Source organism: Diospyros lotus, chromosome 5, assembly GCF_014633365.1.
Source record: "Diospyros lotus cultivar Yz01 chromosome 5, ASM1463336v1, whole genome shotgun sequence".
Taxonomy (NCBI): domain Eukaryota; kingdom Viridiplantae; phylum Streptophyta; class Magnoliopsida; order Ericales; family Ebenaceae; genus Diospyros; species Diospyros lotus.
Genome location: NC_068342.1, coordinates 38804488 through 38865435, shown reverse-complemented (window position 1 = coordinate 38865435; position 60948 = coordinate 38804488). Strand labels below are relative to the sequence as shown.

The following is a 60948-nucleotide window of genomic DNA, read 5'->3' as shown; positions in this document are numbered from 1 at the left end:
TCAAAATTAAGATCCGTTTGTTAGATTATAAACTAGACTTCTTAATATTCGTTTTGATATATTACTTGGATTATTTGGCTAAGTATTGAGCATGTAAGTATTCTGTGAAATACCTATTTGAATCTGAAAGTTTTGTTTCCGTGTAATTTAACCATATTTCGATTTTGGGGGCATAACTTTCTGTGATTATATCCGATTTGTAATCTGTAATTTTTTTTTTTTAAATTAGACATCGTAAGTTTCATTTTGGTATAGGATTTGAATTTTTGGTTATGATTTGAACCTATAATCGTCTTGTTGAATTTTGTTCAAAATATTTTAATTTTACTATAGTAGTTCTATCTTGTTTCGTTTTTTTGGGAAATAACTCATTGTAATGATTTTTTATTCTGAATTCGGTTATTGTTTCAAAAACTAGAGATATGAGGCTTTGATTTGATATATTTTTCATGAAATTTGACTGATAAACGAGCTCAAAATAGGCTTTTGAAATGACCCTTCAAAATCTAAAAATTTTCTAAAATTCTGCCTAATTAATCCTTTTTGTGTTGGATACTTTTTCTATGATTGAGATGATATTAACTTTGCTGATTTTACATATCTATTTGATGTATTTTATTCGAAAGCCTCAATAGAGTTTTGATTCACTATATATTTATTAAGAAATGACACATTTATTAATTAGGGTCTAGGGTCATTCAAGATTTGGTATTTCTTGCATGTATAAATTTTCGTTTATTGTAATTGTTGTTGAGGTAAAAATATACTGTAAATATTGATTGGGCATTTCTATAAGTATGAATGAGTAAATAAATGTATTTAAATTTACCATGTGATCATGAGATAGTATGCACCTTAATTTGTGCATGATAAGCATGATGTGGGATTTTTCTTAATTATTGAGGATTGACATGAAATTTGGATATATATATATATGTGTGTGTGATGCATAATTATATTGATTTGCATGCCTATTATTTTGCGTGGCGACTATATCTGCGGGTGAGAAAAGAATATCCTATGAACGCTTGATGCGAGTTGAGGTGGCCATAACCTAACATGCGAGACTCAAATTTTAATTGCTTCTTGATGTATTCTCATGATATATGTATGGATATATTAGCCATAGGAGCCTTGTGGATTATGTGAAAAATTCCTTATTATTGATGCATGTGCATGAGTATGGAAATGAATACATGGTATGTATAATGAACATAACATGAAAAATAGTTGTAAATCGAAAACTTATGAGTTGTGTTTTACTGATACCCTTTCATAGAGTCGTTGTTTACTCTATCTTGGTTATCCATGCATTTGATTCTATATTTTCATACTTTATATATACATACTTACCAAGCCTTGTAACTCACATTGTTGTACTCTCATGTTATTCCAAGTAAAGATAAATCAGTTGTTGAGGGCGAGTGAGTTTAGGGTTAGAGGCGTACAAAACATCCCAAATTAGAAGGTCCTTGTTAGTGATTTTGATATGGGCATGTTATGAGGAGATTTTTATTTTGTTGTTTACATAAGTGCCATTGTTTACATTTGTGTAGGCCATGGTGCCAAGATGATGTAAAATTGTTGATGTTATAAATCTTTATGTTGGCTTCCACTTATTTTATCTAAGGATAGTGTGTATGATGTTGAAATTAATTGTTCTATATCATTCTTATGATAATTTCCTTTCGAATATCATATGCTAGTGGGACTATTTGGGAGTAGGCCACTACATATTGAGACACAGAAAACTAGAATGATTAAGAGTAATCAAGTGATCTCAAATAGGAGGCCCAACTGATTTCATATCTCAAGACCCAAGTGACCTCTCTTGGAAGTCTATCTCAACGTCATTAAGGGACCTTTCTAAGAGAGGTTCATAGGTCTGAGAAGATCCTTATTTAGGAGACGACTTTCATGGGACACCTAAACCCAGAAGCCTCTCTCCAAACAATGCAAGAGATTATTTTAGAAGACTTAAAGGACCCAATAGACCTAATATTCAAATATTATTCACATTAGACCATGAATAACGAGTCAAATCAACTTTCAATGTGTTTGTCTACAAATTTGAAAGAATATTTGATATGCTTGCCAAAAGATATGGCTTTTCAAGTATTATCCTCTCTATAAAGAGGATAACTTTCATTAGGTTGAGGTATGTTAAGAATTTTATATTGAGTACAATTAACTTTATCTGTATTGTATGTTCAAATCAAGATACTAACATAAACATAATTTAAGTGAAATCACTCGTAACTCTATTTGATTTTCTTTCTTGTAAGTCACCCACAAAACTTGGTTCGAGACGCTTTCATGTTACAAACAATATTTAGGCTGTAAGAACTTTAATATATTAATATTTATTAAAAAATATTAATGAATATTAAAAATAGTATATATTTATTATATTATTTTAAAAAAATTATATTATTGATGCTTTATATATGGTATAAAAAATATTGAAATGCACAAAAAAATAAATAACTCATATTTTTATATTGTTGTAAAATTAAAGGTACACAAATATTATGCAAATCCCAAGGCCGAATCGATCGGAGGCGGTCACTCCAAACCCTTTCCGATCCATCCACCGTCACATTGTAATTACGAATAATACAACTGATGACAAGTAAAACAACAGGAAGCGACGCGTTTTTGCTTTGTTAGTTGGCCGGCGACGGCGGAATCAGCTGACGCGGCGGCAGAGGGTGATGCCGTCGCCAACGGGGAGCATGCAGATCTCAATCCGGGGATCGACGGCGAGGGCCTTGTTGAGTTCCAGCACGAAGTCCCTGTAGTAGCGGACGTACTTTCTCATCGGAGCGTCGGGCGGCGCCACCACCGAGCCGTTCCAGAGGGTGTTGTCGTAGCCGATCAGCCCGCCGACCTTCACCAGCTCGATCAGCCTCTTGTGATAGTTCAGGTAGTTGTCCTTGTCGGCGTCCACGAAGATGAAATCGAACGTTCCGTGATACTTTCCCTGCAAATTCTTCGTTAATCAAATAATGAACTAAGGTTTAAATATATTTTAAGTTAAAATTACGGTTCAATTTGGTGGGTTTGAGGATGCTTACGTCTTCGATCATTTGGTCGAGAACAGGCAGAGCCGGGCCTTCTCTGAAGTTGATTTTGTGGGCGACGCCGGCCTTTTGGATTATGGGCAGGCCCAAGTCGTAGTTTTCTCTGTTAATGTCCATTGCCAAGATCTGCACTTTTAATGTGTTTCGTTATAAGACATCCAATTCTTTGGTAACCAAACGGGGATGGTTTGTTCGCTTTGTCTGGGTGGCGAGACAAGCCCATAAAATGGAACGGAATGGACGGAAAAATTGATACAAACAGTCTACAGGGGACTGCTTGTTCTCGCTGTCTGGATGGCGAGAAAAGCCCGGAAAAGGGAAATTACTCTCAAATCAATTTTGCCAGCTAGAGAAGAGAAATTTCAAGGACGAATTTCTTTGATACCTTTCCATCATCGGGGAGAGCAAGGGCGGTGGCGAGGAGAGAGTAGCCAGTGTAAACGCCAATCTCCATGGTGTTCTTGGCGTTAGTCAGCTTCAAGAGCATGTTCAAGAACTGCCCTTCATCGGCAGAGGTGCTCATGATGTTCCTGTTTCACCCATAAAAAATCAGCATCCGAGACGATGATTTTCCCCGAAAACTGAAAAACCCCAAGATCTCGAAACTCACCATGGATGCTTCGCAGTCACTTCCCTGAGCTCTTTCATGCATTCCGGCTCTCTTGGATACACGCTGGTGTCAAGTATATACTGCAAAAACCAAATCAAATTTCAACAAAATCAAACCACAATCGAAAAAAACGAGAGGTTTTCGACGGAAAACCGCCGGGAAAATGGTTTACCTGGTAAAGAGCATCGCTCTGCAAAAGGCTCTTGTGGCCGACTTCTTGGTGTCTAAGAGTCTGGTTTTCGCCCGCTCCGTTGTTCGCCATCGCTGCAAATTAATCGCCTCTTTGTTTCCTTTTCCTCTGCGTCGAGTATTGATCGTCGGCTAGCCGTGGCCCTGTGTTTGGGTGGAGAGAAAGTGAGGGGTATATATGGATGGAAAAGTCCGGTTCAAAGAGGGGCCACAGGGTCCGGTCCGGAAAGTAACCGGTCGGGGGTTGGTGAGGGACTTGCACAGTGCGAGTGGGTCGTATTCAAAACCCACCCATGGGACCCGCCACCAACGAGTTGGCCCGATTGAGTTTGGAGCACATAATCCAATTTAGAAATTTTAAAACTAAAAATCCATAATGGGCAGTCTCCAATTTTAATAAAATATTTATTTTTATGACGTCATTCTTACAATTTTATTTATATTTTATAATTTTTTAAATAAGAAGTAAAAAATTAATACAAAATTATCACTAAAAAATATTGCAAGTACCATGAGACTAATCGAATATTAGTGGGTTTAATATTAATTTATTAAAAATGAAACTCATAATTTAATATTGATTTTAAATTATCTTATTATTGAATATTGAGTATCATCCCATGTGGGAGAATGTTTTTTCTTTTTTATCCGTAATAATTATAATATATTTGATATTAATGCCAGGGATTCGGAAGGGGGAGGGACACACAAGTGCACATTGACTCTGGTGGAGGGTTGGTGAAACGGCACTGGACCCCACAAGGACACCACCGGGATTTCGTGGAATTTACTTTGTACTTTTCGAATTAAAATTTGTTAATAAAAAATTAAAGTTATTTCCATATATTTACCCATTCTTAAAAGTGGAGATCGTATCATTGTCTTTCATCCCATGCTATATAAATAAACTTATATGTGAAATTAGTATGCAAAATAATATACAACAAATAACACTCATATTTGATGGTCTGAATTAAACTCCATACCCAAATTAAAATAATATAAAATAAAATTTTCATTAGAGACTTTATTTATATAAAGAATAATGTTATTGGTATACCTTTGTATATGCATTATGCTACACAAAGATGTATCAAAAACAAAAATATTCCTCATGAAACATATAAAAACGATAGATATTTGGATCATAATATCTCTTTATGTAACCTAAGATGTACAAAAATAATATACATCTAATATGATTCTTATATAAAACTATAAATGTAAATAAGTCATTATTTATATCTAGAGTAAAGTATATTATTTTGTAATGTAAAATCTCAATATATTGATCATTTAAAAGAATTAATGTAGTCAATTTTTTTTTCTTTTTTTATATCTATAATGACATAAATCGATTAATGAATGATCACTCAAATTCTACACTTTAAATTATAAATGACAATTCAAAAATAATTGTTAAACTTAAAATCTCAATTTTGGGAAATATCACAAATATAGAATAATTTTGAAGTTAAAAGCATCATTGTATTTTGGTAGAAGTTTGGTGGGCTCCTCCTCTTGCTTTGGTCAGAGGACAAGCAATAGAGGAGGCTAACAACCAAGAAAGAGAATTGGAATAAGGGCAAGAGTTGGTGAGGATGGATAGAAGGGCCTCCACAACCACAACCACAACCACAACCTAGACTTCCTACTTTGTACCTGCAAGGTGGGGACATTTGCCCACCCTCCCTCTTTGCAAATTACAGATCTGCCCTTACCTAACCCAATATATATATATATGTATGTATAGCCTACTGCATATGTGTGTGTATATAGTTTGTTCATGGAGTCAGCCACCAGCTTCATATTCAGTAGCCCTTCAACTTCGGGAGGATAGAGTACATTCCCATCATTATGTTATCCTTTAAGCTTCAGAATCATAGCATAGCACTAGCCCTTTAAGATATTCAAGCAAATTTATAGTAAGAGTCATTTGAGATGGTCATTTAAGATATTTAAATAAATTTATAATAAGAGTTATTTGAGATAATATTTTTGACGTCTCAGAATTAAACTCGCTCATTATTTTTTTTAAGAAAGTATATATTAACAAAAAAATCGTAAAGTGTCAATTGCTTATGTTAGGACATATCCTGAGCAATTACAGAGAAAAAGTTAAACCAATATATGAAAAACACCAAAACAAACTAAAACAAAAAACAAAGACAAACCATGCTCAGAGCATATTCAAAACGAAAAAAGAAAAACTGGAGGCAAACAAACTCGCCTATTATTTGATGGGAAATTATCCCATTGCAAAGTACTAGAGTCGAAAGGGATACCTCGTGTCTCAAGAAAGGGGTATCAACACTAGATATATCAAATTGGGTTAGCCAAATTAGCTATCTTGCACCAACATTTTCAAATGTCCAAGGAACATTTGCCCTTTGCTTGAGGGGTAAACCTGCATAGAGATGGAGGAAGTACGAAGCAACCAAGTTAGAAGAACAAGCGGCTTTATTAGCACCTAATGTTAGCTTAGAAGTTGCGTATATAGAAGGATATACAAAACCCCCAAAAAAGGATGGCATAGGTAGAAGGATTCTATCAACAAATTCAACACAAATTGTCCAAAAGGCAGAACTAATTAAGAAACTGTGAGTTAAAAAAGTAAACATCCTATCTAGTTCAACTGAAATCTGTCTGAAGGGCAGGACTATAAGGCATAAGTTGAAGGATGGATTCTATCAACAAATTCAACTAGTATCAAGAATTCAATAGGGTTGCTTGTTCGATCTCAAAAGGTTGGCCTCATCACTAGATTAAAGGAGGGCATGCCTCCATCCCCTCCAACTTGGTTCCCCTTCTTCTTCGAGCGTGATTCCAAATGAAAATAGCTATAGAGAACCCTGTTGTTTGACATGTCATATGACAAGAGATGAGATACACCCTGTCATATGAACCTTTCTTCTGAATTCCAAAGCATTGGAGAGAAGTAAGTATTCACACTTTTTAGTGCCATCATCATTTCTTAGACATAAAAACACTGGTCATTTTGCTGATTCAGATCACCAGAGACTTCCCTATTCTTAATATCAATGATATATAACACAGATGCTAACAGGAAGTTTAATTTCAATGGCCAACTTTAAGTTGCTAAAGAATCTTGGGAAGAGATGTAAATAAATCTTTGATATCTTTCACATATTTATTCCAAAAGAGAAAAACAAGCATGAAGCAAACGTACACTTTAGGCTGCACAAAAATGTACACAAGGGACACTATAGGCATTCATAATCATTGCCTGCTGGGTATTTTGCCTACAAAAGTATTTACACTACGGTCACCTGATGATTCTATCATTTGGAACCAACCTATGTCTTTGGCATTTTTCTTCTTAGACAAATCATTTCTTCTATTTTTTCATTTATTCGTACCTTACATAATTATCTTACAGGAAGGGAGCATAAATTGATAAAAACCAACAGAGCTTCTGCTACTAAAAGAAACGGAATAATCACCAAGTAGTTATGCTACTGAAAATTATTACAATTTTCATCTTGTACCAGCAAAGTCTGATTACCTTTCTAAATGAAATGGAATATGTTGACAAATAATCAATGTAACATGGACTCATTTACAGACATCACATAATTATGTCCTTCAGAATTGTGAAAAATAAGGATGTGGCATATGTGTCTGATACTTGTATCCAAATCCATAACTTGGATCTTCTAAGTTTCAATGATAGCTAAAAGAAATGAAGCCTGCATTCAATAGAAAAGAAAATTCAAGGATATTGCATGAATAAGACATAGAAATCTCTATTCTTTTAAAGCTGTTTAAGCTTAAGGATGGAGAAAGGTAAAATCTCAAAATTTACCCTCATGAGAGTTTTTACCTAAACATGACTCAGTTATGAGTTTTAGCAGGATATCATTAAGCTCAAGACGTGTAACAGTAGGAAAACTCAAATTGATTGAGACCCAATCGCTGAAGTCAATAAATGGCCAGGCCAACACAATTGAAATGTATGTGAACATTCACAAGAAAAATTTTCTTCAGTCATTGACATGAGCAATGGAAGGTGTTTGGTCGAGCATATCTCTTCCTTTTTTGCTTTGCAGGTGTGGTACTTAGAGGAAGTGTATTTAGCTCAACTCAGATCTTTGACCCTTCCATGGAAAAGTCCTCCTGCAGTAAGATCAGGGTTAATCAGATTGAAAGTGTGAAAACACAACTGAACAAGAGATATGGCGACCAGTCGTTGCCTGACATTCTGTCAGTGGGAATGAACATATATTATTGATATACAGTAGTGTGTGCAGATGATGGAGAAAGTGAAACAATGATCCAAGGATATGTGGGGTATGTAGCTGTGCTTGTTCATCTTCAAATTCTCTCTCTACAAACTAATCAAGGTAAAGAACTTCAGGGTGGAGGATCCATACCTGCAAGTCCGTAAGTCCAGCTTCTATCCCACAAAACACTGAAGTCCTTGGTTTGAAGAGATCCTGAGCCCTCCTTAACCTGAATTAGTAGGTTGTAGTTGTCGGAGCTATTGGAGTCACTAAAGACACAGGAACCGATAAGGATGCTCTGGACATGCATGTCAGAGGAGCAAATAGGAGCAACCAGTGGAGCAGAGCACACAGCGTGGCTTGTAAATAGGCCTGTATGACAGCCTATGGAGTGGCATGTGCCACAATCCTCTGAAGCAGCCTTGTGGAGTAGCTTATGGCGCAGCCCAGTAAACAGGCCTTTTGGAGCCGCACTTGAGATCATATTCAAACATGGCACGGAGAGCTTCTACAATCAAATCAAGGGGTATCACCGCATGGTGAGTGTCTTTACTGGGAGTGGCAGAACTGGGGCGCAAAAGTCCAGTGGCCAAGGGATGCTGCAAGTGCCCAAACTTTATCCAGTTGATAAAGCACACAAACTATTATCTTTAGCCAGTTTTCAAGACAAGCTCATAATTGAAGATAATCATGGAAATGCACTCAATGCTTGGAAGGAGAGCTCATGGAGCTGCTCACCTCAGAATGATGCGAGTACCCACAATATTTGTTGACTTTTGACTCAAAATTCAATCAAAGTCATTAGTTTTGAGTTTTAAAACTTTGGTTAGGCTTTAATTACCTGTGCTAGTCTCATCTTTAGTATTTAATCACAATTTTAAATGAGAAACAGGTTAAGCTTTAAACAGAAAACGAGGATGCTATGAAGTAGAAGTCGGTATAAGGGCTATCAATTCCAGAGCCAAATAACAGATTTCATTGGGAAGATGATCATTTATAGACAAATTAAATCACCAAAGGAATGAAATAATAAACAGCTTTATACTGCACTTTTGTCTTCCAAAAGCAAATGTGGCGTGAAGTTAAGATTTTCCCATTATCAAAAGGAAAAACTTTCACAAAACTGATAAATATATTTACATGACTGACAACGAAAAGAAGCCTTACTTTCCACTAGGGAAATAACAAAAGATTGGCCACCTTCCAAGGCCAATTGCCAAAAGAATGCAGAGACAACCTTCAAGAATCAATTAAGGTTAAATTCAGTGAGGCATTATCAGAGTAATGTTCAATTACCTATCTAGAGAATGCTGTCAACAGCCTAACCTCAAATTCACAAATTCCTTATTTTCTTAATCAATTTGTGACTGCCTCGAACTACCATAAACTATTCATCGGTCCGACTTATGGATCTCTGCGGCCCTTGTAGCCAATGCACTTCTTATAACTGAAGCCTTCCCCTCAATTGAATTCTCCTCCATACTAGTATCCCCATGGAACCGAGAGCTCTCGTCATCTAATGTGCAATCAACCAATCCATCAGAGGAATCCGAATAATCCTCCCTCATAAGCAAAACATTGTGCAAGATTGAACAAGCACCGATATAAGCCACTGCAATCTTGAACTCTGCTTCAATTGGCTTGTTCAAAACCCCCCAGTGCTTCAAGTTGGATATAGTCTTAAGCGCCGATAATCTCATCGAACGATGAGCCTCGTTGAAATTTTCTTCCAAAGAGCCGGGAACCGGATCAGAAAATGGCACCAGCAACCAAGGTAGTAAGGGGTAGTCTGAATCGCCGACCAGATACTGAGGCACAGCAACGCCGTTTATGTACACCGGCGGTGAGTCCAACAAACTCCCGCCTTCAATGTCTTTGTACAAAGTTGAGGATTTAAGAACTATTGAATCGGCTTTGTCTCCCCGGAAACCTGCAACAATGCTCAGGATTCGAGACGATGAATCCACTACTATCTGCGCCGCAACACAGGATTCGGAATTGTTCGTCAGAATTTTGAATCTGGTACAGTCGATGACTCCACAGCAATTGGGCATTCCGGTGAGGGTTTCGAATGCGGCGGAGACGGATTGGAGTTCGTTGGCGCTGGGATACCCGACCCAGAACCGGAAATTGGTGCATAGCACCCGGCAGAATTGCTTGACGCAGAACTTGATGGCCGGCGGCGACACGCGGAACCGGCGGGAGATCTCGGGGTAATCCGCGCCGGTCGAGAGCCGGAAGAGGCCGATTCCGAGCCGAGTCTCGGGTGACAGATTGAGCGGCGAGCCGACCGGGTCGCGACACTCGAGCAGCGGCTCGAGGAGGCCGGCGAGCCACTCGAACGTCGAGGGACTCATCCTGAAGCAGAGCCGGAACGAGTCTGGGTCCCGAGGGATCGCCGAGTCGACCCCGCCGAGTCGACTCAACCCCGGACCGGGCTCCTCCTCATCGTCGTCGTCCGTCGAATTTAGGTCCGTGCAATGGCCTCGTTTTCGCTTTCTGGAACTGGACAGTATCGCGACGGTGGCGGCGATTTCCGAAAAGGACTGGACGTGGTGGATGAGAGGAAGAAGATTCGAACAGGAAGTGGAATCGGTGGATGTGGCGAGGGGATTGGCTGACGGGAAGAGTAACAGTAGGAGGAGGATTTCGGAGACGAGAGATGAAAGCAAAGCCGCCAAAGCTCGAGAATCCATTTTCTCGCCGATTTTCTTTTCTTTTCTTGGGGAATCGGGATTTGGAACTGATCTGACCAAATCAGATCAGAGGATTTTGTCTGGGAAAGGAAGAATCTCAGTGGAGGAGATGCTTAAATACGACCGTGCGCGCGTGGTCGTTTACCTCGGTTGCACGTGACTGCCTGCGTCGGAGTGACGTCATCCGCCCCGCTGGCAACACGCCAAAAAATGGTCATTATTTTTGTTTTACTTCTTCTTTTTTTTATTTGTATTTTTATAATAATAAAATTAAAACTCACTTAACAATTCACAAATCTGTTTGCTGACTAAGAAATTATAATTCAATTATTTTTATTTTTTATTTTTTTCATTCAGTTTAAATCCAATTGATTAAATCATGATCAAAATTTTTAATAATTTTAAATCTAAAACGGGATTGATTTGAAATGAAAATTAAAGCTATCAAACAAATATAGAATTTTTTTTATATGAAATGAAAATGGAAGCAAAAAACGTAAATGCTAAGATAAAACAAATATAGAATTTTTTTTATAAATATAATTTTAATATAAAAATAATTATTTAATATATAAATAAACATAAATTTCATAATATATTTAATCAAATATAAATATAAATTTTATCATCAATAAATCATAACTTATTAATTAAAAATAAATAATAAATTAAAAAAATATACAATAAAATAATCAAACCTGATCAAATAATTTTAAAATATTATTAAAATTATAAAAAGACTTAAAAATATATTTTTTAGTATTTTTTGAAGTTTCGAAAGAAGAAATGTCGAAACGACACTCTTAAGGAGTTTTCATACATCATAGACACGGTCGATAGCCTAAAATTTTATAATATATTTTTATAATTATAAAATTGAATCTCTGATTTAAAATAGATAAATCTTATTTAAATTTATAAAGAATAAAACCACGAGACAAAACTACAAACCATAGGCCGTGTACCTGTAAGGGGAACTTCGTCATTGGGCCATGAAATGAAGCCCAAAATTGCAGCAAGTTTGGCCCATTAATCCTGGATTGTGTACTGTTTTCGTCACCCATTGGCATCATTTTTTATTTTTTAATATATATATGTGTTTGATGCAAAGTATATTATATAAATTAATTTATATTCAGTTAATTTATATAATAATAAAATAATTGAAACTTAAATTTGGATGATGGCTTAGATCTGGCTTCGTTAGAACTCATCGAACATTAATCATTGCTACTGAATTATGAGAATTCGTGTCCGAATGAGTTCTCATTATCATTTGGTTATGGGTTCAATTCTCATCATTCGTCCATAATAAAATTAAATTAGTTTCACAATTTACTCTTTTTTTTAAATAAATAAAATTTTAGATATAATAGAAATTGATTGAAGATGATATTATATGACCTCGAAAACTAATTTTAAAGTTAATGAATTAAGAAGAAGTAAGAAAATGAGATGGCTATTTCTTGAATTATATCAAAAGCAAATATCCCATCGATAGCAAGTGTGATTAGATCGTCACATATTTTTTAATACTCAAAATTTTCCTTGCAACTATGATTTGAATTTATTAACTCTAAAAATAGCGAGTGTGTTTAGCTGATTTTCTATTATTTCGCTTATATTAGTAAAAGAAAAAAACATCTTGAAGTTTACATCCTCATTTTACTTGAATCCGGTATCATAAGTCATATCTTTTCGTTTTTTTATTTTGTTGGTGATATATATATATATATTAATTTTTGATTAAATTTAAATTTAATATAACTTATTATTTTATTAACGGAAGGAGTGATTGAGTGAAAAATTAAACTATAAAAATATTTAGGGAAGGGATTTAGGTATAATTTATTTTTAAAAATAATTTAAATTAACTTCAAATTTTAAATAATATTGTTATTTTTTAATTAGTGTTGATTAACTTTTAACTATAACTAAATATATACGCTTTAAATCCCCATCTCTCGTGCTGTGCCATTGCAATCTTATCCAAGGGAGCAGAGGCTGATGGGCAATCCTAGAGCGTCCGATGGAAATGATTTCTTCAACCATTTGTCAAAATAATCGGACGGCCCAGAATGGTTTAACCGACTCCCCTTCCCATCCCCAGCATCGGATTCTGATAAAAATTGTACTAACCGGAAAAGTCCTGAGAGTCACAGAGAGATTCGAATCATTTCCAATTAAATTTCGCTTAATACTGACCCCCCACTCTCTCTCTCTCTCTCTTCGACGGCTCCATTTCGTTTATCTCTACACGACAAACCGGTGAGCGAAATGGATCAAATACGATGACGAAGGCGTGGATTTAGAGACAAATAGAGCTTGGATTCGCAGAAGAAACCTCTCTCCTGATCCCCATCCGCCCTGCTGCTCGCTCAATTTTCGACCTCGATCGGTCGGTGGGCTCGGGATTCATCGATCCTCGTATCTTGTTTCTCATCCGTTAGGTACTTCTTCAATCCGTCGTGATTCTGTGTTTGTTTCGTTCTCTTGAACCGGTTATTCGATTTTTTGTTGTATCTGTCTTAATGATCGGTAGCAATATTTTTCAAAATTAATGTGGGTGTGTCTTTACGTAGCTGTTTTAGAATAGTTTACGACGTTGCGGCGAATGAGGCGGGTAAAATTGGGGATCTGTGCTCTACAAGCTTCCGATTAAATTTTGTTTTGTTGATGCTCTTTTTTTTGTTTTTGTTTTTTTCCCTTTGTAATTTTGTTATTGTTTGGTGGATTTGGTTTTGAGGTTGGCTTGTAATCTTTGCGTTTGTGTTTTATGTTCTATTTTTAATTCTTAAGTGTTTGTGCGGTAGACCTGTATAAGGAAGAAAGAATGCAGAATTGCAGATGTTTGCTGGGCAATGCGCTGATGTTTTTCTTTTTCTCTTTCTCTCTCTCCATTTGTATTGCTGTGTTTACTGGTCTTTGTTTTTTCCTCAATTTTTAATTGGGTGGATATGTATGTACATTTTGTTTCGCTTATTGATGACGGATGTGCTATCTTGACTTAATATGCCAGTTTGTTTTCTTATACACACACACACACACACACACACACACATATGTATGTATTCACTTGTTTCTTTGGAGTCCTGCTGTTTGGTTTCCTGTACCATTTCATCAAGGCGCTTAATTCTTAGATTCACGTTCTGCTGTCAATTATTTGGAGAATAGAACTTGTCTATTTGGATTAGTAAATTGAAAGTAAGGGTAAGGTAATCCAAGCTTCCTGGGAATAAGCTCACTACGGATGTTGTATATCCTGCATGGAATTTGCAGGATATTTTTTTTTGGTAAGTGTGGAGAATTAAACTGAAATCAGTGGCATTATTAGGAAGTTACATCTGAGATAATGCTCCTAAATATTTGGAGCATTCAAAGCTAGAGATAAGGCCAAATATCTCTCCTATTAGTTAGCTGGTTATTTCTGTTTTGTAGATAGATAATTTGTAAATTTGAATACATTAGATTTTGTACTTATAGATTAGACTTGTACATTAGGTAAGACTTCTATCTCCTAATCATGTATATATTGAGCACTATCAAATGAAACTGAGGATCATTCTCTTCTCTCAATTAATTCTACAGTAAGGCAACATGGATTGCTTAAAAGTGTGAAACATAAAAACAGCAAGGAAATTGAAAAGTTAAGAACTTCAATATCAGTAGCTGTTATGTAGTCAGAACCACTGATTTCTGCACAAAATAGGACTGACCATAGATGTTAAAGGCATGCCTAGGTGCCCAGTTTAGCGCCTTGACTAGGCTGAGGCGAGGCGTTTTCTGGGAGGTGCGTGCCTTGCATGGTGAGGCGCCAGGGCTAGGCGCGCCTCATGAAACCAGCTGTCAAGCGGCCCGCTGCCCATCGAAACCAGTTGCCATTCTTGATTCTAGCCTGCTATCGTGAGTTTTTTGCTTGTTTTATTTGATTAGAATTAGAATTAAAACAAACTCGATCACAATTGGGTTCAACTTCGGCTTCAACTTCAAAGCGGCAAGTAACTCCAGAGATTGAAGAGGAGGTGGAACCTGTTAGGACCCCCATTAAACAAACTTATCAGAGAAGAAAGAAGGAAGAGAAAAGTGGTGGGGACCATAGGGGCAACCAAGTAAAATGACTCAAGGGTAGAAGAGTCACAAGTTAGTTAGAAAGGAATAATTGGGCATGTGGCTAGAACGAGAAGGGGAGAAGGTATAAAAGGGAGGAGAGAAGGAGAGAGAGGGATCTAAAAAATCTGTTGGAGAAGTTGTGGGAGAGAGAGACCCTCTCAAATAGGCATGTTTTTGTCTTCTTTCATTGTATTCGTTTACATCCATTGCTGAAGCTACTGAAAGTGAGGAATTCTTATTGTTTTAGAAGAAAAATTCAATCAATTGTTTAAAGGTACTATCATTTGGTATCAGAGCCTAGATCCATGGGGATATTCGTTTCTGAGAGAGTGGGAGAGCTGGAGGGAAGACTGGAGACTTATCAACAACAAATAGAAGGACGAATGGAGGGATTGCAAGTCGGGTTGGATTCTATGAGGAATGAATTCCAAAAGGTGCATAACATAGAGAAGAACATGACGATGATGTTGGACCAATTCAACTTACTGATAGAGAAGTGGGAGTCGCAGGAGAAGGATAGGAAGGGGAAACGAGGTGAGGACAATGTACCCATGGGTTCTTCTTTTACAGTGGACGAGACGCCAGGGGTGGGAGAACGAGTAAGGGACAAAGGCGGTGTGACCGACGGCTTAAAAAGGCTAGAGACGAAGGGTCGACGCTTGGAGATGCCCTTTTTTGAGGGAGACGACCCTAATGGGTGGGTCTTTAGGGCGGAGCGATACTTCGCCATGAACCGTTTGGTCGACGCAGAGAAATTGGACTCGGCGGCACTTTGTTTTGAAGCGGTCGCTCTCGCTTGGTTTCAATGGGAGCAAAGGTGATGTTGAGTGAGGAGTAGGGAGGAGCTCAAGGCGTTGCTGGTAAGTCTATTCCGATCAACTCAAGAAGGCACTGCGGAGGAGAGGTTCCTCGCGCTTAGGCAGTCCGGGTCTGTCAAGGACTACCGCCTTTGCTTTGAAACTTTGGCTTTGTCCCTTGAAGAGCTGCCAGACGTGTTCCTAGAGGGTCATTTTATAAATGGTCTGAGGTCGGATATCTGGGCGGAGATGAGGGTATTGCAGCCAAACAGACTGGAACAGATGATGGAGCTGGCCCAACGGATCGAGGAGATGAATCGGGTGGTCCATGGGGATTATTTAGGATCAAACCTAACTCGGGTATCGGCCCCTTCCACTCCAACAACAAACCTTCAGCCGGTGGGGCTGAGGCCCCCTCTGCCAGCATTGCTGAAGTTGGCAACAACCAGCCCTGCCACCTCACATTGGCCACCAGCTGTAGGTAAGTAGAGCACTCCCTCTTTCAAGAAGTTGAGTGAGAGTGAGTTGAAGGCCAAACGGGCGAAGGGGTTATGTTTTCGTTGTGACGAGAAGTATTCGGTGGGCCATAAATACAAGAATAGGGAGCTGCAAGTAATGGTGATTTATGAGGAGGAAAGGGATGAGGAAGAAGAAGATGTACATGAGGCTGAAATAGGGGATGAATTAGGGGAAGGGGGAGACCCGGTCAAATTAAGGGAGGTGGTGGAGCTATCCCTCAACTCGGTAGTGGGGTTAACTCCTCCACGAACCATGAAAGTAAAAGGGGAAGTGGGGGGACAAGAGGTGGTGGTCTTAATTGATAGCGGGGCTTCCCATAATTTTATAACAGCTGAATTGGTGCAGAAATTAGGGCTGACCTGGACACAAACAAGAGGATATAGGGTGATCATGGGGTCAGGGATGGTTGTCCGGGGGCGGGAGTGTGTTAACGTTGCAAAATATGAAAATAGTGGAGGATTTTCTGCCATTGGAGCTGGGGAGTTCAGATGTGATCCTTGGAATGAAGTGGTTGGCTTCCCTGGGAGAGACCCAAGTTGATTGGGGCTCGTTGATGATGAGATTTAAGGTAGGGGTGCCACCATGACACTACACGGAGATCCCAGCCTTAGTAAAACCTTGGTGACTTTGAAATCGATGATGAGGGCATTTAGAGAAAATGGGGAAGGGGTGCTACTTGAATTGGGGAGTTTAACTGCTTTGGAAAACAAGGTTGGATAGGTTGTTCTAGACAATTTACAGGAGCTGCTCGCAGAGTTCGAACAGGTGTTTGAGGAGCTGGTGTTTGAGGAGCCGGGGGGGTCTTCCCCTGCACCGGAAGCGGGACCATGCGATTACACTGCAACCAGGGGTGCCACCAGTGAATGTTCAGCCTTATCGGTATCCCCACTTTTAGAAAAATGAGATTGAAAGGCTGGTTAGGGAGATGTTGGCATCCAGGCTTATCAGACCAAGTGTATGTCCATTTTCCAATCCGGTATTGTTGGTAAAGAAGAAGGACGGAGGCTGGAGATTTTATGTTGACTACAGAGCATTAAACAAGGTAACCATTCCCGATAGATTTCCCATTCCAGTTATTGAGGAATTATTGGATGAATTGAATGGGGCTGCTGTCTTTTCCAAGTTGGACTTAAAATCGGGGTATCATCAAATTCGAATCAATCCTAAGGACGTTCTTAAGGCTGCCTTTCGCACACATGAGAGACATTATGAATTCTTGGTTATGCTGTTTGGGTTAACTAATGCTCCCGCTACATTTCAATCCTTGATGAATGAGATTTTTAAGGAGCAGTTGAGGCAATTCGTTTTGGTATTTTTTGATGACATTCTGGTAGTAGGGATATGGCTGAGCATAAGGAGCATTTGAGGTGTGTTTTGGGGTTGCTAGTAGTGCATTAGCTGTATGCCAATGCGAAAAAGTGTCATTTTGGGCAACGTGAGGTTGAGTACTTGGGACACGTCATTTCTCACGCAGGGGTGGCCGCGGATAACTCCAAAATTAAGGCAGTCATGGAATGGCTTAGTCCCAAATCCTTATTGGAGCTTCGGGGATTTTTGAGTCTAACAGGGTACTATCGAAGGTTTGTGAAGAATTATGGGAAGCTAGCTTAGCCATTGACAGACCGCCTTCAGAAGGGGAATGTTTTTTGGGATGAGTTAGCAGAACAAGCCTTCCAATCTTTTAAAAGAGTGATGACTGAACTTCCGGTGTTGGCCTTACCGGATTTTTTCAAGGAATTCGTTGTGGAGACTGATGCATTCGAGCACGGTTTGGGAGCTGTTTTGATGCAGGAGCAGCAACCTATCGCTTTTTTCAGCCATTCCCTAAATCCTAGAGGCCGACATAGGCCAATGTATGAGAGAGAGCTGATGGCCATGGTGTTTGCGGTGAGGAAGTGGAGGCACTATTTGATTGGGCGGAAATTTGTTATTCGAACAGACCAACGAAGCTTAAAGTTTTTAATGGAACAAAGGGTGCTCAGTCTGGAGTGTCAAAAATGGGTCATGAAGTTAATGGGATGTGATTGTGAGATTCAATATCGACCTGGGTTGGAGAACTGGGCAGCGGATTCCGTTTCATCATTGACTCTCATCATTCCTCGGGTGGTGCAACTTAACCAACTTAAGAAGGAGGTGGAGGAGGATGCGGCACTACAACTCATAGTTAAGGAGGTGAAGGCTAATCCCACTAGAAAACCTGGGTTCACCTTGGTAGATGGTCAATTATTATTCAAGGGGAAGCTATATCTACCTAAGGGGTTCACGTTGATTCCTTTAATGCTGAAGGAGGGGCATGATGGGCGGATTGGAGGCCATTCCGGGGTTCTCAAGACCTATAAAAGAATCTCCTCGAACGTGTATTAGGTGGGGATGAAGAGAGACATTCAACAATATGTCCATAATTGCCCTGTGTGCCAATAGAATAAGTATGAAGTGTTATCACTTGGTCTAGTTCTGCACCAAATTTGGGAGTACGTGTCCATGGATTTCATTGAAGGGCTGCCAAGATTAGGGGGGAGGGATACAATATTGGTGGTGGTTGATCGGTTAAGCAAATACAGACATTTCATTGTTGTAAAGCACCCGTTCACAGCAAAAAGCATAGCAAAGATCTTTGTGAAGGAGGTTGTCAGGCTACACGGGGTTCCAAACTCTATCTTCTCCGATCGAGATAAAATTTTTGTTAGTTATTTTTGGGAGGAGCTATTCCGATTGCAGGGCACCCAATTGAATAGGAGCAGCTCTACCACCCACAATCCGATGGATAAACGAAGGTCTTAAACCGCACCTTGGAGACCTATCTTCGTTGTTTTTGTTCGTCCAAACCTAAGGCGTGGTGCATCTAGTTGCCATGGGCCGAATATTGGTACAATACTTCCTTTCATGCGTCCTCAAAATTAACTCCGGATTGTCTATGGGCGTGAACCTCCCCCATTATTGAGATTTGAGAAGGGTTCTACAACAATTTCTGTAATCGAACAACAACTATTGGAGTGAGACTCAACTCTCGATAAATTTCAATCCCAACTGTTAAAGGCTTAAGTTCGGATGAAGGAAATAACAGATAAGAAGCGGTGAGATGTGCAATTTGATGTGGGTGATATGGTTTATGTAAAAATTCGGCCCTATTGACAAAAGATGTTGGCGAAGAGACTGAATGAGAAGTTATCACCGAGATTCTATGGGCCGTTTCTAGTGGAGAGGAGGATCGGGAATGTGGCCTACAGGCTAACCTTACCACCTTCTAGTGCTATCCACCATGTGTTCCATGTGTCGCAACTGCGCAGGGTTGAAGGAGCAATTAGGGAAATCCTCAAAATTCCTGATTAGCTTTCAGCTGAGCTGGAAATGAAGGTGTCACTGGAATTTCTGTTGGGAATAAGGCCAGACACAGGGGAAAATGTAAGGAACTTTGATGTCCTTATTCAATGGAAGGGGCTACCCCCATTGGAAGCAACATGGGAGCCTTACCATCATATTCTACTTCAATTTCCAGAATTCCACCTTGAGAACAAGGTGAGACTTATGGGCGGGAGTGTTGTTAGGACCCCCATTAAACAAACTTATTAGAGAAGAAAGAAGGAAGGGAAAAGTGGTGGCGACCACAGGGGAAACCAAGTAAAATGACTCAAGGGTAGAAGAGTCGCAAATTAGTTAGAAAGGAATAATCGGGCATGTGGCTGGAACGAGCAGGGGAGAAGGTATAAAAGGGAGGAGAGAAGTAGAGAGAGGGATCTGAAAAATCTATTGGAGAATTCGTGGGAGAGAGAGTCCCTCTCGAATAAGCCTGTTTTTGTCTTCTTTCATTGTATTCATTTACATCTATTGCTGAGGCTACTGAAAGTGAGGAATTTTTACTGTTTTAGAAGAAAAATTCAATCAATTGTTTAAAGGTACTATCAGAACCCTGATTACACTTTTAATCCCTTTTCACCTCACCCCCTTAATCACATTAATGAGAATATATATATATCTGGAGATTAGGGTTGCTCCATACCACGGGGGGGCTTTGCCCCCTCGCACCCCCGCCCCACGAGAGCAATGGTGGGCTTCGGGCTTGGGCCGTCCGCTACCACCACAACTCTCATGAAAAATCGACATTTGGGTCTTGTCCCAAATTATCTGGATCGGGTCAAATAATGAGTTTCATTCTGGAAATCAAGACATACTTCAACAACTTCTTTATTGATTGTGGACTTGTAGTGTTTATTGATTGTGGACTTATAGTGTTTATGTATTTGTTTAGAATTTTGTGTCATGAACCTAGGGTTCATAACGGGCTGAAATGGACAATTGGAAAGATCCGATTGAATTAAGGTCAAGAGCAAAATGTATTAGAGGGAAAATTAAAGAAGAATCGAGGAGAAATTAGAGAGAATTGAGGGAGAGCAGAAGAGAGAAATGAGAGGGAGATTTGAGAGAATTCTTAGAGAGAGAATGAGAGTTTTTAATTATCAATTCAAGCCTCTCTTCTCCTCTTACAATGGGGCCTTTATATAGGCTTCATCTAACAAAAATAACAGCATCCTTGCTAAGTTTATGACTATAATGTCCTTCTATGGAATCTTGGGTCATGACATTTTGCATGATGATTGATACTTGTTTGAGTTTGAGACTTTGAGTTTGAACTTTGATGATGTTTCTAGTTTAGAATTTGCATGATGAATGAATCAACTTTGATGTTGTTAGTTTAGAATTTGAATATGATGAATCATGAATGATATGCATGTGTTATTATTGATAATTTGATAGTTGTTTATGATTTTACAAGATTTTGAGTTTTTTTTCTAAAAGGTGTGCCTCGCTTCGAAAAGGCGCACCTTGCACCTCACGCTTCAGGTTCCAGGACCCTTTGCGCCTCGATGCGCCTATTGCCTTTCAGAACTGTGGGACTGACAATACTTAGGCAAAGGGATGCCTCTATTCTTGAATTGCTTGGAGCCTGTCTATCATTTCACACTATTATGGAAATGAAAATGATGAGAAAAATCTGGTTCGGTTGTCTATTGCTCTATCAGAATAACAATGGATTAGCATATGGTTTTGTGAAAACAAAAATATTTCCTGACATGATCTCAGGTTTTTAGGAAATTTGCCCCCATGAGGTGAGATGGCTGGTTTCATAGACATTTCCCAGAGCATGGATAAGTGGATTATCAGTCAATGCACTGTGCTTTTCCATAACAAAAGATCAGCACAGATAAGTGGATTCATACCTGTTCTCCTGGCAAAGTCAGATGAGGAATTTGTATAATGAGAAGAACAATAAAAGAAGCATTATCAGTCAACAGTGGAACTTGGTTAAAAATTGGATTTTCCAAATCGTGTTGCTGTTAACAGGCCCCTTCACTTACATTATCCATGCAAAGCTGTATCCTACAACTTAAGAATATAAAGAGTGCTCTAAGCTTGTCATGTTTGGTAATGGCACTTTGCCATGTGCATTGATTTAGTGGTTTATTGTTCGCATTTTGATTTTATAATATAGTTTCTGAACCTCAGAAGCCTCTCATGTTACAGTTTAAAAAGTGAATGAGCAATTCATATTCTTTCTCAGTATTTTCTCTTAAGATGAAGTTTTAGGAGCATGAAAATGTAGCTGTTATGCTATTCTTTCTCTCTGCTAAATTTATTGATGAATGTGTTGTTGTGTTGAACAGGATTGCTGGCTAATATATGGAGGATTCCTTATTAAAATAGCACACTGTTAAACTCAGGTAAGGAGATGAAAAAACCATTTACAGAAAAAAAAGGAGATGAAAAAAGATATTATGGGAGCTCTTAAATGTCTTTCTATTTATAATTCTTTTTCTTTCAGTCCTAATTGCAATTTTTGTGTCTTATAACAACAATATATCAAGCCTTTATTCCACTATGTGGGGTCGACTGCATGAACTCTAGATTTCCATTCATTTCTATCCATTCTTGAGTCGCATCTTGGTCTAAAATAATGTTATGATTTATCATGTCCATTTACCTTAAGTTGTAGATTAAAAACTTACAATTTACTTGTTCAAATCTATTTGAACTGCTGAGGTTGGAAAAAGTGTAGCCTGTCTATTATTATGGTTGAATTTTGTTCATCTATATTGTTAGGTTTACCTGTTGCAGGAATGTGTTTTCACCTTCCTCGACTGCCTTCACGCTTCCAAGATAATAACCACTGTTTAATTACTTGTCAAAACTTGAATTCTTTCTGCTAATGGTGTTGAACAAGCACAAGTTGGTACATACTGGAAGTTCTTTTCTGGTGGCTGGTTCCCTTGCAAATAACTGAACTCTGTGGTCTATTTGAATATTTTGAATGTCTTTGCATCTTCAGCTACCAGTCTGAGCTAGTATGTTTTTCCTTTTACAGATTTGTTAATTCAGGTCTGCTTAACAGTGTTCTTGATCAAAGTTTAAATATTCTACTGCAACACTCGTAAAGAATTATATTAGCCCCAATGCAAGGTCAACGCGGTGCAGGCAATTTCTTTACTGGAAGTGTGGATCTTAACCAGGGTTCTGCTACCAATAGCACTGATGTGAATCCAGCAACTGCTTGGAGTAGCTTGCTAACTCCAGTAGAAAGCCGGTTGTCAAGTACGATGCTCCCTTCTGCTGAAGGGAACTATACATACAATGATACTTTTGGTCATAGCGGTCGGGGTTTTAGTAGGTGGGGCTTAGGTGAGTCCAGCTCTACTGCAAATGTACAAAGCCAGGGCATTGATGATGGTCTGAAAATTGAAAATGGTCGGTCATCACTTGCTTGCCCTGGTTGTGATGCAAGGCTAGAAGAAAGGCAACTTGAACCATCTGTTCTTCGTGAAAGTGTAAGCAGTGGTATCATCAGCAACCACGCTACTGGCAGACCACCAGTTATGCAGAGTTCCAGTTCTAATCATGTTCCTCTAAATTTAAATTTAAATGCTGGACTTACAGGCAGTGATGGTGATGGTGCACAGGGTATCCGATTGGGTGCTTACCATAATCTCCACAGGTTAAGTGGACCAAGTGCTGAACCTAATGTTTCTTCTGATTGCGTTGGGACTTCTTCTGGTAATTCTGGTTTTTTTCTGGAGAATGAGAATGAATCAGGTTCTTCATTAGGCAATTGGGGTTCATCCAGCAAGAGGAAGGCTCTTGCAGGCACTTCTGGAGAGTGTCATCCTGGTGGGAGTTCAAGCAGCATTCAACCAGCTGAAAGCTTTCCACAACATGGTGCTTTTTCATTTTTTAGCGCTTCTGGAAGCTTAAGTATCTCATCACCACCAGTAATTTCTCCTAGCATCAGTCCTCCTGAACATCTAAATGCAAGAAATGACATTGGTACCCGTGGAGTACCTTCTGGTGTCTTTTCTCCTTTACAAGTTACAGGAATTGCAGAAAGCTCCTCAAGGAATTTTGGTGTTAGAGGGAATGCAGGGCATACAGAATCTGTTAGGTTTAGTTTACCTTCAGCAGGGAATACAATTAGGCATTCTAATGTATTCTCTTCTCATCAGACATCTAGACCCCTCTCTCTTTCTGATTTGGACTCTAGAATGACTCCAGGAGCAACCAGTTTGAACAATCCCCCAAACCCGTCTCATTCCATGAATATTTCTGATTTTTCAAGGAATGTGCTTCCTTCTCCTTGGAATCGGAGTCTTAATTCAAGAGCTAGTGGTTCTTCAAGTTCTCCATTGGTTTCAGGAGATAGAGGTGTATCATTGCGAGAGGAAGCACATATGAGAAACACCTCAGGAAATAGCACGGAGCATCCCATGTTTATTCCTGTAACTGAGATGAGAAATATTGTGCAAGATCCAAATAATTGGAATTTATCTACCAGAAATACTAGCACTTCTGTAAGTATGGCTTCTAGTTCTCGAATTGGCCACAATTCTACTTGGATACCTCATCACAACTCCCTGACACAGAATCAGCAAACAACATCTGAATATACTCCTTGGACTCTGTTTCCATCTGTGGACTCTGAGTCTGGGGGTCAGAGAGGTTATTTTTCCCCATTGCATTCAGACCCTTCTTCTTCGGAGGAAACTGTGATGTCTTCTGGAGCCAGTAGCCATATCCATCGTCGACCTCATCCAAGATTTGATTTGTTGATGGAGGTACCTAGTGATGATATCAATGGTTGGCGAGCTTTAGCTGCTGGTATTGAGGGGAGGCAGAGGCTGGTATCAGAGGTTTGTTTCTAAATTATCTGATTTCTAATTTTTCCCTGACATAGCTCACTGCTTCTATACTTAAATCTTTAAGCTATATTACTTCCATGTTTCCTCTTTGTACATAGTTGTTGAACAGTAGTACTGCTTAAGGCCCGATATTCCAAATAAAATAGTAATCACCATTTCAATTGTGACATTTTGATGCGGCTCGCATGTGATATAGCGTTGCAATTAATGTGGGGAATATTTGAAAAATCTCAGGCTTAATTGTAACATCACTTTGCAATTGCCGTGAATCTGTGATTAACACACTGTTCATAATTTTACAATGTTCTCCATTCTCTCTGCAGTGATGTGCAGATTGCAATACCGTGAAATTTTAAATCCATGCATGATGTTTTTGTCAGGGCTAAGTGTTCTGTTCATAGTCATAAATCCTGTTTTGAATCGGAAATAATCTGATACCTAATGTTGGGTGTTTAGTTCCAGTTAACATGCCAGCCTATACTGCAGTCTATTTCAGTGATACTGGTGTACTGCTGGTACCACCAAAGGTTTTTTCTTTGCCCAAAAACAAGTAGAGAATCACAACTAAGAAGTTGGAGAAAGCAAAGGTGGGAACCTATACCAATATTCACAATTTCAAATTGCTCAAACAAAGACTTATCTCTCAACTTACCAACTGATTAAACCTTTGCTTCCTATTGCTCGCCTGCTCTCTCTGCAAGCAAATTTAAAAATTTTACAGCACGAGGTAGATGGCTATATATAGGGTTTGGGCGTGGGTTAAGGAAAATGAATAAGGTGGTGGTCATTCCTTATCCTTGTGCTTCTTGGGAAGGGTATCAGACGGTGGGGAAATAGCTTGGTTCCAATTTCTAAAATGAAGTGAGACACTCAAGATGTGAAGTTGATGTTTGGTTCAGATCATGGGGTCTTAGTAGTTGATTATTGTTGGTGAAATTGTTTATGATGCTTTGCTTCTCATGAATGTAGTGGTAGATGTTGCTGATATATTGAGGTGGGCCCCCTTTTGGGATCGGATATATAATTTATTTATTTTTTATCCAGTCTGATCCTTCAATGTTAGTTTACTTTTTTTAACGTCATTTTATCATTTAATCTATAATTAGTTTGCTTTCTTTCCTATGATGTTGTTGTCGTTTATATATATTTTTTTGTTAATGATGTTCTTATGAATGTTAGGAAACCCAGTCCTAGGTATTGAACTAGAAAGGAAGAGGGTCAATGGTTGGGCTAGGATGTATTTTCCAAATAAATAAATATATAATAATATTAAAACTATGATATAAAAATTAAAATTTGTCATTTAATTTTATAATAAACGTCAAAATTTATCATGTAATATCATATATGGAAAGAAAAAAATTATATGCTTTTATGTGAAGAAAGAAAATAATTGATTTTGTAGGGTCCCGCACACATTTTCCAACTGTGCACAGCACACACACACATAAAAAACATGAATTGCACTTCAAAGTTGCTTTTCTGATATTTACATTTTGCCTTCTATCTTTCCTTTTCAATTTCTAATCCTCCATGCTTGCCTTCTTTCTTATTCCTTTATAATTTCCATTCTTCCTTTAAATGTGTGTCCATTTCAGTTACTCACATGTCCATTTCAGTTACCTTCTCTACTCAACCCTTCTAAATCCTCTCAAAATTGTCTTTTTCCTCGAAGACACCCCTCCATCCTCATTCCTCAATTAAGTCAATAGCTCAAATGGGTTGTCTTTGATATTGGATTTGAATTATGAAAACAGTAACTCATATGGGCCCAAAATACCACAAGTAAAACCAAAGCAATCCAATGGAGACTTATTGACTTAATGGAGGAGAGTCTTTTTTTTTAAAAAAAAGTAAACAACGGGGACCTTAAATGCTAAAAGTAAACCGCAAAGAGTCTTCATCAAAATGGTACAAACCACATGGGGTTTGAGTGGATTTTGCCCATAAAAGGAAAAAATATATATATATATATATAAATATAAAATAGAGGATGATGCTAAGGGATAAGGAAGCCAAAATTAAGTTGGGGTGAGGTAATAAAAGGAGCAATGACATTGTGTTTTTTGTTTTTGTTTTTTTTCTTTTAATGTAAATGACAATGTGATTTAACCCTTGATAAGGAAGGAGAAAACAATTCAGCGTAACTTACCCCCAGGTTAAGATTCATACTAACATTAAGTTGGGTTATCATAATTTGGAAAGTCAGAATGACTTGGAAATTTCGAATGATTTATAAAGAGTAAATAAAGACATTAATATTTGTGTTCATTTTAACAAGCTCAAGATTTGTATAAAATTGGGTTTTGGCAATAAAAAAAAAAAAAAAAAGGTTTGAGCTGTGACATTTGTTTGGTTTCTAATAAGTTACATTTAATAAGGGAAACTTTTGATCTGGTCATTTATTACAGAAAATTGCTTCAACAGCCTTCCATCTTTATGTAGGCCACTCTTTGGGAGTGGGACAGCGAATGAATGTAACCAATCTTCTTTTTGATAATTCTGGATTATGAAAGTTTTATATATGGTTACCCTCATCTAGAATTGTTGATAATTGTGGATTATGAAACCTTTTTATAAAAGTTGCATGTGTCTTTTTATATATGGTTAGCTTATTTATAATTCTTTTTGTTAATTTTGGATGTGACACTTTAACTGTAGATTCCATTCTGTTTACCTTAAAAATGATTTGGTATCGATTAGCCCTAAAAAAAGAATCTGGTGTTATTGGTGAGAAGTTGCAATGAAAGAAGTAATATTTGTCTTTTTTACAGATCCGTCATGTCTTGAATGCTATGCGTAGGCTTGAGAACTTACGAGCTGAGGTTCGTTTTTTTTTTTTTTTTTCTCTTGATTGATTGATTCAATAATTTATATATTTCTTATTAAGCTTAAAATGTGAATCCATTTTGTCTTGGCTACAACCACAGTAGTGTGGCTGGCTTGCTTGGCATATAGAGATGTTTCACTCTTCATTATGTTTTTGACCAGAGCTTGTTTTGATGACAAAAGATGATACACTTAGCAATGGTACTTATGAATTTTCTAATAATGATTGTTAATGTTATTACTCAGATTGCTTATTTAATTAAAGCAGCTTCCACCATTATTACATTATGTTCCTGAAGATGTGAAGACAACATTGCCTTCTAACACAGACGTACCACATATATTACCTGACAGTGGACACAATGGGTGGATATTACCTGACACTGGTTTAGTGGTGACTGAGTCAAATCGAAGTTTACAATTGAGAATTAGTTTTATGTTTGAAACTAGTGTCTAAATTGAAGGAATTGAAGGAGTTCAAATATCTTTGACACATGAAGGCCACTTCTACAGACGGGACTGCTCGACAGGTGGTGTATTACACAATATATATATATATATATATGCTCTGTTGTGTTCCTTGTTTGTGGAGTGAGTCACTGCTCATGCGCAAGGATGCTGTTTGTTTCTAACACTGACCTAACCTCATTCCATAAAGTAGACTGTAGTAATGGGAACTGATGGTATACTTCCTGTCCTTGCTTGCAATCTCAGTCCCCTCATTTGCTTAGATTAACAGAATAAACTACAAACAGTAGTTTCTCTTCTTTTTATGTATTCCATATATGCTTCTCTCTATAGAGTACAGAGAGTACATTTTGGTATCAAAAACTCACATTTTAAGTTCACATGAAGATCTTCTGGAGCAACGTGTAGCTTCTGACATAATCCATCAATCATGAAAAAAGGGCCTTGCAAGTTGCTCCATTTCTTACATTTTGGTCTACATGTAATTGTGTGCCAGGATTATATGATGTTTGATCCGTTCATAAATGGGGTTGCTGAGGTGCATGACAGGCACAGAGACATGAGACTTGATGTCGATAACATGTCATATGAGGTAAGAGGCAATTTATCCCCCTGATATTCACCCTGATAATCAGATTTTGATAGAAGGTTGTTCTATTGGAACACCAGGAACTATTGGCATTGGAAGAAAGCATAGGTAATGTGAGCACTGGTTTAAGTGAAGAAACCATCCTAAAGTCTATGCCACAGCGGAAATATCTGTCTATCATGGAAGGATCTGCATCGAACATGGAGCCTTGCTGTATATGTCAGGTAAAAGGCGAAATGGCATTATTATTGATCTCGCTTATTTGCCAAACCTAGTTTAGCCCTCTAACTTAAATCCTCCTTTATGTTGCAGGAGGAATATGCTACTGGTGACGATATCGGGTCGTTGGACTGTAGCCATGACTTCCATGTCAATTGCATCAAGCAATGGCTGACACACAAGAACCTGTGCCCTATTTGCAAAATGACTGCCTTGGGTACGTGAGATTTGGAAACGCCATTGAAATGTTGGACCCTGAGAAGTTTATTTTCCTTGTATAACAAAACCCATTGCTTCGGTCGAAACTATAGAATCCTGCATAAAACCAATTTTTATGAGTTCATGAATTGCATGGATTCATAGAAGTGGACAGGGTTGTGCAAGCTATAAAATAGAAGAAGATCCACAACAGTGGCAAGAGATTTGTGTATAAATCAGAAAAAAAAAAGAATAATTTAAATTTTCCAATAAAAGTGACTGGTGAAGTGATCCCTATATACGGCACTATGGCCTTGTGGTAGCAGTGCTTGTAAGTGCAGTGTTTGTAAGTAATTTTGGAACCTTCATCGTCTCTCACTCGGCCTGCCAAATTCATCATTTTAAGGCCATTCGGCGAGTCTTTCTTCGTCTGGGCTTTGATTGAAAACATAACCCCAAACATCTTGAGGCCGTTGCCTAGTCTTTGATATTTAAGTGAGGGGTTGCCGATGGGTAAAACTGAAAGGAGAGAATTAAAGTAAAAGCTGATTATATCTGAAAAGGAGGTAGTGTTATTGAACTTTTTTGAGTTCTGGACTCATTGATTACTTAGAAAGACATAGCTGTTTTGAGTCCAATCAATTGGCTTTGGTTCTCGACTCTGTGGAGCTTGGGCCATATAGTTGTGCTTTATTATAGATAGGAAATCTTATCTCTATAAAAATGTAATAAATTCGTATCTTAAGAATCAGTGGTTCCTTTTATTTTGAGTCAGCCTAGTATGATTGATTTAGCTCTCTGTCTAACCAATTGAACTGAGTCTAATTCTTGGGATGATGTCCTCTAGCGAATGTCCCGCCATCACACTCTTTTAGTGATGAGGAGATAAACCTGAGTATTATTCACTAGAGGGAGAATTCGAATTTGGAGATCAGACCCTTGTTAGTAAATATGTGAATTATTCTTTTTTTTTATTAAAAGTATTACACTTACGTATTTTTAAAATATTCGAAATAATTCGCATATTTTAAATCTAAAACGTATAAAACGTGTATTAGTTGAATTTTTTAAAAATTCGATAGAAAAATTCGTTGTATGCTCTCAATCCCAAACCATGTGCAGAACAAATTATGATGTTTGATAAGAAATGTTTTTTAATTATTACTATAGTTAATGATGCTCACGATGACCTATTATTCTTCCCACTTTCCACTCGACTCTCCTTTTGTATTTATTAAATTATCTTACAGAAACTACTCATCTACTCTCCTCTCTCTATCATCTATCTAATAAACTACTCTCACATTTCTCTTCGACGAATTTGTTCTTCACTTCGATCCTCAACATCTCATTAGGTGATTCAGGTTCAATAACTTCAACTCTTCTTTATCTCTATGTAAGTTGCTTCATTTTATTCCTTGTTTGGTGGTTTTCTTAACATTTCTTGAAGTAATTTTTTTATGCTGATTTTTCATCTTTATCTTCATTTTTATATGCATGGAAGATTATTTAGGGAATATTTTATTACATTATTTAAATTAATTTTTAGTTTTAAAATCAAACAATGTAAGATTGATAGATTTGAAGAATTGATTTTTTAAATTGTTTCTAAAATTAAAATTTAAAAATATTGAGTTTTAACAAACAACAGAAAATTTAGGAAAAAAAAACAAGCAACAGAAAAGACTTTAGGTATATAATCTGCACCAGACTTCACATGGCATGGCAGCTCATAGATTACGCCATGAGTAGCCATCTCTTATGGGATTTCTTAAAAAAGTTTCTTTACTCTCTCTCTCTCTCTCTAATTTTTTTGAGCTTTTTATCAAATTAATTATAATCTTTGTAACTTTGATAAACATGCTAGCAGTATTAGACCAGATTCCAGAACACACTGAGAATAAATATGAGCTTCACAATTAACAGGAAGAAAACATGAGTACGTGCAAGTAACATATGGATCATTTGGGGGACACATAGAATCTTTTTAACTTTGCAGCATTACCTTTGCTTTGCAAAGTTGACATTTCCATAACTTGAATAAAATAAAATAATCAGAGACTTTTGCTTCAAATTGTTACGTATAAATAGAATCAACTCATATTCAACCCAAGCCTTTCATTCATCATGATCATTATGAAAATCCATCCATGATCATATATTCACCCATAATTAACCATGATCAATACTCATATCCACTTAGTTTATTTATTCTGTTTGGTTGAATCTGTTGTTTTTTTTTTTAATTATATAAATTTTAATAAATTTATTTCTACTTATACATGTTAAACTTTGTTAATTAATTGTTATGCATATTAGTAAATAAAATTAAATTACATGTAGGAAATGCGACAAAGAGATAAATTTTGGGAGTATGCTGATAATATGGATCGACGATTCAAATGTAAATTTTGTCAAAAAGAGTATCCTGGTGGTATATCTAGAGTAAAATCGCATTTATTTAGTCAAACAGGGCGTGATGTTATGGTTTGTCCAAGTGTGCCAGATGAGGTACAAGCTCTAGCTGTTATTGCTATTGGAGGTGGTAGTAAAAAGACAAAATTATCTACTGAAAATGTCGGAACTAGTCAAGAAACTTTGTCAAGTTTACAACAAACTTCAATACCTATCATATACAACAAAAATGATAAGGATATGGTGGATATGAAAATAGCTCAACATTTTTTTTTGAATAATATTCATTTCAATGTTATTCAAACACCTACTTTTATTGAGATGATTAAGGCTGTTTTTAACTTTGGTATTGGATATTCATTACCAAGTTATTCTACTCTAAGAACTAAATTAGTGATGAATAACAAAGCAATGGTTGAAGATTATGTAGCTAAAGTGAAGGAATCATGGGGTTTATCAGGATGCACATTAATGTCTGATATTTGGACAGACATGAAAGGTCGTTCATTTATCAATGTGGTTGCTTATTCTCCGAAAGGGCCTGTCTTTTTAAAGTTTTTTGAAAGGTCGAGTTATAGAAAGAGTGGTTCTTTTCTTAGAGATCTACTTGTATCTGTCATTGAGGAGATTAAACTTAAGAATGTAGTTCAAATTATTATAGACAATGCTTCAAATTATGGACTTGCTGGTAATATGATAATTGAGAAATTATCCTCACATATATAAAACAAAGTGTGCAGCCCATGGAGTTCAATTACTTTTCAAAGATATTTATAATCAGGTTCAATGGATAAGCAAGGTATTTGATGAGGTAAATGAGATTGTGGATTATATGTACGGACATACCATTGTCTTAAGTTTAATGAGGGAACATACACACAAGGATTTGAAAAGATATTCCAAAACTAGGTTTGCTTCTCATTTTCTAATGCTTCAATCTGTTTTAGAAGCTGAAGATGGCTTGAGAAACTTAATTGCATCAGCAACTTGGAGAAACTTGTCATATAGCAAAGGAGCAATGACACAAAATGTGAAGGACATAATTCAAGGTATTGAATTTTGGAAAGAAGGAAAAGAGGTTATATCTGCCTTAGAGTCTCTTGTTAAAATATTGCGATTAGTTGATGGTAATGGATCAACTGCTGGCTACATTTATGATGCAATAGAGAGAGCAAGAATTGCCATCAAGAAGCAATGTAAAACTAATCCTATCAAATACACGCAGCTACGGGACTTATTTGAGACAAGATGAGAGGAGAATATACTTCATGAGATACATGCAGTTGCAGTTTACCTTAACCCATCTTTAATGTATGACATGAAAATAAGGTATGATCAATCTAAAGTGAGAGATGATTTATTATTTGTGGGAGAACAATTGGTTGACATTACAGAGAGAAATGAGTTTGCTAACCAATTATTGATTTATGATGGGAGACATCCAAATATGTTTAATTTTCTTTCAATGGCACAAATGAGATCTGCTCATCCTCTTAAGTAATGTTACTTTTATTTAACTTATTTTAATATCTATTTTTATTAAGTTATTTATCTTACAGAAAATTAACTTATTGATCATTATGTGTAAGAGTGTGGTGGGAAGCAAATGGAGGCTTAGTTCCTATTCTAAAAAGGGTTGCTATTCGTATATTGAGCCAACCATGTAGTGCTTCTGCATGTGAACGTAATTGGAGTGCATTTGATGCTAGCTGCACAAACAAAAAAGAGAAATAGATTATCACCAGATATGTTAGAGGACCTTGTCTATATAAGGGTGAATTCATTAATGTTAAAAAATTCTACTAATTTTGAGATGCATGACAGAAAAGTAATTGATCTTGAAAATATTACGGAGCTTGATGAAAATGTTAATGAAAGACTTGAGGAGGCTGCAGATGAAGGTCTTGAGGAGAATGCAACAGATAATATTGATGTTGGTGATATTTCGTGACTTGATAGAAGACTTGGCATTGGATCATCTATGTCTCGATCATTTAATTATGATTTTTTTTAATTCAATTAAGGAACTGACTTGAGTATTTGGATTGTATAAAAATTTTCATTTTGTGATATTGGGTAGCTTAGAATTTTAAACTGTGTAAATTTCATTTCTATTCTTAAAAAAAACCCCATCTCTCTCACTCTCCTTCATCTCTGTCGGCCTCCCTCTTTCAAAACCCTCTTTGTTTTCTCTGGTATCAGCCCATCGTCGTCGCCGTTCTTTCAATCTCCTCTCACACGATTTTCTCCAACCCCACCCTCTCTCACTCTTATCTCACACGATTTTCTCCAACCCCTTTCTCTCAATCTCTTTCATCCACATCGGCATCTTCTTCATCTCCGTTGCCTCTCCATTGTCTTGTCTCTTTGCCGGCCCATCGATTGAATCCACGTTGGCATCTCCTCCATCTCCGCCACCTCTCTACCGATCTACATCCCTGATACTCCTTCAGTCGATTTCAAGGTAAGCCCCAAATTTTTTGCATCTTTATTATTATTATTTTATTTTTATTTATTTATGTTTTTTCTATCACGAATCTCATCACTCTCCCGCATCTTCTGCCGCATCCAGTCCTTCAAAAAAAAAAAAAAAAAAAAAAAACTCCAAAGCAACTAGAAAAATCATGTCGGGATCGGGTTTACCATGTGGTGCCCGCAAGTTCTTGAGGAAAAAATGTATCCAAGGGTGCATCTTTGCCTCTTACTTCTGCCTTGATCAAGGATCTGATCATTTTGCAGCCATCCATAAGGTGTTTGGTGCCAGTAACGCTTCAAAGCTACTAGCCCAACTTCCAGAAAATGACCGTTATTGGGCTGTATTTACACTTTGGTATGAAAACCAAGCCAGGCTTCACGACCCCATATATGGTTGTGTTTCACACATGTTTTCCCTTGAACAACAGGTTATCTGTCTGCAAATTCAGATCGCGTTATTGCAGGAATTTTTGTTTGCTACCTCATGTCCAATCTCGCAAGGTGTTCCAAATTGGGTTCTCCCAGAACCCAGTTTTGGACATATTCCATATGGTGAAAATGGATCATTCTTCGTGGATGATCCAAACCCTATCGACGCTAGCAGCAACTAGTGGCCATATGGAGAACTTGAATCTGTTGATGAGCTTGGAGCTGTTGTGTTTGGCCGAAATCATCAATGAGCATATGGAGAATTAGATTACTACGTTGTGGATTTCATGTGTGTATTTTGTGATTGTCTTTTTCAATGTTGTGTAACCTGGGATATCTGATTATTATGACTTTACGTATTTTCAGTTTATGCTTTCTTTTAATTTAGTTTGCAAAATCTTAACAATTCTTATTTTATAATATTGATAAAAATATAGAATTATTTTTTTTATGTTTAATGAGTTATTTTTTTATTTATTAGGAATATGTTTGTGTATATATATATATATAATATGTCGAATTTTTATTATCGAATTTATTTAGTTAAAACGTATTATTTGCGAATTAAGTCTTTATCGAATATTTTTCGAATGACGAATATTTAACTGAATTTTTGACCATATTTAAAATATATTAAGCCGAATAATACTCGTATTTTTGCCGTTCCGAATTTTTCATGTTCGTCGAATTGCTAACAAGGGACCAGACTAGCCCACCTCTCCCAATTGATCGCTGAGGTTATCCTGTGGGGGTATTGAACGGGTCCAATTCTAATAACAATGATTGGAAGACCAAGGCTTTTGTTTATGCTAACTAGCTAGCTCGCTGAAAACACCCTGCCTTATGATTGACATCTTACATTTAAGGCATGTTTCACGCGCCCATAAGAGAAAGGAAAGAGAGAAATAGATAAAAATGAAGAGAACTGTTGGTGGTTGGATGACTCTCTTGGTAATTTAAAATATTATTACTATTCATAATATTTAGAATGATAATATTTATTAGTCCTAATTTATAGTTCGAATTTGTGGTCTGACCAATCAACATGTTCAATACGCTTTCATATTAGTTTTAGCAATAATTGTGATTATTAAAACTAATATAAGTACATGTTAAATATTTTACTTAAGACAAACAATTACTAATCAACTACAAAAAAATCTATATATCAATATCATTATCATATACATATGCCTAGGGTGTAAAGAAGTGGGCCAATACCACGAATATCAATTGATATTTCAATCTAAAGGAAATTCGAAAGATAAGAGAGAGAGAGTGGGATAGACAAATAGAGCTACGATTGTTGCATCACTGTCATTGAAGGAGAGAGAGAAATAGAGAAAAAATAAGATAAAAGGAATTGGTAGTTGTTGGACAACCAAGACCATTGACGAACCCATCCATTATTGGGTGAAAGGCAATGGGGTTTGCTACTACCATTGCTATTACTAGAGAGAGATTTTAGTGTATTTTAAATATTTAGTGAGGAACGATGAGAGTTCAATTATTTTAACTTTTTAATATAAAGTACTTTGGTTATTAATTTCAAAAATCAAGAACGATTCTTGAATTAGGCATAATTTCATGGGTGTCTTGTGTAATTAACTGATTCGTAATATAAGGTTGATGCATGTACATCATTTAAATCAAGGATATAGGAATTTCTCCAAGTGTTTCCTAACGTGAAGTAACACTAGGACCAATTTTGAGCTATGTTTCGAGTATAATTGTCGGTATGGCATTAAATAACATATTATATTTGTTATTAAAAAAATATTATATTACTAAAAAATTGAACTAAATTGTAGAATATAGTAAATGAGTGGAGTTAAGTTGAACTTTTCAAATTTTAACTTGTTTGTTTAGAATGTTGTTATGCTCGAACTCATGATTGAGATGCACTACAAGACTTTCGGATTTTAGTGATGGAAATAATGGATTTAGCGACGGATTTTTTCCGTCGCTGAAGTCATCATCACTATTTTTTTGAGACGGAGCCATCGCCAATTTAGCGACAAATGAGTGACGAAAAATTTATGTCGCTAAATGTATTTTTTTAAATTTAGCGACAAATTTTTGTCGTAATTTTTTTAAAAAAAATTATAAAAAAATAAAAATTTATTTTAGCGACGGAATATTCAGTCGCTATTTTTTAAAATATTTTTTATAAAATATATTTTTTGTTTTTAATATAAAATAAAAAAATTAAAAATTAAAAAATATTTAGTAACGAAAATATTCTGTCGCTAAAGCATATTAAAAAATAATAATAATAATAAAAAAAATAATAATTAAAAATAAAAAATATTTTTACTAGGTTAGAAAAAAAAACACTACAATCCTAAAAAATATAAAATTATTAAAAAAGAAGATAGTTAATTAATACTTAAATATTTGAACTTTAAATATAACCAAAAATAAAACAAAATTACAATCCTAAGGAACATTTCTAATAGTTTAGTGAAAATAAATAAAACATATAAACAAATAAAATAACAAAAAAAAAGAAGAAAGAAACATAAAAAATATATAAGCAGCAAACAATGCAATAAGTAAATTTTTAATAAAATAACATAAAAGAAAAATAACATATAAAAGAAAGAAAAGAACATTTCTAATAATTCATTAAAAAGAAAAAAAAAATTAAACAAAAAAAAATGAACTAATACTAAAAACACTACAAATTTACTAAATTTAACAAGAGTAGCAAACAAATTTTAAAAATAAAAAGTAAAATAAAAATATAAAATATAAAAAGAAATAATTTAACCATAGCGAGAGAACCTTGGCGAGGGTGAGGGGCTGTAAGCAAGCGAGAGCAAACGAGGGCTAGGTAGCGAGCGAGGGCTAGGCACCAAGTGAGAGCGAGTAAGCGAGAGATGAGGGCGAGCAACCGAGAAGCGAGGGCGAGATAACGAGGGCAAGACAACGAGCGAGAGCGAGACACTGAGGGCAAGCCGCGAGCAAGGGCAAGAGTGAGGCAACGAGCAAGATGAGAGAGTAAGGGCGAAGCAACAAGCGAGATGAAAGAGTGAGGGTGAAAGGTGAAGGCGAGAGAGCCAAAGAGGTGAGGGCGAGAGATTTGGGAGGAGGGGGGACTTAGGGATTTTTGGGGGGAGGTTTTGGAGATTTTTGGGGGGAGGGGGGGATTTGGCCAGGAAAGAGATGGGGAGATTCTCGTCTTTTGAATTTTTTAAAAATATTTAATAATTAAATAAAAAAATATAATTTATAAAAATAATATTAATAATTATTTAAATAATAAAAAATATAATTTAAATAAAATATTATTATTAAATAATTTAAATAAAATCTTATTGTATTTATCTAAAATGTGATAATAAAATAATTTAAATTATTGTATTTTAAATTAATATTTATTTAAAAATTTAATTATATTATAAATCTAATAATTATAATAAATTAATTTGATAAATTAAATTATTTATTAATAGTTTGTTATCTTAAAAAATTAATTTCTTTAAAAATAAAAATTATATTAAATGAAACCTACATAACATCTATAAATTATTAGGGTAAATTTTGAGTTTCACAAAAAAAATTTAAAAATAAAAATTCAAAACTTCCACCGCACTTAGGATTCCCAATTACAGAGTAGAACAATGCTAATGGCAGAACCCATCTGATTAACACAGTGGATTCCAGATTGCTGAATTTCATCTATAACTCAGAGAAAAAATTAGAGAGGATAAATGATAAAAAGATATATTTATTTTTTCTTGGTCAACATTAATGTTTTATACATAACACTTAAACTTCAAAAATAAAAATTAACCCCTATAGTTTTTTTTATAGTATAACTATTAAGGGGAAAGCCATTCCATATCTTCATCTGAAAACCATTTCGGACTTATCTTGATACTCTCTTATCCTGCTCATTTTAAAAAACGCTATCTGAATATATTAAATAAATATTTATATATATTTTATTTTTTAACAAGAATAACACATGTCACTTCTCTAGTTATTTATTATGAATGACTTAATTGTACATTTAATTGTGTTACAATATCTATATATTAGATAGTAACATATGATACTGTTATCAAATATAAGACACAATGTCATCCATATATTATGGTTTTTAAACTTTTTAGTTTAGCGAAAAATTCTTCTATTTATAGAGAGAAAGAGATTGACAAGATAACTCCTAGAGTCCTTTCTATATAATATAATCTCTTAATATTATTCAATTTTTATGAATTTTAAAATTTAAAATAATGAAAATTTTAACAATATTATGATTTTTAAACTTTTTATTTATTTTTCAAATTTAGTGTTTGTTTACATTTTGTACACATTTAATAAATATTATAAATAATTAATCATTATATATTTAATATATTTTTTATTTAATGCACATGAAATATATTAATTGATATAGTTAGAATTTAGTAATATTATGATTTTTAATATTAATATATTTAATTAAATTTTATAAATTATTATTTTTATATTCATCTCATGTTTAAATGTATATTTAATTTTTTATAAAATTTAAATATTTATATATTTAAATATTCATCCCAAATTTAAATATTTATAAATTAATTGAATAAAAATAAAAAAAATTAAAAAATTAACGTTAGCGACGGATTGAATATTCCGTTGCTAAATTAGCGATAGATTTGGGCAATCCGTCGCTAACTTTAATTTTTTAATTTTTTTAATTATTTAAACTTATTTTAAATTTAAATTTTTTATTTTAAAGTTAGCGATGGAAATTTGTTTCCGTCGCTAAAATTAGCGACCAAAAGTTATTTTCGTCTCTAAATTTTAATAATAAAAAATATAAATTAAAATTTTATTTTAATTATTTAAACTAATATTAAAATTAATTTTTATTTTAAAATTTGAGACAAAATTTATTTTCGTCGCTAATTTTAGCGACATAAAATAAATTCTGCTATATAAAAATCTAATTTTTATTTTTTTATTATTAAAATTTAGTGACAAAAATCATGATCCGTCGCTAATTTTAGGGAGGGATAATTGTTTGTCGCTAATTTTTTTTTTTGTTAGCTATGAAATTTTTTTCCGTCTCTAAAATCCGTTTCTAATTCTCACAAATTTTTTTTTTTTCGCAATTTGTCGCAATTTTGTCTTTGTTCCGTTGCAAAATAGTGAAGGAAATGTCCGTCGTTAAAAATTCGTCGCTAAATCTCAAATTTCTTATAGTGATGTGAGCTTGTTTATTAAAAATTTGAATAAATTACAATGTACACTTCTGACTTGTGGCCAAAATACAGACATCAACACTCAACTTATTAGAAATACCACAGACCACCCTGTCGTTAACAAATCACCTAAATTAACCATTTTCCCTTTTAATTTTAATTTTTCTTCTCTTTTCTCTCCCTCCCTCCGTTATCTTTCACTCTCCTCAGTCTATATTTTAAACATAAAAGGAATTATATTTTTAATTACTAAAATATGAATTAAAATATATATTTTTTAAAAGACAAACTTAAAACTAAAATATATTTATAGAAAATATATTTATATGTAGATATAAACTATAGATATACAATTTCCCACAAATATAAACCCCACATGGTACCCAACTTCTTGAAATCTTTAACCTAATTGGCCATGTTGCCTAAAATTATATAAATCCAAATCTAAAATTCTAAATATGGCCCTTAGGAAAAGAAAAAAAATCTAGATATGGTAAAATGAGAAGCAAAACCAAAAAAGGAAAATAAATGAGAAAAAAAAAGTATTTTGGAATACCTCTAGTGGTTTTCTCCCTTTCACTCATCATACCGAGTTTTGAACCCTTGACTTTGGGTTCATTCTCAAAAACAAGTTATATGTCCACCTCTAATGCTTGGAAACTTCGTGACAATGTTGATTCGGCATTTACAAAATGTTTCAAATCTCAAAATTTCAAGAAATATCAAACAAATGTTTTAGGGTTATTTTTGTAATTTTGAAAATATTTTGGGAGTAGTTTTGTAATTTTTGAAAAAAAATAAAAACACATTCATTGTATTTAGCGACCACTTTAACTGAGATTCGGATTTAAATCAGAATCTTGTTCTTCTGTCTTTTTCATGTTATGTTTGATTATTTTTTTCTTTAGATTTAATATTTATTTTTTAATTATTAAGTCATGATTTCATAAATAATAAAATTTATATTTATACTTACTGGAATGGATGATGAAATTTTATATTTATGTTTGACTAAATAACTATTTTTTTTATAATTTTTTATATTAAAAATTATATTTACAAAATGGTCTTATATTTTTTGTATTTACACGTTTTTCCACATATTCATTTCTTACTTTTTTTTTTAAAAAAATGTTATTTTCTTTTTTCTATTTCATATCATATTTATTTTTATTTTCATTTTCGTGTAACTTAGACACTAGGTTTAAGGAAGCTTAGTAACATTAAGGACTAAATTTATTTATATATGCGTTAAGACAAATTATATCCAACATTTCTAAAATAAAGCGAGCAAATTAGCCATATTGCCTAAAATAATAAAAATTCAAACCTAAAATTCTTAATATGGATCCTGGCAAAAAAAAATCCAAATATGGTAAAATAAGAATCCAAACCAAAAAAAAATGAGAAAATGAGGTATTTTGGAATACCTCTTAACTTTTCTCGCTTTCACCACCGCCACTGAGCTTCGAACCCTTGAACCTCAAGATCATTCTCCAGGACAAGTTACACGCTCACTAAGATTCAGGAAAGCTCAGTGATGATAAAAGTCTAGATTTATTTATATAAGTGGTAGCCAAATTAACCCCGACAATGTTTGTTGGTATATGTTTTCTAATGAGGCCCAAAACTATGATGAGGTTTCGAGTTTATCTTTATGAGCTTCGGATCGAGATTGAAGTATAGTTTAAAATACCACTCATTGGCAGCCCATTTAGAAGTCGAGTCATAAACCCCTTTATTAAGCCTTTTGGGGGAGAAATGGGCTAAACCCTTTTGCTCAAGGTTTAAGAAAGTCCAAGCCCAAGCCTATTTACCTGTTTGCCTTGCCCTAGAGATGTCATATAAAAGGGCTTATTTGTTCTTTGTTTCCCTTTATTGACAGTCGATTCTCTCTCTCTCTCTTTGTTCGCCGGATAGTTTCCTTTGATGGCTGATTTTCGTGAGTCTTCCTTGCCTTTCTCGGCCTGATCCTTCTTTCTATGGCGGTGGTCTTCCTTTTCCTTGTGGATTCCTTGGTCGATCTGTTGGGTTGTCTCTATTTATAATATCCAACAGATCTCTCAAAGGTAGGCTCTCGACTTACTGTTCTTGATTCCATCTTCTCTATGATTGGTGCTCTCTGATCCTTGGTGGATCGTTTTGGTGAGTGACCTTCTAGGTGGTTTCTTGGTGAGAGTTATCAATCGACAAGAGGGTTTGAGCTTTTGAGGGTTTCTGTTCTTGGGATATTGGGGCTTCTCTGTGGTTTGGTGGTCTTTTTCTGTTGGTGTTATCTGAGTGGTACGATCTGGACAAACACAGATCTGAGCCTTGAATCGCATTACAGGAAGTTCTATATTTATGCTCTTTGTGATCTTGTTTTTCAATATTCTGGTTTCGATTATTATTATTATTGCACTAACCCGTTTTGTTCTGTAAGAGTTTTTCCGCAACAATGTTAAAATGAGGTGATATGGTAATCTATTTGATTTGTATTACACATTAGGTTGTAGATAAATTTTTTTTTTTTAACCGAACTCTATCTCATAAGATAATTTATTATGATATTGTTGACATTGAATTGAAAATTTACGTGTAAATTGATAATTTCTAAACTATATTAATATAAAATTAATCAGTATATATGAGTATGTTTACATATATAAACTAAATATATTTTATAAGCATTAAATATATGCTAAAGAAATATAAATACAAGCTAAATATATTATAATAACTACGAATAATAAAAATGGGATTCAAACCCCACCGTATCCAACATTTGAAATCTGCAAGCAAATTGCCCATATTGCCTAAATTATAGAAATTCAAATCTAAAATTCTTAAAATGGCTTTTAGAAAAAAAAAAAAATCTGAATTTGGTAAAACGAGAAACCAAACCAAAAAAGGGAAACAAAATTGAAAAATGAGGTATTTTGCAATACCTCTTTGTTCTTTTCTTGCATTCATGCTATCGAGCCTCAAACGTGTTAACCTTGGGATCGTTTTCCAAGGCAAGTTACATACTCGCCAAGATTCAGGGAAGCTCAGTGACAACAATGTCTAGATTTATTTATATAAGCATTTGGCCAAATTAACACCAACAATGTTAAAATGGGGTGACATGGTAATATGTTTTATTTCTATTACACGTAAGATTGAACATAATTATTTTTAACAGATCTATTTCTCATAAGATAATTTAATTAGTCTTTGAACTATTAATAAATGTGACTTTTAGCCTATCAATTAAAATTTTGGCATATTCTCTCCTTCAACTCTTTTTTTTTTCATCACTTAAGTTTTTCACATTAGTCTCCCTTAAAGCATGAACTATCCGTGGGTTACAAACATGTGAAGAGGATGGAGGATAGACAAGTAAGTAAATTTTGGGCAACATGGATTGAAAACATTTTTACAAAACAACTTTTAAATCCAAGACGTTATCTACCACCGCCTTTCCATCTGCCACTGCCACCCTTCTAAGTATGTCACTAGATTTTGCCTTGCTTGCTTCCACGAACTCCTTTATGGTATCGACTATCCCTAATTGTTGTCGTTGTCGCAATTGAAACTCTAAGTCATACCAAGAAGTCAACAATTTCTTCTCCTTCTTATTTCACTTTCAATTTTCCCATATCTCTCTCCAATATTCAAACACAAAAATCACCACAATCACTAACACTCATCCTAGGTCAACCACCACCACCATTGCAACTAGTCGCTCTATCTCAAACAACCAAAACCTTCAAAACCACCACTACAACTAGTCGCTCGATCTTAAACAACCATCACCACCATTGCAATCGGCTGCTCTATGTCTCAAACAACCAAAACCACCACAACCAGCTGTTTCATCTCTCTCTCACTCTCCCTCTCTCAAAGAGGTTTGGTTCTTTTTTTTTTATTATTGCCATTAATGGATGGGGTTTGGTTTACATTACCTCTTCATTTGGTCGCCGAGAAAATTAAGCAAAATATGACATTCTGTATTTTTTGTAATTTTCTTTAATTTTTGTTGCAATTTTCCATTTAATTGCAATTGTGTTGTATATAAAATTTATTTAGTCTTGCATTTTCTAGTAAGTGAGTTTTGGTGTGATGGAGTGGTGGGTTGGATTTTTTGATGGGTGTTTTTTCACTGCGTTACTTGCGTAGAAGTAGTTGGTGGTAATGGTGGTGGAGTGAGGTCTAAGTGATTAGGTGGCAGTGGTAGTTGGAGTGATTAGGTGGATTTTACTTTGGTAGTTGGTGGCTTTTAAGGCAAACAATGGGTTTGTGCTACAATATGAAGATATATATTTTTTTAATTTCTTTTTTTTGGAGAGAGATAAGAGTGGTTGTGATGGTGAATTGGTGATAGAAGTGGTGGCCAACAAAAAGAAAAAAAGATTAAGATGGTGGTCGTGGTGTAAGGCTAAGAGTAAGACAGAAAAAAAAAGAAAAGAAAGAGAAAATGAGAGGTGCTGTGGTGGCCAGACAACTAGAGAAAGAGAGAGGAGTGACTGTGATGATGGCGGTGGCTAGCTGGCGGTGGCTAGCTGAAAAAAGATGAAAATATTGGTGGAGGTGTTCAACTAAGAGAAGAAAGAATAAAGAAGAAATGGAGAGAAAAAATGTTAGGGATTTGAGAAATTTGGAGTTTTTTTTTTTTAAATTTTTGTGATTATTTTAAGAGATGTATAAAAATTTAGTTTGATATACATAAATTAGTTAAAGAGATTTAGTTTTACACGTCACTATTAATTGAGTCGTTAAGTTCGGAACATCCCGCATCGAGCAATAGGAAGGATCGGAACAACTTGCTCTAATGGGCCTACACGAATTTCTCAGGGGGTCACCCATCCTTGAGCTTCCCTACCTCAAGCATCCTTAACCCCGGAGTTCCTTGCCTACATTTAGTCCAAGAGGTATCCAACTGGTGTTATTTTTTTTCTTACTTATCCTCGATATATATACTACTTTTCTCTGGACTTTTGGAGTATTACATTCTCCCCCATTGAGCACATGACGTCCTCGTCATGTGATCTTACAACTAGTCCTAGATCTCCCCCATTTGCATGGTTGATGTGGGATTCGCCTAAGGTGCATACATATACCCCCTTAGGGACTTAGCGTTCTCACTGAGGTTTGCCCCATCACAGCGCTCAGAGGCTCGGGAGTCGGCTATGATACCATCTGTAACATTTTGCATCGAGCAATAGGAAGGATTGGAACAATTTACCTTAATGGGCTTACGCGAACTTCTCAGGGAGTCATCCATCCTTGAGCTTCCCCAGCTCAAGCATGCTTAATCTTAGAGTTCCTTGCCTACATTCAGCCCAAAAGGTATTCAGCTGGTATTGTTTCCTTTCTTACTTATCCTCGATATATACTACTTTTCTCTGGACTCTTAAGGTATTACAAAGTCTTAGTTAATCAAAGGATTTAAAGTGACAAAAAAATAGTTAAAAGAGAGAATATGCCAAAATTTAGTTGTGGGACTAAAAATTACATTTCATAATAGTTCAAAGACCTACTTATATATTAAGCCGTTGATAATTTTTAAACTGTATGAATATAAACTTAAATTGTATGTATGAATATGTTTATAGATAAGAACTAAATATAACCTAAATATAAAAATAAATATACTTACCATGCATAATATATATACCAAAGAAGTATAAATAGAAACTAAGTATATTGTAATAGATATAAATTAAAAAAATTATATAACATAAGCTATATCATAAAAAAATGTTTTGATGGGGGATTCAAACCCCACCTCATCCAATATTTGAAATCTATAAACAAATTGGCCATATTGGCTAAATATATATAAATCCAAAGCTAAAGTTCTTATTATGGCTCTTAGAAAAAAAAATTTAAATAGGATAAAATGATAAGCCAAAAGTAAAAAGGAGGAACAAATGAGAAAAATGAGATATTTTGAAATACATTTAAACTTTTTTGACATTTTCTGCCACCAAGTTTCGAACTCTTAACCTTCGAACTCTTCAAGATAAATTAGACGCTTATCAAAATTCAAAGAAGCTCGGTGATAATAAGGTCTAGATTTATTAATATAAGCGTTAGGCCAAATTAATCTCCAACAATATTAAAATGAAGTGATATATGGTAATATGTTTGATTTGTATTACACATTAGATTGTACATCATACCTTTTTAACATATCTCTATCTCACAAGATAATTTATTATAAGATTGCTGATGTCAAATTGAAAATTTACATAGCCTCTTGTTAATTTCTAAAGTGTATGAATATAAACTTAAACTATATGTACGACTATGTTTACAAATATAAACTAAATATAACCTTAATATCACTTTTAAAAAATATATACTAAAGATATATAAACACAAACCAAATATATTATAATAACTGTAATTAAAAAATTATATAATATAAACTATATCACAAAAAGTCGTGTGATGCATTCAGAACTCACCGTACCCAACATCTAAAATCTGTAAGCAAATTGGCCATATTGCCTAAAATTATATAAATCTGAATCTAAAATCTTTAATATGGCTCTTAGACAAAAAAAAAAAAAAAAAAAAAAAAAATCTGAATATGATAAAATGAGAAGCCAAACCAAAAAGGGAAAACAAATGAAAACAATAAAGTATTTTGGAATACCTCTAGTAGTCTTCATGATTTCTCTAGGAATCGAGGTTTGAACTCTTAACCTTAGAATCATTCTCCAATACAAGTTACATTGCTCACCAAGATACGAGTATGCTCAGCAACAATAAGGTTTAAATTTACTTTGTGATGACCCCGCTCCCAGAGATTCTGCTTGTAACATCTTGAAATTTTGAAATAAATAATAATCATTTAAATCGGTATTTGAGGGTATTATTCAATATTTAGGAATGTAAGAGAAAATAGTTATTTATGTGGTTTTGAGAAAAATAGGGAATAAAAGGTAATTAATTAAATTATTTAGGAATGGTTAATCATTATTAATTATCGTATTTGTGGTGATTATTGAATATTTGTGGGTTAAAAGAAAATATAAATTTATGTGAGTATTTGGAGATTTAAGAAAATATTTATTTATGTTATTTTGAGAAAATAATTATTTATTGGGGAGTATTTAGGAAAAGATTAAAATAAAGTAATTTGAAAGAATTTCTAGAAATTTGGGGTGTAAGTGTAATAAGAGAAAAATTGGATGTGGGGTGCAAGTGTCAATTTACAGAAGATCAGGTGTAAGGGAAATTATTAAGAGGGCTCGTGTGTAATTAATGGAAAGCTGTGGGTGCTGGTGTAAAAGCTGGAAAGTGATTAGAAGTCAGTTTAAATATAATTGAAGGCATATATATGTTAGAAAATATATAACTAGAGCGGATGGTCGCGCGCACAAGGGGCAAGTGGCAGGTCGCGGGTTTGAACCCGCTCTGAAAGGAGTTTTGGCTGATTTCAGCCAAAACCTTGTCCAAAACGACGTTTTGGGCAAGGCGGTGGGTTCAATTAAGCTGCCACGCGGCAGCTTCTGGATGCCCTTTTTTTTTCCCTTTAAAAGGCCGAGAATTGTATGAAATTGAAGGGAATTAACAGCAAACGAAGGAAGGAAATTACAGAGAAGAAGAAGCAGTGCGCAGGGGCCAATTTTGGGAGAAAATTGAAGATTAAACTCCGTTTAATCGCAGTTTAATTAGTCAGGTAAATAGAGAAGTTAGTATTAAACATTCTGTATGGTTGAAATTTCATTTTTGGTCCGATTTTATTAATTTTGGGAGTTTATGTTAATTTACAGCATGTATTAATTTGGTGACATTCAAGCGTAAAAATGCTGGAATTTGCTAAAACGAGGCAAGCTCTCTTCTACCTTTGCAATCTTTTTCCATTTTGTGAACCCCTTGCCTTCTCTTAATTCGTTTCGCATATTAATTATATGAATTGAGGATGTCATTGGCATGATTTAATTTAAAATAAATAGGAGATTCATTGGGGTTTTATTTGCAGTGTGTCTACATGGGTAAAAAGTATTAAAAACGTTATATGTTTAAGAATTTTATACGGCTCAATTATTTATATTACACGGTTAGATTTACTTAATGTAAGCAATGATTTTATTAATTGCTAGGAAATGTTTTACTTCGTAGTAGGAGTGCAAGAAAGGTAAGAAACGACCATGTAAATGCAAGATCATAACCATCTTCTCATGTTCTTTAACTCCTGTGAGAGTCTCTATAGTTTCTAATATTTTATTCACTCCCTTACTCTAATTCGGCGCCTAACATTATTTATTGAGTTATTATTCATTTGTTTTAATTTAAATTAAATCAGGGACTTCTAAAACTTTAATTGTTGAAAGCCTACGGGAGTTTGTACCGCCCTCAGTCTTTTCGGAATGATGCCGAACCTAACTTGGGGATTAGGTTTCTAGATGTGCGGGTTTATTTATGGATTTCTCGGGTATGGGTCGGCTAGAACTATCAAGCAATGGGGCAAGGGTCGGCTGTTTGGTGACGTGGAGTAGACTATTGTACGACCCTAAAGTGGACCGTCAGGTGAATACTCCTATTCACTGACCATTGACTGATGCTGGACACTACTGACTAACTCTGCCATTATGTGACTTACTGCATGATTCGATATATTGTTTTATTGTTCATGGTTTGATGTGCACATGGGTACAAGATGCATGTTAGGATATTCATTTATTGAGTATGCTTGGACACGGACATTCTAGCATGGTTAGATTGCATCTGGCACGGGTATATGTATCGCGTGTGGTTTACTATGTGGGCAGAGCATGACCTGATGTCTGGATATATGAGCGCCAGTGTATCACGTTGATACTCACTACGCTATTGCATTTTATGCGCATTGCATGGTTACTGGTTATACACAGGTCTCGGAAGGGAAGATCGTTCCGATGGAGCCTATGGCTCGGTTATTCTACAGTTCGGGTGTCGGGAGGACCGACACGAGCATTTGGGTGACGGAAGTACCGACCTGGGATAACGCGCACAGGTTTGTTGGAGATATATGTTGCCTTTTAGGGCAGCGATAGGTTGGTATGGGACTTGGGTACCGTGTGTCTTGTGTGGGCCCCAATGACCGATATGTGCTTTATTTACGCTTTTATACTATGTTGTGCCTCTCATGGCTTGTGTGTGCTTGGGGGTTGGTGTTCTGGGGAGAGTTTATTGGATATGCTCAGCCTTCTTGCTAAGTCTCTCGACTCACTTTGCTTTCTATCATTCCAGATAGTGGCAGCATGAGTCAAGGGCAAGGGAGATATCATTTAGTGGTAGAGTCGGTATGGTGTACAGGCAGTCCCCGTTAACTCTGATGGTTGAGTATGATTTACTCTATTATTTTTACTGTGCCAGATCATTCCTCGAGTCTCGTGTATGTCGGCACAAGAGTCTGTATTCATTTATTTATCTTGTGACCGCTATGCTAGCGATGTTCCCGTAGTGCATGCATGTATATAGTTTCGCTTCTGTTGTTTTAATTCTTGTGTGTGCATGCCAGGGTAGTTTTTGTCTTGTGGTTCATTCTTTCTCCTTCCGTAGGCGTTTCTGTTTGAGTAGTCCAGGTGATTAGGATATCCGGGTAGGGGTGCTTATACTGCTACCAAGGAAATTAGAGAGGAGGTCATTAAAAATATTGGCATAGATATCAACTCAAATAAAAATATTTAAATAAAAATATTCATCAACTCCCATCATATAATAGCAGAAGTCAAAATAAATGCTTTCAACTCCACCAAGATAATATATCCATTTGGGCTTAACCGCCCACAATCTCAAAAGATATAATCGAGTTCATAATAACATAATGAGACAATTTTTTCCTTACACCAAAAATACCACCAAAGACTTTTTAGTCAGGATTTTTCTGTACACATCACTACCCCACAAAGATCAAGCTTCACAGGGCTCGCTCTTATCCTTTGATTTCCCTTTACGTGAAATTATGCAAAAGTAATAATGAGTCACAAGGTCTAACAAGTATAATATAGAATAAATGTGAAGTAATAGGGATAAAAGAAAAATAGAATTACTCATTATGTCAAATGCACCCATATTATGCTTCACCACATCATATATATAAAAATGTACTCATGCACAAATGCACACTTGGGCCCACATAATTAAGTACTTGCAATCATAATTAGTAACTTGTGGACCGAAGTCCTTCCACGTACTGATTTTCACCAGATGAACATAATGAGCTGAAGCTCTCTCGCGTCAGGCAAATGCCTACCCAGCTTAAGGGTACCTCACAAGCATAGTCCGCCGCAAAAAGTAATTATCATACACATGTATCAACTTGTAAACATATATAAATTCATGCATAATCACATATCCCAAAATATTCCACACACATGCTCATATTTGAACAAATGATATACACACCACCATGCCCATGTTTGTACGTTAACAACACACATGTAGCCCCAATGATAGTCAACCATAAAATTAAATCAATAACTGCATGCACGATGGACTGATACATGCACAAGATGCAACCACACCCACTTTAAATTGAGGTCCCAACATTAAAGTGGCATCATTCCTTTGAAAATATAGGGTAAACCAAACTCTATTGAGGCTTTTGGATAAAATTCATCAAGTGTTCAAGGAAGAACAACCAGATTAAACATGATAGAGTAGGCAATAATCATAAAACCAAATATAGGAGGTATAACCAAAACAAAAGGGATTGAATAAATGGAATTCCAAAATTTTCAGATTTCAAGCTATGATTTTAAGACCTTGTTTCAGGCTCATAATGTAACGACCCGATCGAGCGATAGGAAGGATCGGAACAACTTACCCTGATGGGCTTATGCGAACTTCCCAGGGGGGTCACCCATCCCTGGATTACCTCAGATTAAGCACGCTTAACTTGGGAGTTCCTTGTCAACATTCAGCTCCAAAGGTATCCAGCTGGTGTTGTTTCATTTCTTACACTATCCTCGATATATACTAACTTCTCTGGGCTCTCAGGGTATTACATTCTCCCCCCCTTAAGCACATGACGTCCTCGTCATGCGACCTTACAACCAGTCCTAGATCTCTCTCATTGCATGGCCGATGTGAGATTCGCCTAAGGTGCTTACACGCACCCCCCATAGGGGCCTACACACACCCCCATCGGGACTCAGCCTCCTTCCTGAGGTTTGCCCCACCACCGCGCTTAGAGTCTCGGGGGTCAGCTCTGATATCACCTGTAACGACCCGATCGAGCGATATGAAGGACTGGAACAACTTACCCTGATGGGCTTATGTGAACTTCCCAGGGGGGTCACCCATCCCTGGATTACCCCAGGTTAAGCACACTTAACTTGGGAGTTCTTTGTCAACATTCAGCCCCAAAGGTATCCAGCTGGTGTTGTTTCATTTCTTACACTATCCTCGATATATACGAACTTCTCTGGGCTCTCGGGGTATTACACATAAGTTGGCCAAATACCACAAAAAATAAGTCAAAATTGTATCTTAGGATCTCTAGTTTCTAAAAAAGTAAATGGATTCGAATTGATTATAACTACAAAAAGTTATACCCCAAAAAACTGAAGCAAGGTTGGATTAAGCGGAAATAGTAAATTTTCAGATTTAAGTAATGATTTCAAGACCCTATTTCGGACTCATAACTTGGCCAAATATCACAAAAAAATAGGTCAAAATTGTAGCTCAAGATCTCTAGTTTCTAGAACAACAAACGGATTTTGAATCCTTTATAACTACAGAAAGTTATACTCCAAAAATCGAAATAAGGTTGGATTACACAGAAATAGTAAATTTCTAAATTTAAGTAATGATTTCAAGATCCTGTTTCAGACTCATAACTTCGCCAAATACCACAAACAATAGGTCAAAATTGCATTTCAAGATCTCTAGTTTCTGGAACAACAAATAGATTTTGAATCAATTATAACAACAAGAAGTTATACCTCAAAAATTGAAGTAAGGTTGGATTACGTGGAAACGGTAAATTTTCATATTTAAGCAGAGATTTATAGAGCTATTACGGGCTCAAAACTTAGTCAAATAATTCAAATAATATATCTAAATAGAAGCTTATAATGTCTAATTTTCAAAATAAAAAGTAAATATCAAATCGAATATAACCCCAAAGAGTTATGGCTTAAGGAGTATAACAAGGTCAAAATTAAGAGTCTGCTTTTAAAAATGGAGAAGAGAATCAAGAACTTGTCTTGGATGATCTTAAATGGCTGAATTGAAGAAGGAAGAAGGCCATGAAATAGGCCGTTGGAACAAGAAGCAACAACGTTAAAACCTGCACCCTTCCCCTCCAAAAATTTCGAAGATTAAGAGAAGAAGAAGAGAAAATGAGAGAAAGGGAAGAAGAGGAGAATGAAAGAGAAAGAAGAGGGCAGCCCTTACTCCCCCAATTCCTATATTTTGAATTTAGACTTTTCAAATCTGTTCTAATTTCACAAAATTATTGATCAAATAATGAGAAAATATAACACACAAAAAAATGACGTTAAGACGTCATAAATCCGCTAATGAGTCGTTACATATTTATATAAGTAGATCAAAATTAATAAGCCTAAACGTTTTTAAAATGAAATCATATGGCAATTTCTTTTATTTGTTTTAGACATTAGATTGTATATCATCCCTTTTTAAAAAAACTACATCTTGTAAGATAATTTATAACTATATGTTGATATCGAGTTGACAATATATTTACATGAAAAATTCATAATTTCTATATTATATGAATATATGTTTATAAATATAAACTAAATATTGCTGGAAATATTTTATGTAGGCTACCATTACCTGCTAATGATTTTATTTTGCTAAAAATGGGATGATAATATGGTCAATTATCTTTTAAGAAATGTACGACATTCTCATTATTAATAATGGTCAAACTAATTATTAGTGAAATGTGCACATTGATTTTTTGGACTTAGGTGTGCCTTTAAGACAAAATGTAAGCCAATTATCTAATTAACCCATAATGAAAGGGTTATTAGATAAACATTTTATTTGCAGCTAAGTCACCTCTCTATTATTTTAAATAATAATTTTGAATTAATTTTTTTTTGTCAACCTATGTGTTGTATGTTTGTCCCATTGAACGACTGTCAGTCTAAAAAGTAGTGAGAGGAACATTTTGTTGTCTAAGATTAATTTTGATATGATATCTGATTGTAATTCAGTGTCAGATTGAATCATACAAAATTCTAATTAATGGAGAATACATATATGTCATCTTTCATATATATTTGATATTTTATTAAATTCATACAATCTAATCATTTAAATATTTTACAAATATAATCTAAATATCATATCTAAAAAAAGTAACCTAAATATATAACATAAACAATATGAGAAAAATTCCTGTGATGGGATTCAAAGCCCACCATACCCACCCAACACAAATACAGTGTGTCATCCCATTTTGTCCATCACTCTTTCAGTGTTTTTTGTAACATAAAGAGAGGATTTTATTTGTCTCTCTTAGTGATTTAAATATCATCATCCATTTGATTTGGTTCGAATCAGTAATACCACTAATCAACATGTTCAATATGTCCAAATTTGACTTAAAAAAAACTAAATATTGTTATCATAATATATGCATATATATATATATGCCTAGGCTATAAAGAAGTGCATCTATTATCATCTTGGTCAATACCACTAGTATCAATCGACATTTCAATTCAAGGGAAATTCAAAAGAGCAATTCCCCTTCTATCAATTGATATTTCAATCTAAAGGAAATCCAAATGATAGGAAAGGAGGGAGAGAGATTGGGAGAGAAAAATAGAGGTACATTTGTGTAACGGCCCGCCTCTCAGAGCTCCTGCTAGCAAATGAGATCCATGAGAGAGTCGTTAAAGATTAAGTTTCGAACATAATCCAATAAGAGCCAACCGTATAAACAAACTTGTTAGAAACGACACAAACTTCAATTACCATTAACAAATTATATAAATTAACCATTTTACACTTAATTTTTAAGTTTTCTTCTCTTTTCTCTTGTCCCTCCTTTAACTTTATCCCTTCTCAACCATCACCACCATTGCAATCGGCTGCTCCATGTCTCAAATAGCCAAACCACCACAACCAGCTATTTCATCTCTCTTTCTCTCCCTCTCTCAAAGAGGTTTGTTTTTTTTTTTAAATTATAATTCTTGTGCTTGTTGAGGTTGTTTCCATTAATGGATGGGGTTTGGTTTACATTACCTCTTTGTTTGGTCACCAAGAAAATTAAATTGGTGATGGCGGTGGTGGCCAACAGAAAGAAAAAAAGATTAAGATGGTGGTAGTGGTGTAAGGTTGAGAGTTAGACAGAGAAGAAAGAAGAAAGGGAAGAGAAAAAGAAAGGTGTTGTGGTGGCCAGACAACTAGAGAGAGGGAAAGGAGTGGCTGTGATGTTGGCGGTGGCTAGCCAAAAAAAGAAAGAAAAAAAATATTGGTGGTGGTGTTCAACTAAGAGAAGAAAGAATAACGAAGAAAGATGAGAGAATGTTAGGGCTTTGAGAAATTTGGAGTTTTTTTTTTTTTTTAATTTTTGTGGTTATTTTAAGAGATGTATGAAAATTTAGTCTGATATATATAAATTAGTCTGACATGTTAAAGAGGTTTAATTTTACGTGTCACTATTAATTGAATCGTTAACTCTTAGTTAATTAAAAGATTTAAGGTGACAACAAAATAGTTAAAAGAGAGAATATGCCAAAATTTAGTTGTGGGACTAAAAATCACATTTCTTAATAGTTCAAAGATCTACTTATATTTTAAGCTATTTGATAATTTTTAAACTGTATGATTATAAACTTAAATTATATGTATGAATATGTTTATAGATACGAACTAAATATAAAAATAAATATATTTACCATGCAAAATATATATACCAAAGAAGTATAAATAGAAACTAAGTATATTGTAATAGATATAAATTAAAAAAATTATAAAACATAAGCTATATCATAAAAAATGTTTTGATGGGGGATTCAAACCCCACCTCATCCAATATTTGAAATCTATAAACAAATTGGCCATATTGGCTACATATATATAAATCCAAATCTAAAGTTCTTACTATGGCTCTTAGAAAAAAAAATTTAAATAGGATAAAATGAGAAGCCAAAAGTAAAAAGGAGGAACAAATAAGAAAAATGAGGTATTTTGAAATACATTTAAACCTTTTTGACATTTTCTACCACCGAGCTTCCAACTCTTAACCTTCAAACTCTTCAAGATAAATTAGATGCTTATCAAAATTCAAAGAAGCTCAGTGATAATAAGGTTTAGATTTATTAATATAAGCATTAGGCCAAATTAATCTCCAACAATATTAAAATGAAGTGATATATAACGATATGTTGATATTGAGTTGACAATATATTTACATGTAAAATTCATAATTTCTATATTATATGAATATATATTTATAAATATAAACTAAATATTGCTGGAAATATTTTATGTTGGCTAGCTACCATTAACGGCTAATGATTTTATTTTTCTAAAAATTGGATGATAATATGATCGATTATTTTTTAAGAAATGTACGATATTCTCATTATTGATAGTGGTCTAACTAATTATTAGTGGAATGTGCATATCGATTTTTTGGACTTAGGTGTGCCATTAAGACAAAATGTAAGCCATTATCTAATTAACCCATAATGGAAGGGTTATTAGATAAATATTTTATTTGCGGTTAAGTCCACTCTCCATTACTTTAAATAATAATTTTGAATTATTTTTTTTTATTGCCCTATGTGTTAAATGTTTGTCCCATTGAGCGGCTGCCTGTCTAAAAAGTAGTGAGAAGAATATCTTGTTGTATAAGATTAATTTTCATTTGAGATTTGATTGTAATTCAGTATATCAGATTGAATCATACAAAATTCTATTCAATGGCGAATACATATATGTCATCTTTCATATATATTTGATATTTGATTAAATTCATACGATCTAATCATTTAAATATTTTACAAATATAACCTAAATATCATATCTAAAAAAAGTAACCTAAATATATAACATAAACAATATGAGAAAAATTCCTGTGATGGGATTCAAAGCCCACCATACCCACCCAACATCTGAAATTTGTAAGCAAATTGGTCATATTGCCTAAAATTATAAAAATCTAATTCTAAAATTCAAATATGGTGAAATGAAAAGCGGAACCAAAAAAGAGAAATAAATAGAAAAATTAAACTATTCGAAATATCTATAATAGTTTTCTTACTTTTATTAATATCGAGTTTTGAACTTGTGATCTTGTGTTCGTTCTCCACGACGAGTTATACATCTACCAAGATTCAAGAAAGCTTAGTGACATCAAAGTCTTAATTCAAGGAAGCTTAGGCCAAATTAACCCCAAACGATGATAAAATGATCTTGTGTTCTTTTTAAACGAACCCTATATCTTGCAAGATAATTTATTACGACATTGTTGATATCTAATTGACAGAGTACATGAAAAATTAATAATTTTTAAATTGTATGAATATAAACTTAAATTATATGTATGATTACGTTTATAGATATAATCTAAATATTCCATCTAAAAAATATGACCTAAATATATATAGATATGTTTTCTATGCATAAAATATATACTAAATACATTTAAATACAAACTAAATATATTATAATAACTATAAATTAATATATATATATATATATAACATAAACTATATCGCAAAAATTCCAATGATGGGGATTCAGACCTCAGCGTACCCAATATTTGACATCTGTAACCAAATTAGCCATATTACTAAAATTATATAAATTTGAATATAAAATTCTAAATATTCCCTTTAGCAAAAAGAAAAAAATCTAAGTATGATAAAATGAGAAGCCAAACCAAAAAAGGAAAACCAATGAGAAAAATGAGGTATTTTAGAATACCTCTCTGGTAGTTTTGTCAATCTTCAAGGGTATCAAGCTTCGAACTGTTGACCTTAGGTTTGTTTTTCAAGACAAGTTATTCGCCCACCAAGACTGAACGAAGCTCAATGACAATGAGTTCTAGATTTATTCACATAAGCATTAGGCCAAATTAATCCCCAATATTATCAAGATAAGATGTTATGATAGTCTATTTTATTTATTTTACACATTAAATTATAGATCATCGTAAGGCATTTTATTGTGATATTATTGATATTGAATTGAAATTTACATGTAAAATTAATAACTTATAGAAGTTGGTTCAGAATTGATAAAGTAATCAAAATTTATTTTTTTTGGTTATATATTATAAAAACAAATTCTTATTAATTATATAATGCTAAAAAAATACAAAATAATTTAAATATATAGAAAAGATATATTTTCTATATAAATAAATATATTTTCTATGCATAAAATATATAGAAAAGGTATATAAATACAAACTAAATATATTATAAGAACTATAAATTAAAAAAATTATTTAACAAAAACTACATCACAAAATTCTTGTGATTGGGGATTCATACCCCACCTTGCCCAACATCTGAAATCTGTAAGCAAATTATCCATATTATCTAAAATTATATAAATCTGAATCTAAAATTCTAAATATGGCTATAATAATTTTTTTTTGAATAAATTAAAATGAGAAGCAAGCTAAAAAGAAAAACAAAAGAGAAGAAAACGAGGTACTTTAAAATACCTCTTTTGCTTTTCTCGATGTACTCGTATTGATCTTTGAACCCTTGACCTTAGAATTATTCGTCGAAACAAGTTATATACTCACCAAGATTCAAGGTAATTACTCAATAACAATAAGATTTAGATTTATTTATGTAAGTGTTAGGTCAAATTAACCCAACACTGTTAAATAGATAAAATGGCAATCTATTTTATTTGTTTTATACATTAGACACATCACCCTTCTTAATGGACCTCTTATCTCGTAAGATAATTGATTTCAAAGGAAATTCAAAGGATCAAGGCGACTGCTACCGATAGATATTTCAATCTAAAGGAAATTCAAGAGAAACTATATCACAAGAATTCCTGTGATGGGGGATTCAGACCACACCGTGCCCAATATCTGATTTGTAAGCAAATTGGAAATATTGCCTAAAATTAAATAAATCTAAATCTGAAATTCCTAATATACCTCTTGGCAAAAAAAAATAAAAGTCAAGTGGAGGAGGAGAATTTTGCATATGGCATGACATATAACTTTGTGTATGTTCCTGTAAAATCCAAATCTTAGTTGAAGAAGAAGAGGAAGAAGAATAATGCCATTGAGAAAGCTAGGAAGAGTTCTACGGATTCATGTCTGATGATTATAGATCCAACTTAATGATTCTAGTCTTAGGCATTTTTTTTGTGTGTGTGTGTTTATAATATAAAGCTCGTATGTTTTAGTATGCTTTGTGTTTTCTTTTGGTTTGTTTTATGTTGTGTTTGTTTGGTTGCTCCTGGTATATTCTCGTATAAGTTATTGATATTTTACATTTTTTGTTAATATACTCTTATTTATAGGAAAAAAAGAAAAAAAATCTAAAGATAGTAAAATGAGAAGCCAAACCACAACGGGGGGAAAGAATAAGAAAAATGAGGTATTTTAGAATACCTCTTTCGCTTTTCCCACGTCCCTAGTATAAGGATTCGAACCTTTGAATGCACGTTATACGCCTACCAAGATTCAAAGAAACTCAATGATAATAAAGTTTAAATTTATTTAATATAAGTGTTAGGCCAAATTAATCTCTAACAATATTAAAATGAGGTGATATAGTAATATACTATTGTTGATGTCAAATTGAAAATTTACATAGCCTCTTGTTAATTTCTGTAAGTGTACAAATATAAACTTAAACTATATGCATGATTATGTCTAAATTTGTTTTAATAAGCGTTGGGTCAAATTAACCACCCAATGCAGTTAAAATGAGGTGATATGGCAATTTATTTTATTAATTTGTTTTACACTATAGATTGTACATCATTCCTTTTAAATGAAGCTACATCTTGTAAGATAATTTATGACGATATTGTCAATATTTAATTGACAGAGTACCTGAAAAATTAATAATTTTTAAATTATATGAATATAAGCTTAAATTGTATGTATGATTACGTTTACAAATATAAACTAAATAAAACATAAATATCTCATCTAAAAAATATGACCTAAATATATATAAATATATTTTCTATGAATAAAATATATACTAATTACATATAAATACAAACTAAATATATTCTAATAACTATAATATAACATAAACTATATTGCAAAAATTCCTGTGATGGGGGATTCAGATGTCACCGTACCCAAGATTTGATGCAATTTTTCGTCGGAAAAGTAATTTATTTTATATATGTATTTTTTATTTTTTACTATTTTTAGCTATGAAAAATTCCATAGTTAAAAAAAATGACAGAAAATTTGTCGCTAAAGATGAATTTTAATTTTTTTATTTATTATTTTATACTTTAGCGATGGAAAAATTCCTTGCTAATCCGTCGCTGTTTAATTTGGTCGCCATAATAGACAACTAAATTAGAGACAGAATTGCGACAGAAATTTTAGTCGCTAAATTTAAAAAAAAATATAATTAGCGACAAAAAATTTTTCATTGCTAAATTGGCTACGAGTCCATTGCTCCTAACATTTAGCTACGAGTACTTCAGCGATGGATATGTTCAGTCGCTAAATTGATTTAGCGATAGATTTTTGGGCTTTAACGACAGAAATATTCCGTCGCTAAAACCCGAAATTCTTGTAGTGTAAGATTTCACATTTGAAACCAAGTTTTTCATATTACTAGAACTATATAAATTTAAATCTAAATTTCTAAATATTCATGTTAGCCAAAAAATAAAAACTGAATATGATCAAATGACAAGCAAAACCAAAAAAGGAAAACAAATGAGAAAAATGAGGTATTTTGGAATACCTCTCTAGTGGTTTGGTTTGGACTTTCATGAAGTATTGAGCTTCGAACTCTTAACCTTTGGTTCATTCTCATGACAAGTTATTCATCCACAAAGATCTAAGGAAGCTCAACGACAAGGAGGCCTAAATTTATTTATATAATCGTTAGGCTAATATTGTTAAGACGACGTGATACAACAATCTCTTTTATTTATTTTACCACGTGATTTGTATCTTTTGGTGATTTAAAAATATTATTGTCCATAATATTTATGAGGGTGATATTTATTTATCCTCTTTTATAGTTCAAGTTGCTCGTTCAACTAATCATGGTGTTGAATATTTTCTTATAATAATTTTGGCAATAATTATAATTAATAAATCTAATATAAGGGGATGTTAAATATTTTACCTATTAAAACAATTACTAATTAATATGTTCTTATTTTTAGTTCGAATTGGTAGCATGACTAATCAATATATTCAATATGTCCTTATATTAGTTTTAGAAATAATTGTGATTACTAAAACTAATACAAGCACATGTAAAATATTTTACCTATACAAACAATTACTAAAATTTTACTATGAAAATATTAGTTATTATTACCATAGAATATATATTATGTAACAACCTGTTAATTGGTGATTTAATTTATTTTATTAATTTATGGTGTTAATTTAAAGAGAATGTTAAATTATTTTATTCTATAAAAATGAGTAATTATTTGGAAAGAATTGGGGTATAAAAGCTATTATTTAAGTTGGGTGTAGGTGTTAAATTCCTAAAATTACGTGGTCTAGGTGTAATTTTCGAAAATGACTGTGGGATCACTATAAAATTAATTGGGGTGTATATTTATTAAAAGGGAAATTCTATCCGCAACCTATAGAATTACTCTTCACAGCCCACACCCCACCAAATCCTTCAATAATTTTAAAATATCTATTTTACCCGTCATAGCCCACAGTCCACTTTTTCTTTCGATCACCGGTCGCCACCTCACGTCTCTCTTTCTCTCCCGCACCATATACACACATACACACAAATACATACATACACATATATATACACGCCATTGTTGGGTCGGCCATGGCCGACCCCCCCTCCCCCCTACACACGAAAGGTTCCATGGCCGCGACCATGGAACCTAGCTGTGTGTATATGTATATATATATATACATTATATACATATACACACACAGTCGCGGCCATGGTAGCCGTGACCCACACACACAATCGGCGAATGCTCGGTTCGCCAACTACTGGAACCTTTCGCGCACGTGTGTGTATATATATATATCTCTGTGTGTGTGGGTGGACCAGCAATGGCGTGCATATATATATGTATGTGTTTGTGTGTGTATGTGTGTATATGGTGCGAGAGAGAAAGAGAGACGTGAGAGTGGGTTGTGGGGGGTAAAATAGGTATTTTAAAATTATTGAAGGATTTGGTGGGGTGTGGACTGTGAAGAGCAATTATAAGGGCTGGGAATAGAATTTCTCTTATTAAAGCAGTAGCTAGGAGAGAGAGATGGCATAGGCGTGGGAGGCTTGGCTTGGGGACCCAGGTTTGAGGCTGGTGGTAGGTGCGCGATTGGGAGAAATTGCTAGATTGTTTTGCGTGGCACTTGCCACGCAACTAACCCTCATCAACCCATATTTTATACCTTTAAAGCTTTCGTTTTATAGCATGCACTTGGGCAAAACATCAGAGAAACTAAGGGAAAAATTAGAGAAGGTGGCACGTACAACAACTAAAAAAAATGAAGAAAATCCAAGGAAAAATTGAAGGAAAATTTGTGCAAATAGAGTTTGAAGTAGTCACATAAGTGAGAAAAATA

At 34.6% G+C, this 60948-nt stretch overlaps 4 protein-coding genes across 9 annotated transcripts; 2 read left to right on the top strand and 2 right to left on the bottom strand.

Annotated features, from left to right (window-relative positions):
* Nucleotides 1-2480: 2480 nt before the first annotated feature.
* LOC127801325 (caffeoyl-CoA O-methyltransferase) lies at nt 2481-4040 on the bottom strand. The gene is made up of 5 exons (XM_052336323.1): nt 3866-4040; nt 3694-3773; nt 3469-3613; nt 3078-3209; nt 2481-2983 (listed from the first exon to the last, which is right to left on the bottom strand). Exons 1-5 carry the CDS (start codon nt 3953-3955, stop codon nt 2690-2692), a joined length of 741 nt encoding a protein of 246 aa, XP_052192283.1. The 5' UTR covers nt 3956-4040; the 3' UTR covers nt 2481-2689.
* Nucleotides 4041-7348: 3308 nt separating this feature from the next.
* Nucleotides 7349-10895, bottom strand: LOC127801324 (protein ALP1-like). Of its 5 annotated transcripts, none has more exons than XM_052336321.1 (4): nt 9453-10895; nt 9294-9363; nt 8277-8740; nt 7349-8019 (listed from the first exon to the last, which is right to left on the bottom strand). In XM_052336321.1, exon 1 carries the CDS (start codon nt 10820-10822, stop codon nt 9518-9520), a length of 1305 nt encoding a protein of 434 aa, XP_052192281.1. In that variant the 5' UTR covers nt 10823-10895; the 3' UTR covers nt 7349-8019; nt 8277-8740; nt 9294-9363; nt 9453-9517. The 5 variants fall into 5 exon arrangements, with proteins under 5 accessions (XP_052192281.1, XP_052192279.1, XP_052192280.1 ...); XM_052336318.1 differs by having other exon boundaries at nt 7352-7592; nt 7727-8019; nt 9294-10895; XM_052336319.1 differs by lacking the exon at nt 9294-9363 and having other exon boundaries at nt 7350-8019; nt 9423-10895.
* Nucleotides 10896-12977: 2082 nt separating this feature from the next.
* Nucleotides 12978-29033, top strand: LOC127801322 (E3 ubiquitin-protein ligase MBR2-like). 2 transcript variants are annotated; one of them, XM_052336315.1, is made up of 7 exons: nt 12978-13272; nt 21909-21965; nt 22607-24422; nt 27206-27256; nt 28225-28320; nt 28398-28541; nt 28630-29033. In XM_052336315.1, exons 3-7 carry the CDS (start codon nt 22695-22697, stop codon nt 28759-28761), a joined length of 2151 nt encoding a protein of 716 aa, XP_052192275.1. In that variant the 5' UTR covers nt 12978-13272; nt 21909-21965; nt 22607-22694; the 3' UTR covers nt 28762-29033. The 2 variants fall into 2 exon arrangements, with proteins under 2 accessions (XP_052192275.1, XP_052192276.1); XM_052336316.1 differs by lacking the exon at nt 27206-27256.
* Nucleotides 29034-33773: 4740 nt separating this feature from the next.
* On the top strand, nt 33774-34235 carry LOC127802248 (LOB domain-containing protein 17-like). Its single transcript, XM_052337961.1, has one exon. The coding sequence runs from the start codon at nt 33774-33776 to the stop codon at nt 34233-34235; it is 462 nt and encodes a 153-aa protein (XP_052193921.1).
* Nucleotides 34236-60948: the final 26713 nt, after the last annotated feature.

Excerpts from the sequence above, each read along its gene's own strand:
- LOC127801324 (XM_052336321.1), bottom strand. The coding sequence starts at position 10,822 with ATGGATTCTCGAGCTTTGGCGGCTTTGCTTTCATCTCTCGTCTCCGAA.
- LOC127801322 (XM_052336315.1), top strand. The coding sequence starts at position 22,695 with ATGCAAGGTCAACGCGGTGCAGGCAATTTCTTTACTGGAAGTGTGGAT. Across the intron at positions 27,257-28,224 it reads TTGAGAACTTACGAGCTGAG|GATTATATGATGTTTGATCC; the intron begins GTTCGTTTTTTT and ends ATTGTGTGCCAG. Across the intron at positions 28,542-28,629 it reads AGCCTTGCTGTATATGTCAG|GAGGAATATGCTACTGGTGA; the intron begins GTAAAAGGCGAA and ends TTTATGTTGCAG.
- LOC127802248 (XM_052337961.1), top strand. The coding sequence starts at position 33,774 with ATGTCGGGATCGGGTTTACCATGTGGTGCCCGCAAGTTCTTGAGGAAA.
- LOC127801325 (XM_052336323.1), bottom strand. The coding sequence starts at position 3,955 with ATGGCGAACAACGGAGCGGGCGAAAACCAGACTCTTAGACACCAAGAA. Across the intron at positions 3,210-3,468 it reads CTCTCCCCGATGATGGAAAG|ATCTTGGCAATGGACATTAA; the intron begins GTATCAAAGAAA and ends TTAAAAGTGCAG. Across the intron at positions 2,984-3,077 it reads TCGACCAAATGATCGAAGAC|GGAAAGTATCACGGAACGTT; the intron begins GTAAGCATCCTC and ends AAGAATTTGCAG.